Source organism: Nycticebus coucang, chromosome 21 (genome assembly GCF_027406575.1).
Source record: "Nycticebus coucang isolate mNycCou1 chromosome 21, mNycCou1.pri, whole genome shotgun sequence".
NCBI lineage: Eukaryota > Metazoa > Chordata > Mammalia > Primates > Lorisidae > Nycticebus > Nycticebus coucang.
This window is the reverse complement of record NC_069800.1, coordinates 10,963,739-11,024,686: the sequence shown is the minus strand read 5'-3', so window position 1 is coordinate 11,024,686 and position 60,948 is coordinate 10,963,739. Positions and strand designations below refer to the sequence as shown.

Genomic DNA, 60,948 nt, shown 5'->3' with positions numbered 1-60,948 from the left:
TTGGCAACCTAAACCATGGGATGAGTTCTCTGGGCAAACTTTTATTACTTCAGGAGTCCTTTTTATCCTGGTGGGGAAAGCTTTTACCTATTATAAGTATGTGCAGACCATCACCAGCCAGTACTTGTTCCCTCTATACCTGGGCATTTCAGTAAAGTCTACCAGGAAGTCCTCAAAGGGCGTTGCTCCATATGACTAGATTGTTGGGGGTATCATCAGTCCTTAGCACGCGTTGAACTGGCTGCACTCCATTGACTGAGGGTTTTAGCCAGGGCTGCCAGGTGGGAGATGTAGAGGTACCGGCCCAGCAACTTCATCAAAGACTCCTGTCACCATGGTGGCTCCTAGAAGCTGGGGGACTGCTACTTGTCCATCTGCCATCTTTATTCATCCTCCCTCCATTTCCTGGCTCCGCTTCACTGCCAACTCTTTTTGGGAGTAGACAGATGAGAGCTCCAGAACCCACAGGATGAGGGGAGCCACTTGCAACAGCTGGTACGGTTTGGATGCAGCCCTTTTTGCCTCAGTGCCGACCCTAGTGTTCCCTTTAGTGATGGTGGAAGCATCTCTTGCTGTCCACGACAGTGCATCACTGCCACCTTCTGGGTTTTCCACACTGCTTCTAGCAACTAAAGTATCTCCTGCTGATACTTAATGTCCTTTTCTGCAAAATTTAATAGTCCCTTTTCCTTGTACAATGCCCTGTGTACTTGGAGAGTCAGAAAAGCATACTTGGAGTCTTGTAGATATTCACACTTTTCCCTTGATCTAGTTCTAAGGCTCAAGTCAAGGCAATTACCTCAGCCTTCTGAGCCAACATTCCTTGGGGTAGGGGCTTAGTCTCTACAGTCTCGGTTAAGGTAACCACTGCATACCCAGCCCGCTGCTCACCTTGCACCTTCATGTAACTGCTTCAGTCTACATACAAGTCCCAGTCTGCATCTGTCCAAGGTTGGTCACGCAAGTCAGGTCTGCTCAAATAAACATTATTTGTCACTTCCCCATAGTCATGCTCAGTCTCTCTTCCGTTGACTGGAAGGAACATGGCTGGGTACAGGGTGTTATATACTTATATTATTATGTGTGGATTGCCACACATTAAGCTTTGGTACTTTAATCTTGCATTAGTGAGCCAGAAATGTCCCTTAGTGTTCTTTTTTTTTTATTATTAAATCATAGCTGTGTACATTAATGCAATCGTGGGATACAATGTGCTGGTTTTATATACAATTTGAAATATTTTCATCAAAAAGGTTAACATAGCCTTCACGGCATTTTCTTAGTTATTGTGTTAAGATATTTGTATTCTACATTTAGTAAATTTCACATGTACACTTGTAAGATGCACCGTAGGTGTAATCCCACCAATCACCCTCCCTCCACCTATCCTCCCCCCTCCCTTTCCCCTTTCCCCATATTCTAGGGCTATAATTGGGTTATAGCTTTCATACAGGTTTCATAGTAGGGCTGAGTACATTGGATACTTTTTCTTCCATTCTTGAGATACTTTGCTAAGAAGAATATGTTCCAGCTCCATCCATGTAAACATGAAAGAGGTAAAGTCTCCATCTTTCTTTAAGGCTGCATAATATTCCATGTTGTACATATACCACAATTTATTAATCCATTTGTGGGTCAATGGGCACTTGGGCTTCTTCCATGACTTAGCAATTATGAATTCGGCTGCAATAAACATTCTGGCACAAATATCTTTGTTATAATGTGATTTTTGGTCTTCTGGATATATATCTAGTTGAAGTATTGTGGGATAGAATGGCAGGTCTATTTTTAGATCCCTAAGTGTTTTCCAAACATCCTTCCAAAACGAATGTATTAGTTTGCATTCCCACCAGCAGTGTAGAAGTGTGCCCTTTTCTCCACATCCACGCCAACATCTCTGGTTTGGGGATTTTGTGATGTGGGATAATCTTACTGGAGTTAGATGATATCTCAAAGTAGTTTTGATTTGCATTTCTCTGATAATTAAGGGTGATGAGCATTTTTTCATATGTCTGTAGCCTATGGCCCTGTCTTCTTCAGAGAAGTTTCTCTTCAAGTCCCTTGCCCAGCGTGAGATGGGATCACTTGTTTTTTCTTGTTAATACATTTGAATTCTCTGTGGATTCTGGTTATTAAACCTTTGTTGGAGACATACCTACAAATATCTTCTCCCATTCTGAGGACTGTCTGCTTGCTTTATTTACTGTGTTCTTGGCTGTGCAGAAGTTTTTCATTTGTTCAGGTCCCAGTAATATATTTTTAGTGTTGCTTCAATTGCCCAGGGGGTCCTCCTCATAAAATATTTGCCCAGGCCGATTTCTTCAAGTGTTTTCCCTGCACTTTCTTTCAGTATTTTTATAGTTTCATGTCTTAGGTTTAAATCTTTAACCCAGTGAAAGTCTATCTTAGTTAATGGTGAAAGGTGTGGATCCAGTTTCAGTCTTCTACAGGTCGCCAGTCAGTTCACCCAGCACCATTTGTTAAATAGGAAATCTTCCCCACTGAATGTTTTTAATTGGCTTGTCAAAGATCAAATAACGATGAATAGCTGGGTTCATCTCTTGGTTCTCTATTCTGTTCCATACAACTACCTTTCTGTTTTTGTGCCAGGATCATGCTGTTTTGATCACTATTGATTTTATAGCATAGTCTGAGATCTGGTAGCATGATTCCTTCTCCTTTGTTTTTATTTCTGAGTAATGTTTTGGCTATTTGAGTTTTTTTCTGATTCCATATAAAATGAAGTATTATTTTTTTGAGATCTTTAAAGTATGACAGTGGAGATTTAATAGGGATTGCATTAAAATTGTATATTGCTTTGGGTAGTATGGACAGTTTAACAATGTTGATTCTTCACAGACGTGAGCATGTTATGTTTTTACATTTGTTAACATCTTCAGCTATTTCTTTTCTTAGAGTTTCATAGTTTTCTTTATAGAGATCATTCACATCCTTTGTTAGGTAAACTCCCAAATATTTCATCTTCTTTGGCACTACTGTGAACAGAATAGAGCCCTGAACAGTTTTTTCAACATGACTATTGTTGGTATATACAAAGGCTACAGATTTATAAGTGATGATTTTGTAACCTGAGATGTTGCTGTATTCCTTGATCAATTCTAAGAGTTTTGTAGTAGAATCCCTGGTGTTTTTGAGATATACTGTTGTGTGACCAGAGATGCGAACGAACAGCAGCTTTGCCGTGGGTGAAAACTCACTCCTGTAATTATTAAGTCAAGAAACAGTCTACACGAGATGAGATGGTGTGTAGCGAAGATCTTTATTTAGGGGTTTGATTTTATACCTTTCTAGTCATGTACACACTTAATCTATTATCTGTTAGTTTCACCATTACCTCGATTTACCTATCTGAAATCTACTTGAAAAGAAATATCCTGTTACCACATCAACACAATCACTTTTGCAGTAAACATCTTCTTCTAGACACTGACTAATCTCTGGGCAGGTGTGTAAACAAAATCATAAAGAAGAAAGTAGCCACAGGAGAACAGAGTTAATGGAAGAATATCTTCAAGCATTCACTCAGTTTACTCAGTATGAAGTGATGACTGTGTCTTTTCCTCAGGGAAGAGCACATATAGACCTCTGACAATATGTTGTTAACATACGTCAACCCTCTGACCTGTATCTCTGAGGAAGGGTGGCATGCTCTTTGATCTCAGGCTTCACAGGGTGCACAGCTTCAGAGAATGGGCTTGTGGAATTTTTTGACTCCAGGCAAGCCAACTCTGCGTGTGTCCCAGGGGGGCCCAGGTCCCTTAAGCGTCTGGAAAAATAGCAAGCCATTTTAAACTCACACTGAGTTCACTTTGTGTGCTTGATGTAGGATATGTTTATTTCTAAATATTATCCTATATATACAAACATATCATCTGCAAAGAGTGAGAGTTTGATCTCTTCTGACCCTATATGGATACCCTTGATTGCCTTTTCTTGCCTAATTGTGATGGCTAAGACTTCCATTACAGTGCTAAAAAGCAGTGGAGACAATGGGCAACCTTGCCTGGTTCCTGATCTGAGTGGAAATGATTTCAATTTAATTCCATTCAATATGATATTGGCTGTGGGTTTGCTGTAGATGGCCTCTATCAGTTTAAGAAATGTCCCTTCTATACCAATTTTCTTAAGTGTTTTGATCATGAAAGGATGCTAGATGTTATCAAAAGCTTTTTCTGCATCAATTGAGAGAATCATATGGTATTTTTTTTTAATTTGTTTATGTGCTAGATTATACTTATAGATTTACGTATATTGAACCAGACTTGAGACCCTGAGATAAAACCCACTTGGTCATAGTGTGTATTTTTTGATGTGTTGCTGGATTCTATTTTCTAGGATCTTGTTGAAGATTTTTGCATCAATATTCATTAGTGATATTGGTCTATAATTTTCTTTTCTTGTTGGGTCTTTCCCTTGTTTGGGGATCAGGGTGATGTTGCTTCATAGAATGTGTTGGGTAGTATTCCTTCTTTTTCTATACTTTGGAACAGGTTGAGTAATATAGGTACTAGTTCCTCTTTAAAGATTTGATAGAATTCTGATGTGAAGCCATCTGGTCCTGGGCTTTTCTTTTTAGGGAGATTTTGTATAGTTGATGCTATTTCAGAACTTGGTATAAGACTGTTCAACATTTCCACTTCTTTCTGGCTAAGTCTAGGAAGGTATCATGTTTCTAAGCATTGATCTATTTCCTTCAGATTTTTGTATTTCTGAGAATAGAGTTTCTTATAATATTCATTAAGGATTTTTTTAATTTCTGAGAAGTCTGTTGTTATTTCGCCTTTGTTGTTTCTGATTGATGAGATTAGAGATTTTACTCTTTTTTTCCTGGTTAGGTTAGCCAAAGGTTTATCTATTTTATTGACCTTTTCAAAAAACTAGCTTTTGGATTTATTGATCTGTTGTATAATCCTTTTGTTTTCAATTTCATTTAATTCTGCTCTAATTTTGACTATTTCTTTTCTTCTGCTAGGTTTGGGGTTGGAATGTTCTTCGTTTTCCAGTTGTTTGAGATGTCCCATTAAGTTGTTAACTTCGTCTCCTTCTGTTCTCTTGAGGAAGGCTTGCAGTGCTATAAATTTCCCTCTTAGGACTGCCTTTGCAGTATCCAAGAGGTTCTAATAATTTGTGTCTTCATTGTCGTTTTGTTCCAAAATTTTGGTAATTTCCTTCTTAATCTTGTCTATGACCCAGCTATTATTCAGCATGAGGTTATTTAGTTTCCATGATTTTGTACGAGTATGCAGATTCCTGTTGTTATTGAGTTCAACTTTTATTCCATGATGGTCTGAGAAGGTGCATTGAATAATTTCTATTCTTTTAAATTTACTGAGGTTAGACTTGTGACCTAAGATGTGATCAATTTTGGAGTATGTTTCATGGGCTGATAGAATAATGTGTATTCAGTTTTATTACTATGAAATGTTCTGTAGGTGTCTGTTAAATCCAACTGTTGAATGGTTAAGTTTAAGCCTAAAATTTTTTTGCTTAGCTGCTTTTTGGAGGATCTATCCAACACTGCCAGAGGAGTGTTAAAATCTCTGGCAATTATGGTGCTGGAGGAAATCAAGTTGCTCATGTCAGTTAGAGTCTCTCTTATAAATTGAGGCAAAGTCTGTTAGGTGCATAAATGTTAATTGAAATCTCATCATGTTGATTGTTACCCTTAACAAATATGAAGTGACCATCCTATCTTTCCTTGCTTTTGTTGGTTTAAAGCCTATTGTATCTGCGAATAAAATTGCAACACCTACTTTTTTCTGATTTTCATTCCCCTGAAGTATAGATAACCATCCCTTCACTCTGACACTATATTTATCTTTTAAGGTAAGATGAGATTCTTGTATGCAGCAGATATCTGGCCTGAGTTTTTGTATCCAGTCAGCCAACCTGTGCCTCTTTAGAGGGCAATTTAAGCCATTCACATTAATTGTAAATATTGATTAGGCTGGTATAATTTTGGGTATCAAGTTTTTCAAATGTCCAGTGGACATTTTTAATCTTTTCACCATGTGGAAGTTGGAATTTGATCAAAAGTTTCTGAGTGAGTTTACTTTTGTGGTGGAAGATTGAGCTGGTCATTATGGAGGATAGGTCTAAGAATATCCTGGAGAACTGGTTTAGTTATGGCAAATTTCTTCAACATGTGAATGTCATTAAAGTATTTAAATTTCTCCATCATAAATAAAACTCAGTTTCACTGGATACAGGATCCTGGGTTGAATGTTATTTTGTTTTAGGAGATTAAAATTTGATGATCATCCTCTTCTAGCTTGAAAGGTTTCAGCAGAGAGATCTGCAGTCCTTCTAATGTTCTTCCCCTTGTAGGTTATGGTTTTCTTACATGTGACTGCTTGCAGAATTTTCTCCTTCATTTTAACTTTGGCAAAGTTAATTTTACTGTGTCTAAGAGATGTCTTATTCAGGTTGAGTCATGCTGGGGTTCTGAAACTCTCTACTATCTGAATTTCAGAAACTCTTGGCATGTCTGGAAAATTCTCATTCATTATCTCATGAAGAAGTGCCTCTGTGCCTTTTGAAGCCACCTCTTCTCCTTCAAGAATTCCTATAAGGCGAGTATTAATTTTCTTTGAATTATCCCAGAGCTCTCTGAGAGAATGATCCATTTTTGCTCTCCACTTCTCTTCCTCTTTGACTACTTGGGAGTGTTCAAAAGCTTTGTCTTCAATGTCAGAAATACTTTCTTCGGCCTGCTCCATTCTGTTTCTGAGGGATTCTACTGTATTTCTCAGATCTTTGAAGGCTGCAAATTTTTGTCTCATTGTGTCAAAATATTTGGTGATTTTGTCTTTGAATTCATTGAATTCTTGAGACAACTTTTGAAATGCTCCTAGAATTTCTAATTCCAACTTTACATCCATTCTATTAATCTTATTTGCAATCCAAATTCTGAATTCGATTTCTGACATCTCAGCCATTTGTTTATGAATGGGAGCTTCATTATGAATGGGATCTTCAGTTGTGTCCACCATGTCATTCCTTGGGGGAGTTGATCTACACTGTTTATTCATGTTACCAGAGTTTTTCTGCTGATTCTGCCCCATGATTATTTTACACCGTTTGGCTAGATGAGCAGATAAGGTGATGTTGGGTTGGGGGCTCCTGGAGTAGAGATTAACCAACCCTTTGCCCAAGAACTGGGACTAGTTTCTGTATCTTTCCCCCTAGAGCTTTGCAGAGGACCCATACAGTGCTACGTCCTGAGAAACTGGCGACCTGCCTGGTGTGGTGGGACTAAGTGGCTCTTTTTTGTTTTCAGCTGGTCTCTGTCCTACCCTAGTGAATCAGTTACTCTGGGTTGAAGTCTCAGCTGTGAAGAAATACCAGCAATTAAGTCACCCACCCCCCACAGGCAAAAACTGGAAAAGGACAATCAAATCTTCCCACAACCACACACCCAGGGTACAACTTTGGATAATCCTTGGGTGATTGGCCCAGTTCAAGAGGTCCAAATCAATTGTCTCAGTTAGCACTGGTCTCAGGTGGGAGAGTTCAAAAGGTCTCCAACAACTCGATAGCAGGAGTCTGTTGGCAGCTCAAGTATGACTTGCTCCGGTGCTCTGTGAGGTCAGAAGGACCCCCCCCACCCCAGCAAATGAATTAGTCTCAGAAGATTGATGCCTCCTTCCCCACCTTGCACCTGTCACACCCAGTCACTGGTAACCCCCCAGAGCTGTGACCCAGTTCCCTCCAATGAGCTTATGCTCGAGGGGTTTGCACCTGCCTGAGTCACAGGGAGATGTATGTCTCCTTGGCCAGGCCACCACTCTCTGCCTCTATCCTTTAGGGAGAGCTGAGGCCTGACAACCATGGTACTTAATGGAAGCTGGGGCAGTTCACTCAGTTCCCGCCCTGCCCCTTATTGATGTTGCTGACAGAACAGAACAATTTTGCAGAATTTTTTTTCTGTCCCAGCTATATTCCCCTGTGGATCATATGCTGTTTGAGTTCACAGAAACTGTGACTCAGCCCTGGTCTGTGTTGCTGCCCGGAGCTGGGGTATGTATCTCGGCTGCAGTCTGTCTTGGGGCGGGTGTGGTTAGAGCTCACACTCAGTTTTTGGTTTCCTGCTTGCTTTTGTCTCAGCTATGATACCCTGAGGGCCGTGTGCATCTTAGGCTCACTAAAGCAGTCCTAGCTCAGCCCCACTCTGGGAGTATGCCATCTCTGCACACGTGTAATCTAGTCCCTGTGATCTGCACAGGCCAGTACTACCTCAGGCATCCCCTTTATTCACAGGGCCTGTGTTTCTGTTCCAGATCTGTTCTGCCAGTGGCTGCCACTGGAGAAGATGCCCAACTTCCTCTGGTTGCCCAGAAAGGCAGGGAGTGTCTCTTGAAAATATACCCAGGAGTGTGAGCCCTATTGTTCCTGCTGCCACTGTTGCTGCTCTATGCCACAGGGCACTGCCTTTCCCACTCCAGTAGGGCTCCCTCAGCCTCAGTTCGCCATCTTCTCCTTACTCCCATGCCACAGAATTAGCACAGACCTGCAACAGCCCATACTCTGTCCACACCTCTTGAGAAAATGCCCAAGAATCTGGAGTCCATGGGGGACAGGCTTCCAGACCTCAGAGTGAGAGTGGAGGGGAGTATTGGGAGTTCAGAATTTCGGGTAGAAAACATATGCACTTTTATACAGTTTTATGCCTGGTGGGAGAGTGCCATGGCACATTCCTCTAGGGCACATTCCTCTACATTACTCCATGGTAAGTCCTCTCTAGGGAAGGAGTTCTGGTTGTTATAGGGTCTCTCCCGTGGGATAAAATATGAAGGGATTTGAACTGTGCTTGCTTGTTTGTACAGAGTATACTGTGAGCCGTTCTCATGGGGGAGGGGACTCCTGTCTGCTTGGCTATGGATTTTGTGCCTATTATTTGTTTCCTTTGGGTTGCAGCTCGCCTCAGCTGTGTTGATGTGCATTCTTCAACTTTTTCCCTTGGCTCAGCTCCAAACCATTGGCTTACTTATTAAACTTCTGTCCTTTATCTCTCCTTCTGGATGGGAGCCTCTGTGGAGAGCTGGCTCCAGTCAGCCATCTTGCCTCCACGCCCCCTCCCTTAGTGTTCATTAAAGTGACCACATATTGTGGTATTTTTACTCTGAGATTTTGCCCTAGAGTCAGCCTATCGTCTTCTTGCACAAAGAGAGCTGTAGTGGCTACAGCCTGCAAGCATGGTGGCCATCCTTTTGCCACTTTATCTAACTGCTTAGAGAGGTAAGCTACATATCTTGGCCAGGACTTAACCAGCTGGGTTACACACCCACAGTCATCTTTCCTCTCTCCAAGACATACACAGTGAAGGGCTTGGCCAAGGCTGGTAGCCCCAAAGCAGGTGCAGTCATCAGTCTTATCTTTAGCTGGGAGAAGCCACGTTCTTGTTCTTCTTTCTATTTCTAAGGGATCTCCCTCCTCTCCTTTAGTTGTCTCATACAAGGGTTTGGCCAAGGCAGCAAAGTTGGGAATCCAAAGGTGGCAGAAGCCCTGCCATGCCTAAGAATCCCCGAACTTGCATTTGAAGGTGCACAGTCCTCTACACCCTTGTAAGGTGAATCAGTCTCATTTGTGCTCCTTGAGGTACGAGGCCCTGAGAAGGAACATTTCCAGTACTTGGGTTAAATTTGAGTTTGGGGGGGATATTCTCCCCCAGTTCACAGAAGCAGCTTTGCTGTAAAATGCAAGCAGTTATCTCTTAAAGGAAAGAATGTGCTGGAGGGCCCCGCCAAGTTGCAGCTGGGGACAGATCATCTGCCTGGGGCAGTGGGCCATTGCACTTTGTTCCCTACCTATTTACATAATAACTTTCAGTAAGTCATATAGGGAAGTGGGAAAACAGAACAGACAACCCAGCACCTTTGTGCTTTATCTCCTTTGTTGTTTATCTCCAAACAGGACATTCTTTTTAGTTTGGAAAGGTGCGTACGTACTTTGCTGCATTAATGTTGATAAGGAATCCTTATGACAGTTTTGTTAGCCTTTGTCTTCTTTATTCTTGGATTATTTGTATCTAATGAGTTTGGATATATAAGAAAGTGAATAAAGACGGGTTATTGCTGATGTGCCTGAGTGAGCACCAGCCTTCCCTTTTAAAATCATTCATTTTGTCTGCAGTGCTGCCTCTGCGTCATTGACCAAGTAGCCCAGTGGACAGCAACATGCTTTCTGCTCTTGGAGGTGGGGAGGCGATTAATGATCTGCCTCCATTCCATGCCTAGATTTCTCTCCCCCTGCTGGATAGTAAATCCTAGATAACGTACCTGTCACTGGCAAATCTGGGCCTTTTGTTTAGACGCTTTATAGCCACATACCTCTAGATACTGTAAAAGATAGTCCGTGCGTTGGTTGCAGCCCTCTGGGGTAGGGTGCCATAAGAGGAGGTCATCAAAATGCTGAAGTAGTATACACCCTAATTCCTCAGCTGGAAATTTCTGGAGATCACGTGTAGCAACCTATGTAACAAAATATGTAGCAACTTATGAAACAGGATATGTAGCAACCTATGCAGCAAGACATGTAGGAATCAGGACAGCAGGCTTGCAGAGCAAAGTGGAAGTTTTTTGAAACATACAAGCAATCACTAGAGGTTAATGAACAGACCTTGGAAGTTCAATGCTGATCAGCTATGGAATTCCAGTATGGGGGTCAGGTTCGGGGAGAGGAGCTTGTTCTTAGGAAATAGCAGCTGCAGAGGTTGCTTGGGGCCTTTTCCCCAACATGCATGGGAAGGCCCACTTCCTACAAGCTCTGAGGTTACAATCCATTGTCCAGCCTGCTTCCTTGGTGACGGCACCAACCTTCTGGAATAGTCAACAGGATAGCAGACGTGGACTAAAGGGGAATATCACTCTGAGTAAGTGTAACCTTCAGCAATATGACAGGAGGGAGTTATGGGGAAGGAAAAGGGACTCCTTGTCCAGATTGAACAAGGGACAACATAGCCTTTGGCCACCATGGGTACCTCTCCTATGAGAGGACATGTGTAAGAACAAAGGAAAAAGGTTGCAAGCTGTTTCTGAGAAGACAGAGCAGGGAAGGAGGAGCCTGCATCCTGAACGAGGCAGACCAGTGGAACCTGCTGGCCTGTCCCTGTGAGCAGCTCAGGATGGACACATGGACACTCAGACTTCCACACACAGGAAACTAGACTGAGAAATGGCCCACCAAGGCAGGGCTGGAGCCATTGGAAAACACCAGCTCCAAGAGAGGCAGGTTCAGAAAAGGACCGATGTGGGAAGAAAGTGACTGTGTCTATGTCCACAGGAGGGGAGGGCACACCAGGCAGAGAGCTGGTATTGACAGTTTCCCGCATCTCTTTTGCTTCACTGAAATGAATCAAAGATCCTCATCCAAATTGAAGAGGAGGGGATTTGATGCCATCTCTCAAAGGGAGGGCCTTCAAGCATTTGATGACATTCTAAAAATCACCAAAGGGATGGAGTCAGTCCTCATCCTGGTCTGTTCCAGGTGCACGGACGGGCCAAGAAGAAATTCACACCTCTCGTGGCCCTGCTGCCCTGAGGGCACCACCTCTTCAGTTGCCTCCTCCAGTGACAGCTCAGCCTTGGCTCTGCCTGCCGTGGCACAAGTGGCTCAGTCATCCAGACTTCAGCAGGCAGGGAAGAAAGGGCTCCGTGCCAGCAGGCTCTTCATCAAAATCGTTCAAGGAATGCATTGATGAAAATAAAGTTCCTCCAGTTCTGCGGAAGAGGTTGTGCAATTTTAAAGGCAGAATTAAATTGTTCTATTTATGGTGGTTCTTTTCCTTTTCCTCATGGACTTGCAAAACCCAAGAGCATTTAAAGACAAGTTCAGAGGGATAACTAGATAAGTGTCTTTTATTAACTTTTTATAACTTTTTGAAACAACATCAGTTTAGATATGTGTGTGTGACGTCAACAGTGGGTGACGGCTCGCATTGTGTCAAAATTGTTACAAATTTTCTTAAATGTAGCTTTGTTAATCTTATTAACATTTTCTTTAAAAATTATTCTATAAAGATTGCAAGAGGGACTTTACCTAACAATTGCAATCAGTGTAACCTGGCTTATTGTACCCTCAATGAATCCCCAACAATTAAAAAAAAAAAAAAATTATTCTATAAAATTTAGACCAAAAAATTAGAAAAGGTTAAGTTAAATATACACAAGTATCTGTTGGGGAAACAATAAAGTAATGGTAAATTAAGTCAAAATAAATGTTTATTAAAATATATATATTATTGTCATTACTTATTTTTTTCATTGGTTGATGTGAAAATCTACAAACAAGTTTTGAAATTAACTTTGTGCCTTTAAATATGGCAAATGGGCATAGAACAAAGATGACAACATTTATTTATGTAAAACACATATTCTAAGACCTTTCTCATCTATGTTTAATATAAGTCTTCTCAAAGTTATGGTTCTGAGCTGCAGATACAATTACTTAAAGGAAAAAATGGTTTATTTCCCACATATTCTTTGAATTCTTTCCATACTAGTATCTAATGTTACCTGCAAAGAACTTTTAGGAAAAAAAAATTCACTTATAAGTCCACCTATTTAATGAAACTGTTTTCTCATATGAGTGTTTTCCTTTCTCACTTTTATCCATCAGACTTAAAAATATGTAGATATTCTTAGGATTCATGTTTATCATTTGTATTTTTTATTTATGAAACATGTTTTCTGTATTGTGTCTTTATAATTGATTGTTAATGGCCAATAAAGATTTTATGTAACCCTTGTGTTGAGTTGCATCTCTTTTCCAGTTGCTGGAAATACTTAGGTCTGTCCCAAAAGTGAGAATGTTTTCCCATAACCAGACTGCATTGTTCCAGGCTTGGCTAGGGTGTGGTGTTAGCATCTCCTCATAATCGGGTGGGAAGAACACAGTCTCCACAAACCTGCTTTACACGGTATTAACTGACTCAGAAAATATAGTCGGTCTTCATTACCCATGGATTCCACATTTGCACATTTACCTAGTTGCTAAAATTTACTTGTAGTCCTAACATCACTACTTTGGTGTTTTTGTGGTCATTCATGGACACTTTCAGAGTGGCCAAAAATGCGTGAGTGGTCTGATACATGTGCTTCCCACCAAGGTCAAACACAGTGACAACTGCCTTTTCCTTCTAACTCACACTGTTGTGTCCTTTCTTCATGCTTTTGAGTGCCTCATGTTTGCATTTTTTGCTTTGTTGTTGTTGTTGTTGTAGAGCTGGCATTTTAAAATGGCCTCCAGGAAAAGTGCTGAGTGCCGCTGGGTGCTCCTGAGCACACTGTGGGCCTGTGGGAGATAGGTGTGCGAGGTGAGCTCCATTCAGACATGGCTACGCGGTTAGCCACAGTTTGATGTTGTTGAACCAAGAATATATATATTAAAGAAGATATCTTTAAACAGAAACATGCATAAAATGAGGTTATGTCTTGATCAATTGACAAAAATGTTGTAACCAGAGACTCAGAGGAATAAAACCCTGTGTTTCTCCTGCGCGCAAAAGAGAATATACATTCTTTCTGTGTTTGCAGGTACTTTATAGAGAATGCCTACTGCAAATATGAGAATCAACTGCACATTGGGAGGGTATCTGGGTAAGGAAAATGAAATAAATCCCCATCATAGGATCTTTTTTTATCCCTAAGAGAAATGATGAAAATGTAAAAACTAGCAACTCATGCAGAGAATTAAGAGCAACTCATGCAGAGAATTAAGACAGGGAAACATTTTTGTGCTAGATAATTTCTGCTTGCCTCTCTGTTGCACTATCTTTCTTTGATGGTGAATTTTATGTGTCAACTTGTCTGGGCTACCTGACTAGATGTCCAGATACCTGGCTAGATATTATTTCTGGATGGATCTGTGAGGATGTTTCTGGAAAAGGTTATCACTTGAATCAGGGACTGAGGAAAGCAGATGGCCCTTCCTAAAGTGGGTTGGCAGCCTCCAGTCCAGTCCGCTGGGGGCCTGCACCATGTCCAGGTGGAAGAGGGTTGGATTAACTCTGACTGGGCTGAACTGTGACTTCCATCTTCTTCCCTCAGTGCTCCTGGTAATCAGGCCTCCAGACTCAGACTCGGACCAGAAGCTGCAGCATCAGCTCTCTGGCGCTCAGGCTTTCCAGCTACGCCTCGGCTTTCCTGGGTTTCCAGCATGCAGATGGCAGATTGTGGACTTCTCAGATTCCATGAGCCAATCCCTCTTAATAAATCTCTTCATAAATACAGAGGTGCCAAAAGATGTATACACATTTTAAGAAAGGAAAAAACTGTATTAAAATTGTAATACTCAGTATATATTGATAACAAAAGATAAATGAATCACATCGAGCACCTCTTGTAATTGCAGAATTCAAATGTGACTTGAGTATTACAAATTTAATACTGGTTTTTCCTTTCTTAAAATGTGTATACAAAAACATGTGTACACATTTTTTACACCCTCTGTACAAATATGAATGTATGTACACATACACACACACATACACACACACACACATTTCCTGCATGTTCTGTTTTTCTGGAGAACTCTGACAAACACGCCTTCTCCATGCTGCTCTCTGCCCTAGAATACTGGCCAGTATGGATGCCATCCACGAGGCTCCTGAGCCCTTCAACTTCTGACTGTGTTTGGCCAACAAAGTACCCAGGCAAAGGTCGGAGACGGAGGGTGAGTGAGAGTCCACTTTCCTGTCCCCTCCAGCTGACAGTCCCTGACTCCTTCTAGATTGTTCTTCTCATTCTTCAGGCTTAAGACAACTAGCATGGCTGCTGAGCCCTGTGGCTCCCTTGCACCTGCACCATCATACACAACCCTATCAATAAACCACGTGAACCCCCCTGTTCTGAGTGTGCTCGTGCTGACTGCAGAGTCCCTGACTGGCCTGCTCCCCAGTTTGTTGTCTGAGGTCAGTACAACCTTGAGACACAAATCAGAACAGACGCTGTGAGGAAGAACAGTCACAGGCCAGCCACTGTTTTATACATGTGTACACTCACAAACACATGTATAAAAATTCTGAACAAAACATTAAAAAATATACCATGCACAGAATCTGGATGGATTATGGACATAAATGAGAAATGCTAAACACTGAAACTTTGGGAATAAAAGGAAAGTAGCTTTATGACCTTGATTTCATACATAAGACATCAAAAACACAAGCCACAAGAGAGAAAATCAGCACATTCCTCCATTAAGCTTAAGAATTCTTCTCACCAACATGCCATAAATAAAATGAAAAGACAAGTCACAAACCAGAAAAAGATGTTGCAATACATATACTCAAAAAGACTTTATTAAGGAGAAAGAAATTCTATATATCAATGGAGGCAAAACAAACTAACAAAAAAACCCAGAAAAATGGGCAAAGGACTTGAAGACTTAAAGATTTCGGCAAACTCTTGGCCCTCTTCGGCTTTTGCTAAGTGCTTCAGTGGGACAGTCACAGAAAGAAAGACAGGAGCAGAAACAGGAGCACCGCAGCCTGCGCAATCGGCCTGAGGATCCAAAGTCTATGTAACTGAAGCACTGGTTAGGGGCTCTGTAAAAAACTCCTCCAGAAAGAAAACCAAAGGCTAGAAGAGGAGGATGACTTGCCAACGTGCCCCTCTAACCGGGAAATGATCTGCCAGCAAGACAGCGTCCTTGTTCCTCTCACACCCCCAAGTGGAAGTCTTACAACAGGGAGATGCCAGGCCTCTGACAACCAGCGTCCCAGGGCTTGTGAGGCTCGGGTTTCTCGCTGTGGAAGAGACTGCAGGCTGAGCTCCGGGAGCGATGCCAGCTCTGGGCCATCTGCAGCATCTCCTGGTCACAGCTGACCTTCTGTGCGCCCGATGCTGGCCCGCTCCTGAGGCCAGAGGGCCTTTCCAGTCAAGGTCAGCCCCGTCCTTCTATGGATGCCCCAGGGAGCGTGGGCCCCTCTCCTGCGGCGGGCCGGCTGTCAGACGCTTGCACGCAGACTGCCCTGTGCTCCTGACAGGCCATCTCGGAGGGGTGCCCGGCCGCAAGGGCGTCTCACACAGGTCTGCCTCCCGCCCAGGTTCTGTCCAGGACAGCAGCCAGCCTAGAACAGAATTATTTAGAAGACAAAAAAGAGCTTTGCAAATAATGCTACGTTAAAAAAAAAAAAAAAAAGCGGAGAGAAGAAACCTACCGCGATCAGCTGTGTTGTTTGTAAGTGCTTATTTGTTCCTCCAGACTGAGAAGATTCCGGATACCAGATGCACGTCCGTGGGGACAGTCCCTCCGCCACCCTCTCCCAGCACCGCTGCGTTTCCCAGCCCGGGAACTCCCGGGGCTGCGGCCCCTCCGCGCAGGTGCACAGCCCGACCTCCTGCGCGGTAACACGCACGCCCCTTCCTTGTTTCCCGCTTATTTTCTCCCGGGGGCTGGACCAACAAAGAAATCCCAATCTGGTTTTCCACAGTCAAAATCAGGAAGTTGTGTTGCTCCATAGAGGGCCCCCAGGGTCCACACCCAGTCACCAACTCAGCACCCGGCCCCGGGTCTCTTCCCACCCCTAATAGTGGCCTGTTACCACGGTCAACTCAGGAGACAGGAGGCCAGATTTGTGAAGCTCTTGAGAAAGAAACTTGCTCTTTACCTACGGAACAATTCTCAGAGACTGACTTCTTCCGGGTGGCAACAGGTGATGAGGGGCGGGGCACGCGCAGGTGGGAGGGGCTCCGGCCCAGGCCAGCCTGCTCTGCTTCAGAGCCCCAGGCATCAGCTGTGCGACAGTGTGGGCGGGAGCTACCTTCACCCACCCACCGACCCACGCATCCACCTGTCCATCTACCCGTCCGTCCCCTCCTTTTCACACCCCCATGCATCCTCCTATCCAACCACCCACCCATCCTTCCATCCTCCCTTCCTCTCCCATCCAACAATCCATCCGTTCAAACCATTTTATTGAAGTATATCAATATACAATAAATTGCACACATTTAAAATGCACAGCTGGATGCGTTTTGCATGTGTATTCATGCACCCGTGGCCTCGTCACCCCAATGGTCTCCACAATGAACGTATCTATCACCTAAAGCAGTCCTTCCTGCTCCTCCATATTCCATGGACATAGCAGGCCTCCTATTTCCTGTTATTCCAAGATAGAACCAGGGCTCATATTTCACCCTTCTTTTATCAACAAGAACAGCACTCTCATTTTTCAGAATTTCCACGAACATATCCACCAATCCTAACTTGCCCTTATTCTGTGGAAACATTCAGGCTCCTATTTACCTTTTATTCCTTGGCAATACCCAGGCAACATAGGTCGCAACTTCCCCTTATTCTGTAGACATAACCAGGGCCATGGATTAATCTAGAGCCTTGATTTCTGTTATTTCATGGACATCACAAGGTTCCCTGTTTTCCCCTTTCCATGGGACTGTCTAGAGACCCTACTTTACCCTAGTCCATGGACATGACCAGTAGCTCTGTCTCCCCCTATTAAATGGATATAATCAGCCTCCCTTTATCTGCATTCCATAGACTCAAGCGGGCTCCAATTTTTGCCTTTGGTCTCTGCACGTGAAGGGTACCCTGCTTCCCTTTCACAACTTGACGTGATCAGAGCTTTTGTTTATTTATTTTTGTCATTTCCTTACTTGTCAGGGTCCCAGTTTTCTTCTTATTGCCAGACTTCTAGGGCTTCCGTTTCATGTTATTCCATAGAAACACTCAGACCTCATATTTCCCTATTCCATGGACATTATCAGTCTTAAAATTTTCCTCTTCCAGTGTATATGTAGCCAGGTACTTTATCCCCACCCCCCTGCTCATATATGCAGCTAGGATTTTGCTCATGATAGGCATGACCAGGGCCCCTGCAAGCAAGCACCTTGTCACATGGGCACAGACAGGACCCCTTCCTTCCAGTCACACCCAGGCCCCAATTTCCCTATATCCTGTGGATAAAAGAGGCATCTATTATTATGCCCTATTTTTATGACATGAACAGGACCTATTTCCCCCCTTTCCAAGGACAAAGCCAAGCCCCTTAATTTATTTTTATTCCATGGCCATTAGTAGACCCCTGCGTTCATTTCATTCTCTGAACACCGCCAGTCTTCATGTTTCCTGCCATGGCCACATCAAGAGCCCTATTTTCCTGTCATTACATGAATATAAACAGGTCCTTCTTTTCTCCTTGTTCCATGGACATGACCAGGCACTATATTTTCTCTTCGTTGTGTGGAAATAATCAAGCTTAATATTCTCTCCTTTGCCTGGGAGGAGGCACAATATCAAGCTCAGTACTTTCCTCTTACTTCATGGATGTAGCTAGGCCTCTTGTTTTCACTGTATTACATGGATATGCCCAATGTTCCCTTTACTCCTGGACACGCCAAGGCTCCTTATCCTCCCCTTATTTTATGGAGCTGAAATTGTGTCCTATTTTCCCCTAACCCATGGCTATCACCAGGCCAGTGATTTCTTCTTTATCCTGTGGTTTTCCCTTGCACACGTACTGTGGACCTTACTAGAATCCTGCTTCCTTCTTATGCTATGTCTGTGTAAGGAGATAGAAGGCTGGTGGTGTCCTCTGGCTTGTGGCAGCAGAACTCATCTCTGCCTGCACTGTTGCCACTTAAGGTGGAGATGGGAGTTCTCCTGCCACAAAACAGAGAATGCTGGAAGGACCTAGTGTGCCCTTCTTATCTCGTTCTGTGATGTACCCTTTTCTTCTGTGGGCATTACCAGTGACACTGTCCTTTTCATGGACATAATCAACTCCTATATGTCTTTTCTTTTCTTTTTTTTTTTTTTGCAGGTTTTAGCTGGGGCTGGGTTTGAACCCACCACCTCTGGTATATGGGGCCAGTGGCCTATTCCTTTAAGCCACAGGCGCTGCTCCCCCCCCCTTTTTTTTTGAGACAGAGTTTTACTCTGCCACCCTGGGTAGAGTGCCATGATGTCAGAGCTTACAGCAACCGCAGACTCCTGGGTTCAAGAGACTCTCCTGCCTCAGCCTCCTGAGTAGCTGGGACTATAGGTGCCCCCCACAGTGCCCAGCTACTTTTTCTATTTTTAGTAGAGACGAGGTTTTGTTCTTGCTCAGGCTAGTCTCAAACACCTGAGCTCAAATGGTCCACCTGCCTCAGGCATGAGCCACCGCGCCCAGCCAACTCCCGTATTTCTTCAGCAGAATTTTTTTTATGCTTTTACCCCCATGTTCATGGGTTTTCTAGTCTGACCACCAAACATTACTTTTCTTCTCTAAGGCCCTCTGTCTGCCGGGTGTATCCCAGATTTCCAGGGCAGGCTGAGACCGTGCAGGTCTGAGCAACCTGACGCTGTTACTCAGAACACTTAGGTAAGAGATACCTGAAAAGAAACACCTTGGTAATAAGGGAATGGGGAAGGGAGTGGTCTCTCGTTAAAAAGCATGAGAGCACACGAGCATGTGCATCACTGCCTGGTGGTCTCCACACCTGTGGTGTAAATAGCCATGGGATCACTTGTATAAATAGCCATGGGAGAAGTTAGTCGGGGCTTCTACTAAGACTGACTGCTGGACCCTTGAGGCGCTCTGGCACCTCTGACCCGACTGAGACAACTGGCTCCTCCTGATGGGAAGCTGTACCTGACTGAGACAATGGGCTTCCCAGTACCTATGGGGAGCCATACCCTGAGCAAGCTTGTACAGTGGTCCATGTCCTGGCCTCATGGGCCAGGCCAGTGACCTAGCGTCCTGGCTCTGACACGCTTACTTATGTATTTTTTTTTTTTTTGCAGTTTTTGGCTAGGGCTGGGTTTGAACCTGCCACCTCTGACATATGGGGCCGGCACCCTGCTCCTTTGAGCCACAGGCACCGCCCTGCTTATGTATTTTACAATGACACATTGCAGCTCAGACTATGGGGATTCATAGTGGCCACCACCACAAGCCCTGATAAGGCAGGCTCTGAGATCAGGGGAGAATGTTGTGACAGGTCCTAGGTTGCCGATGGAGCCTGGCCTGAGTCCTGGGGCAGGAGGTGAAGAGAATGAAGCTGAGGGAGACTAAGTAACTGTCCCAGAGTCACCAGCAAAGGACATAACCCCAGGACAGCTGGTTTCCACAGCCATAGCAGGCCACTTCTCACAGACTAGTGTTTTATTTATTTTGTTTTGGATATTTTAATCTTTATTTTGAAATAATTTCAGACTTACAAAAAGGTTGTGAAAATAGCAAAAAGTGTTCTCATATATCCTCCATCCCCCTCCCCCAAATGTTAACGTCACAATACAATGCCGAAAACTTGGGAAGTTAACATCTGTACAATACTATTAACTATTCTACGGATTTTATTTTCATTTAATTAACTTTCTGATTAATATTATTTTTTCTGGCAGGATCCCATGCTGGTTCTCACCTTACAAATGTTTTAAATATAGGGCACTCTCAGGGACTTCTGTGTGCAGATGACACCTCACTCTCAGGGGTCTGCAGGATGAATTTCTGAATAAGGCCCACAGCTCCCTCCTCCCTCATGGGGAGGCTGGGATTACCTCACAAAGCCCACCATGGGGTCACAACAAGATAGCAAAAGCTAGTGCAGGGCCTTCAGGTGCAGCAGGATCCAGCAAGTGGGCACAGTGGTGAGTGTGTAGTAGGTGAGTAAAGAGAACCTGGCCCTACAGGAAACACAGGGAACAGTCGATGGCCTGGTAAGACACCTGGAACCCAAGGTAGGTAAGTAGAGTGTACCATCCCTTGTTCCTCATTACAGAATGCTCAGATTTCAGTTCAAATATCACCTTCTTCTCCTTCCCACAGATGGACCCCCTCTGTCCATGACTCCAGCCCTCACTGCAGAGCACTGACCCAGCTGTTCTGGGGGCTTCCTTCCCTCCCTGCTAGGTGTGAAGGGAGGAAGAGACACCTTGCTCATGAGAAATTCCTCTTGCCTGGATCCTCTACATTCAACGGGGTCAGAATGGCTAGAAAACAAACTGAGTAAAGAGCAGGCTGGGCGGCCCCTAGAGGGGTTTCCCTGGCTGGTCTTTGGTCAAGGTTCTGAAGGACTAAGTTCAGGTCTCAGTCTCTGTTAAACGTAGGCGAGCTGTCTCCTGGGAAAGCCTGTGTTCACAAGAGCCTCTGTGGAAGAGCAAGTGAGCGGCTGCCTGGCCACCCCAGCCTGGAAGGCACAGCGGGGCAGGAGGCTCCTGAGGCTGCAGAGATGGGGGTCCGGTGCTGGAGAAGCCTCCTGGTGCTCCTGGTTGCCCTGGTCCTGGAGGTCAAGTTGTATAAATTCCAAAGGTGGGAGGGCTTCAAGGAGGTACCCATGAGCAAGGAGAACATGGACCCCACGCTTGACTTCTTTATTCAATCCTACAACAATGCCAGCAACGACACCTACTTGTTCCGTGTCCAGAAGCTTGTCCGCAGCCAGACGCAGGTTTGTGCCTTTCCCCGGGCAGGATGCCCCCATTCTTGCGCATCTGAGCACATGGGGCTTCCATGTGGCTCCCCAGAAAAACCAATCAATGGGCGGAGCAGATTCATGGGGAATAGGTGCATTTTAGAGCTGTTCGGGTCCCAGAGTTTCCTAACCCATACTTTCACAGAGAAAGACGTCGGCTGAGGTTCTCAGCTACTCTTGCTGGAAAGAACTGCCTTTCATTCTGATGCTGAGGCTACCAGAATGACAGCACACAGGGGCAACTTAGTCTTCTCTAGAGGTCTCATTTGGCGAAATGTGAACACTCTCTGTGGGTTGCCCCCACCAACACTATTGTTTCAATGTCCATGGTTGTAAAACCTAAGGCTGGATTCTCACGTTCTACAAAAACTCAAAATTACACAGAGGGGTTCTGTTGTTTTGGATGGGGTGGTCCTGGGACGAGTGAAGTATAGACTTCAACCAGATCACCTCCCCTTTTGTTTTACATAGAAAATTTCTCTGAAATATGTCAATTGAAGGATGACAGAGGAAAGAAAAATTGTTTGACAGCCACTTTTATTGATCCAACCTCCTTCCCTCAGACAGTAAGTTATACAGTTATCCCTCTGTGTCTGGGGGAAACTGGTTCCAGGACCCCGCATTCCAAATCCACAGACATGGATACCCTAAATCATCCCTGGTGCAATATAAACGCTATATGGGTAGTTGTTCGTAGGGAATAATGACAAGATCAGAAGACTGGTCATGCTCAGTGCAGACACGACCATCCCTTTTTTTCCTGAATGTTTTTGATCTACTGTTGGTTGGATTCACAATGTGAAACCTGCAGATTCCAAGGGCCGAATGTGTATGTTAAGGCAGAGGAAATACCATGTCTTACATGTGGTTCTACTGGCTGGATTTGGGAACAAATAGTTAGCTAGGGCAAGAGGTCCCTAAGCAGAGAAAAGGAAACAGGCAAATGAGGAGGGCACATTGGGGAGTGCACATGGGCAGCGTCTGACACACAGGCTACCTGGCAGAACCTGGGCGCCCCGAGGCCCTGGGCTCAGTAAGGCACTTTCACTGCAAGACAGCAGTGTGGCTCATCTGACTTGCCTTGGCTGTGTTTCCCAGGGGCAAATCTGATACTCCAAGGAGGCCTGACTTTTGAAGTCAACCCATTATCATTAATGGTTAGCTGTTAAAGAATAGTTTATAAGCTAACTCTCACTATCATTCATGTTGATTAATGGACAGAGCCAGCCTGTTCCTTGTCAGCTGAGGTGTTTTGGCAGGGGTCTCTGGGTACCCCCATGCCCAGACATAATCGTGTCTGTGCAAACACCTCACAGAGGGATACAGGAGGTGGGGCTGGGAGCTTCCTGTGCCTGGGCTGTTAGTCCAGTGACATCTAGACCAGCAGTGAGTCAGAATAGGAGGGAGATGCTTAGCCTCACTGACCTCTGGTATCATGTATAAAAATACTTGCTGTTACTATGACTCTTGGGGTTTGGCAATCAAGTCTAATAATGAATAAGAAAGTACATCGCAAACCGGGATGTTAGTTTAAATCTATGACCAATGTGTTAGTTTTTCATGCTGGCAGCAGGGTCAGGGTCCCAGGACTGCCCTCAGGCCTGGTTTCCCTGCCGTCCTGCCCTAAAGTTTTCTAAGAGCATTGTCCTCCAAGGAGCGGCCTGAGCATTCCTGCCTCTGATACCACTGCACAGAGGACCAAGCCATCTCATGTGGCTCCACTGCTGACATCTGGGCAAAGCAGCAGGCCCTTCCAGGAGCTTCTCACTTCACCAGGGTGGATTCTCTAGTCCACACATTTATGTGGGGGAGTCCAGCCCAGCTCCTGACAGGGAGCAGTAATCTCCATACTACCTGTTAGAGTTTCCCAGGCTTCCACCTCCCAAACATGCACAGCCTCATACTTGATTAGGACCGAAGGAAGACAGGTCACAACCCCAGGAAAGGCCTGGCATGTGTCCTCTGTGGCTAATAGATCGACCAGGTCCCCTTCATTCTCATATGCCCTGGGAGAAAATCAGAATTATTTTTGCCATTGGCTAGATGAGGAAGTTGAGATTCAGGGAGGGGGAGGGACTCATCTCAGGGGACAGAGTCTCCCGTGGATACAGCCATATTCCCAACGTAATTCTCTGGTTTCTGGTCTGTTGCTCTCCTAACTCCATAGCTGCTTAACTCCATAGCTGCTTCCAAGTAATGTTTCTGCTATTTTGCTAAGACAGTACTAATTGCTAATTATTAAAATAATTATGTAAGTGAAGAAAGGGATGAAGGCTGATAAGTAACTTGCCCATGGCCACTGCATCAGTAAATGGGAATGCATGCCCCAAATCAATTTGATTCCCAAACCTAGGCTGTAGCTGCATTGCTAAACTATATTCCTGGAAGTTAGTCAGGAAGGAGGGCAGAGAGGGAGGAGACACCTGAGAGCCTGGGCTGACAAGGATGAGATGCTGGTGTCTGCACCATGAGGGCATGGCAGTGCTCCGTGGTGTTGGGCAACCCAGCATGGCAGCCCTCCCGGTCCTTAGGGTGGAGGAAGACAGGTGGGGAGCTGTCTGCAGCTGCTGCAGTGCAATCCTGAAAGTGGATGCGGGGAGCCAGTGCTCAGGGGCCTTGGGTGCCATCATGTCCTCTCCAGCCGGACAAGGAGGTGAACAAGGGCTGTGGCTCTGGGGACTTTACTCTCAGTGCCACCTTCTCGGGAGAGACCAGCCACTTGATGCTTGGAGCTGCAACTAACAGCACAATTGTTTCTTGGCAGCTGACGACAGGAGTGGAGTATATTGTCACTGTGAAGATTGGCCGGACAAAATGCAAGAAGAATGACACGAGCTCTTATTCCTGCCCCCTGCAGAGTGAGAAGCTGAGAAAGGTGTGTGGTGGTGCCGCCACGGTGGGGCTCCTGACCAGACCAGGGAGAGTGAGCACCATGGGAAGCACTAACTGGACAGGGGCAGTTTGTGCGTCCATGTGGCAGGGGCCAGCTCAGGCCCAGCCCCAGGGCTGCCTGACACCGCCCAGGGTACCTGAAGAGGGAGGGAGGCCTTTTACTTGGACAGTCCTGCCAGCCTGTGCTGGCACAGCCCTGACCAGGCTCCACCTCCTGGATGCCTCTCCCGCCCAGCTGGGATCTTCTGGGTGAAGGTAGAATTTCCTCTTCCTCAGGGTCATGGTTCTGGTCTTGGCTCTCACTCTCCAGGTCTCTGAGGATTGTCCAACTTTTTCCTTGTCCTTTTCTGTTCTTCCTGATCCCTTGATGGCACCCCCTGTGAGCTGGCACATGTAGGATTCCTCCCTGTGCCTAGGTATAGGTGTGGGGAGTAGGGGATGATGTTGCTGTCTCGCTAGGCCTTCATCCCAGGACCCTGCTACACAGAGAGCTCCAGGGGCACCTGCTGGGCAGGGAGATCCCAGGGTGTCCTTCTTTTTCTGGCTTCCCTCCCCCAGCCTTTGCGTGTGTCTGTGGGCAGCTCTGCCTATGTACACATGGTCAGTGAGCAGCAACGGTGATGGCCCCAGATTCCCAGAACAGGCCTGAGGAGCAGGAGCCTTTAAAAATATTTCACCAGAAGCGGCTTGGTGCCCCTAGCACAGTGGTTATGGTGCTGGCCACATACACCGAGGCTGGTAGATTCAAAACCAGCCCGGACCAGCTAAACAACAATGACAACTGCAATAAAAAAATAGCCAGGCATTGTGGCAGGTGCCTTTGAGGTCACTGCGAGCTGTGACACCGTGGCACTCTGCTGAGGGCACATAGTGAGACTGTCTCAAAAAAAAAAAACATATATATATATACACACACATACATATATATTTCAGAAGCTGATTGTCTCTTTTCTTTCTTCTTCCCTTTGCAGAATTTGATCTGTGAGTCTTGGATATACACTGTGCCCTGGATAAACTACTATGAGCTTTGGAACAATTCTTGCCAGGAGGACTGAGCCCTTGTGCAGGGACCCTCGATGGGCCTCTGATGGTGCCCTGAGTGCTGGCAGTTAAACGATTCTAAAGAAACTTGTCTCCCTCATTGGGGTCTTGCTAAACATAGGCGCACACACAATCACACAAATGCACACGCATTCTCTCCTCTTCACAGCTACACAACAGCAACATTCACACAACACCACCTTGCACACACACTCACATGCTCCCATTCATATGCACACACACTTTCACACCTTTGCACACTTACCCACCTACTCACACACTCACACTCATTTACATACGCCTTTAGTGGTCTTTTAAGAGCTCAGGCTATTTGGATAGAATGTTGAAGAACTTTGGGGAAACTTCATCATCCTTTGTGCCTCAGCCCAGCTCTGTCCACCTTCTCTGGATTCAGGCACATCCCTAACCTCTGGCCCAAGTGCAGGGGACCCTATTTCTTTTTCCAACATGCGTGACACTGTGACTCACACGTGTCTGTGTATGAAGTTCCCAGGCTCCGCTAGGAGGACTCACCAGGCTCAGGATGCAGACATGGCTGCAACTTATTGTGGTGAAAGGATGTAAAGAAACTCAGCAAAGGCAAAAGGCACACAAGTGAAGTGAAGTGCAGAGAAAACCAGGGGAGCTTCTGGAGTACCCTCCTGGTGCTGCCACGCAGGGCATGCTAATTCCCGACAGAGAGCTGTGAGGACACGTGTAACGAGTCAGCCTTGTTAGGACTCAGCACTCAGGGTCTCTACTGGGGGCTGGTCACGTAGGCAGGCTCTTTCTGGTACCTGCCAAAACGGCAGACTCCTTCCTGGTAGAGGACAGGTGTTCAGCACCAGCCTGTGACTGGCACCAGCAGAGCCACATTGAGCCCTCTTACTATACAGGGAAAGTTTTCCATCAGCATAGGGAGCTGTTTACCAACAAGTTCCCAAACTCCAGCCTATGCTGGTCTTGTGAATTCCTCCCTGTAATGCTGAGTCACTGAGCCTCCCATGTTCTTCCTGCTGGTGAAATGAGACCTGTGATCTCTCCCCTCCTGCGACCTGGGCATGGGCAGGGTCTGAGGGTGCCTCACGTGGACCCCGACTGGGCAGGCACACTGCGGCAACTTGAGAGTCTGTCACCAAGGGAGGGGTGTAAGCACACACGCAAGAGCCTGCCAGGAAGGCCTGAGAGAGGAGAGGAGGAAGCGAAAGCATCACGGTTGGTAGCTCTCCTGAAGGGGGGCAGGAAGCACCCCGTGCTGCAGATCGAAGGTTGCTGAGAACTGACTGGGCACCTGAGCCTTGTGTGTCCTTCTCCCTGGCTCATTGGTCCTCTTGACAACCCTACCAAATGGCATCTCTTGCCTCCAAAGGTGACCCCTGTCCAGATTCTAACATCCCTGCTTAGTTTCTTTCATTTAACATGTTGGTGGTGCTGTTGGCATTTTTGTGAAGAATTCCGCTGTGTAAATATCACAGTTCACTTATCCATGTACTGATAACGTACTTCGGGGTAGTTTTCAGCTTCTAAGAATAATATTCACAGTAAGTGTGCTCCTGTCTAATGGACAGGATGGGCATGGACGTATGCAGGTGTCTCTATGGGGTGTATGCCTAAGCACAAACTTGTTTGGTAATAGGATGTGTCCGTGTTCAGCCTTTAGCTATTTTTGCTCAAGACCTTTTAATATGTCTTGTGTTTTACTTCATTTGCCTTTCTAATATTACTTATTAATGAAAATCTTGTTCAAACTCTAAGTTCTTACTTTTTAATGTCATTTATTTATGTATTCTAATTGTTCAATTCCTGTCTTTCTTTTATGCAATCTCACACTGACACTTCTTGTAATGTTTTACCAAACTTTGTAGTGTAGCTTTGAATTACTAAAGGTGATCTCTCCCCAGCCCTCCACCCACCTGACTTTTATAATTGGCAAACGTGAAGGGTCAGCATGAGCCGTGTCTGTGGTGGGACTGGGCCCTGATTACCATAAAGAACAGCACAGCAGAGACCTCTGGGATGGACAAGTTCCAAGTCTTGACTGTGACACGTGTAACTAAACGGCATGCACATATGGGTGGCCACGCCCCTTTCCTGGCTCTGATAGTTTTCTATAATGATGTAAGATGTAAGTATTAGGGGGAATTAGATGAAGAATACAGGGGACTTCTCTGTTCTACCTTGGTAATTTCTGAATATAAACAATGCTGTCATTTTGAAGCCAAGAGGTGAACAGGCACAAACGTTCCACCTTCTCTTTTCTTTCTCCCAGAGGACAGTAACCCCTGCCTCAGGGCCACAATAGCCAAGATAGTAGAGAATGTTAAATGTTGACTAATACTTTGATCACCACTGCTGCCAGGATTCCTACTTATGGTTAAGGTTTGAGTATCTGCTGTGTGTTAGGCACTGTGTTAAGCATGTTTTATGCATTATCATCATTAATCTTCAGAACTACCTCAAGAAGAAGGTATTTTATTCTCAGTAAAAGATGAGGAAATTGTAGGTTAGCATTATCCCAGGCCTGTGGCAGAGGGGAATCCCGCCTGAGCCCTGCCTGAGACAGGGTCTTGAGCATATCCAGAACTTTGGTAAGGAGACTAAAACCAAAAAAATTTGTTTGTTCAAAGCTCCCAGCTATTTCAAACTGGTGGTGACTCGGTGTGGACACTGTGCATCTTGAGACTCCCAGGAACAGGGAGGGTCTCGACGGTGCTCTGACTGTATTCCCAGGTCTTCCCTTTCTGTGCACGCCAGCTCCACTTTCAAATGCCCACACTCGTGCCCGGTGCTCTGACTATATTCCCAGGTCTTCCCTTTCCGTGCACACCAGCTCCACGTCAAATGCCCACACTCGTGCCCATTTATCTGTGGCTTCTCTCTGCTACTTGCTCTGTCCTGGAGCCACCTAGGCCAGAGATACTAGGGAAGAGCCACCCTCAGCCAATAATAACTAGAACTTTTGAATAAATGCTCCATCTCCCTCTGCCCTCAGGTCATGAAGGCTGGGTGTGTGTGTGTGTGCTTTCTGTGGGGTCCCTAGAATTTGTCAGTGGTATTAAACCCCAGGTTTTTGCCTGAGCTCTTGGGGATAATATACCCCCCCAGGGGATGTGAGTGAGGGCAGACGTGACCCAGTGGGCTTCCTGACATCACCACGTGGAGGAGATGAGCCTGGCCACACTGTCTTAAATCCTGGGTCAAGCCATGGGGTAGAGACACTTAATCTCTACTGCTGACATGCTGTGCCTGGAAGAGACCCCTCTATAACTCCTGGCCTCTCCTCTCCTCAGTTGTTCCTCTCCTGCAGGAATCAATCTGGTCTATTTGGGAAGGATAAAGGGCATTGTTCCTGTCCTCCTTCCCACAGTGGGCACATATTTTCCTTTGTTCCTCCAGGAGAAGGATGGTGGTGGTCGGACCTGCTCTGATCCCATGTTGCTGGTGCGAGGGGGTGGAAGTCTAATTCTCGAGTTTGGAATTAGAAAGTGCACTTGCCCACAAGAGTAAGGCACATCTCTCAGCTTAGCTCTTGTCAGTGACAAAGACTCATCTTAATTCTTTGTATTATTTCTCCTTGTTTCTCGCTTTCAGCAAGGAGTGGGGTTGCCCTTTCCTGGGCCCCCAGACACGCTCTTACTCTATTTGCAAATATCTCATGGCTGTTCACTTACTCTGTAAATCTTCCTTCCTCCTTGTTCTCCTTCTCCTCATCTTCCCCATTTAAAAATCTGAAGACTCCTACACGCTCTGGGGATAGGGTTGCAGGAACTATTCAGGTCCCTTCATCTGAACTCCAAAACTGCTGTGGCCTACCAGACCTTCAGATGACATTATGATGAGCTGAAGAATTTGGAAAAATAATGAAAAGCAGACTCATGGTCCTGAGAGCCAAAGCTGGCGACATTTATTGTGTGCTGTGAGGCCGCTGCTCATTGCAGGACTCTCTAGACACAGGTATGTGCTCCAGGCATCTAGCCGTTGCTGCAGTTTTTGCTCCGGATTTTGTACTTTTCAAACAAGGGTACAGCAAACACTGAGAAGTTGCATATGATTTGCTAAAACAAATAAAATACTTCCCAAAATATTAAAAAATACACAAGGTGAAATTTGAAAAGGATATAAGACATGAGGATGAGAAAAATGACACCACCTCACCACCCCTCCAATCCAATTGATATTTATTTTTATTTCAGACACTTAGTAGTAATACTGCTAAGATCACTCCATAAAATGTCCTTCTGTTTGCAGCCAGATTTGCATAGTAGTAATAAAGTGGCTATCCTGCCCAAATTCACCAGGAGAACTACTAATTCCTTTTATTCCCCTCTTCATTTTTATTGGTTTTTTTGTTTGTTTGTTTTTTACTTCAAACCTTTTATTACCTGGACTCTGTTGGCTCCATCCATCCATCCATCTTTCAAACCAAACATTTATCCTTCCCTTTATCTACCCAGCTGTCCACTCATCTATTAATTCGTCCATCCATCTATCCTTCCACCCACCCATCCATGCATCTAGCCATCCATTCCTCCATCCATCTATCCTTCACCTGTCCACCCGTCCACCTACCCATCCATGTATCTGTGCATCTAGCCATCCATTCCTCCATCCATCTATCCTTCACCTGTCCACCTGTCCACCTACCCATCCATGCATCTGTGCATCTAGCCATCCATTCCTCCATCCATCTATCCTTCACCTGTCCACCCGTCCACCTACCCATCCATGCATCTGTGCATCTAGCCATCCATTCCTCCATCCATCTATCCTTCACCTGTCCACCCGTCCACCCACCCATCCATCTGTGAATCTACCTATCCATTCGTCCATCTATCCTTTCCTCTATTATTCTTTCCTTTCATTCCATCTGTCTCTGCTTCTTATCCTCCAACCTTCATCCATCAATCCATTTGTCCATTGCAGTATCTCTTTTTTTCTCTTTATTCTCTCCCAAATTTGCCTTTTTTATTTCCTTCTTCTTCCATAATGAAAAATCAATACTTTAAACATGCTTGGTGTGTTATTAATTATTTGTTAGTGTGATTTTGTTTTCCTGCTCTTCATTTGAAAGTCTTGGGCGGTAGGTGGGAGGCTTAAGCATTTGCATTTCCCTCAACTGGGATTCAGGATACCAACTACACCAATTCAATCTCTCAAGTCAAAAAATTCTTTTACTTTTACTTTACTATAATCTTTGATTACTCTTTTTGTAGATTTCATGGTTTTATCCAGGGAAAAACCAAAGAAATCTACCTTGCTAGATTTTGGAAGAATTATCTCTGGAGAACGTGAAGAGGAAGCCCATGGATGGACACATTTCTGTGCTGAGAAAACCCCAGCCATTGAAAGTATGTGACCATATAATTCATGAAGCAAACCAGGACATGTTATAAGCAACAGAGGATTCTGTTAATAATTATACTTCTTAATATAATTTTAGTTAGGCATAAATCAGAGCTATTCCAGGCAAGGTGGGCTATACGGTCATGGTAGTTTTAATTCATTTGGGGAAATTCAAGAGATTTGAAGGGCTTGTAGGACTTGTAACCTTCAAGGCCTCTCCATACGTGGGACTCACCCTGACAATGCATACTGCAGTTTGCTGACCCTTCAGGGGCCAGAGCTGCTTTTGGGGGGTAGAGGTAGTTGGAATATCACACACACACAGGTTAGACCCCCTTAAGTCACCCTCAGCAACAGCCAGATAATCTCTGATCCTGTTTTCGCATCTCCTCCTTCTCCTTGCCGAACACTGCTAGGTAAAAGGAACACTGCATGCCCCTGTTACTCTGATGTTCAGGTATTTAGCCAGTGCACCAGCAAGTCCCATGGCTACTAAACTAGTGTCAGTAATTGGCTGCTTACCTGGCCTGGAGTGTCTCCCAGCAGCCTGGCTAGCTCACCTCCCCTCAGGACCTCTCAGCCCTCTCATAGTCCTTCCCACAATGAAGGAGCAATATGATGGTGGCCACCTTCACAGCTCCTCTCTGAAAAAGGAGGTGTTACTGGCGTATTCTTTCCAAATGAGCTTGGATATGTACCCCCAAATTCTACTCTGTCTCATCCTAAAATCACAGAAAAACCCCACGGAAAAGTGAATTCTCCAAGATAAAGTGCTTTTATCCAGTACCTTGTGAAGCTCCCCTTCCTGGGGGACACAGTTCATGGTCTCTGACTTCCGGCAGGTGGTCCGCCACATTTCCACAGTAGCATGATACTCCAAGTGATCTGTTACCTATGGGCAGCAGGCGGCAAAGAAAGATGGCTTAATCTCTTCTCCCTGCCCTGTAGCTTCTGCCTAGCCCCCAGCAGAAGGTGAACTCCTTCTCCTCATCCTTTCTGAATCCATGGTTTATTCTGTCATTCAAAAAGAATTCACCAGAACCGACCAGAAACACCATCTTGCTGTGGGTAGAGCTACCCCCTGGATAACACAAATGATGCCAGTGATTCTGGGCGGGGATCTATAAACTTTCTCTAAGAAGGGATGGGGTCTCCAGCCTATGGCATGCTGATATTTTGAGGATGGTTTTGCTTATCTGTGGCGTCAGATATCCCAAAAGCATGCATGGAACTTTTATTTTGTTCGTCAGCTTTTGTTAGTGTTTGTGTATTTAACGTGTGGCCCAAGACAACTCTTATTCTTCCAATTTGTAGCAGAGGAAAAAAACAACTAGGCATCCCTGGATAGTAAACATTTTCCATTTTGTGGGCCATGTGATCCGTGTTGTAACTACTCAGTTCAGCCATTGCAGCCTGAAAACAGCCTGGGTGTCTGGGCCACAGTGACCTATTCACAGCAGGCCAGCAGATCTGGCCCTTGTGATGTAGTTTGCTGTCCTGGGTTTCATTTAAGTGCATCATTAATTCACTCGACTGAATTTATGTTTCCCTTAACATGTCCACTCCAAAATGACTGAGGCTGAAGGGGACTGAAGTGGGACCTTCCCCTGTGCAGCAGTGGGGCCCCTTGATGTGGGCGCATGGCGAGGGGAGAGACAGTCACACCAACCTGTGTCAGGATCTTAAGGACTCGGAAGATCCTGAAGTTGTACTCGTCGTTGCTTTCCTTGTTGTACTCGTTGACAATAAACTGCAAGGTGCTCTTGGCATTGCTTTCCTCTGCGGGCACCTCTCTGATACTGATGAAGGTTTTCTTCCTCGCTTGGTAGGTGAGGGCCACCAGAGTCACCAGGATGGCCAGCAGGGGCCGTGGGGCCTGCCAGGGCCTCGCCATCATCCCTCAGCTGGGGAGGAATAGGAAGAGCCCGCTGCTCGTGGCCCAGGACCCGTTGGATCACACTGAGGCTGTGCTCCCCTGGCCAGATTTCAGGCTGCCCTTCTCCTCCTCCCTCTTTATCTACATGTCTGGCAAGCTCACTCCCACCTTCTTGCATTCTTTCTATATGAGCTCATCTCTCTCTCTCCTACACACACACACTGACAGCCCTCCATTTCCTTCCTTTCCAGGGTTGATCCCTCAGCAACACAGACTTCAGTGGGTCCCAGGCCTTTGCCCGCTGAGCCCACCTGAGCAGGGACTGTAGGTCTGGGGATGGAGCAGACCTGGGGGGTGGCGGGCAGGGCCCTGGGGCTGTCTGCCCTGGAAGCCACCCCACCCCTGCTAGGCCCCGAAGACCTGCTCTGGGCAATTGCCCTCCCCTGAAGGACAAAGGAGCAGGGGATCCCCAGAAAAGTGAGAGCCCTACCTCTGATACAGATGACATCCTGGAGTGGCCCTGGCTCAGCTGGTAGTTGTCTTAGAGGAAGGGGAGGTGAAGAAGGAACAGGGGTGGAGCCTCTGTCTGCAGGTGTGAGGCACCCAAGAGCCTTCCAGCTGTCACTCTGCTCTCCCAGGGCAAGACCTTTGGGAGGACCAGGCTTAGAGTACAAGTGGAGAAGGTGGCACTCAGGTCTGGTGGCACTCAGTGAGGTGACCAGGTCATATGCTGTCACTAGGAAGCCTTTCCTGGTGTGATTTGGAAAGGTGCAAGGAAAAGCTATGAGGTGTTGGCTCCGTAGTGCGGTGAGCTCAGGTACTCCTGGAAGGCAGGACAGCTGAGCGTTGCCACCAATGGTCAGTTGGGCCCATGTGCCTTCCAGGGGAAGTAGCAATGATGAAGCAGAGGCCCTCCTAACACCCCCACAGATACCTATGTACCCACACTCACATCAAAACACACACACCTCCACATGGACACGCACACCTGCACACCCACACACCCATACTCATACAAAACACACATACATCTCACACACCAACACCACACCCACACCAAAACAGACTCGCCATACATGCAGACACACTGACACCCCCCTTGCACCTGCATAGGGGCAGAGTTCTTTGTGTTCATTAAACACAAAGGGCAGCAGAGTTGTCACCAGAAGGGCTTGCTGAGGCCACAGGTCACTGCTGCCTCACTAGAACTCCTTTCTTTCAGTGACAGCCCCTTCCTATAGGAATGGCAAGGAACCCAGCAGTTGTACCTTCAAACCTCCACTTTGAAATCATTTTAGGGGATACCTTCTGCCTTTCTTCCCAGCCAAGTACTCACAAAGCACAGAAAGGACAGGAAAGGGGGGCCGTACCCCAGGAACAAACTGCGTTGGGTTAAGGGTCATTATTTGGAGCCCAGGGGAGGTTGGTGGAGGGTGCTGGCATCACAGTAGCAAAAAGCGCTGTGAGGGGCCCGTCTAGGCTTCCAGGGCTGCCTAGATTTGTCCAGGGGCAGGATAATAAAATGGAAGAAAGCGAGACCCTGGGCATCAGCCGGGCCCAGGGTAAAACCACCATGGCCATACCCCCAGGCACACTTGGTCAGCTGTAAGTGGGATATCAATGCTCTTCTTGGTGGGTTGCTCTGATACTTAAGCAAGAGCCAATGGAAACTACTGCACATTCTCTTCCTCCTCAGTAATAGAACTGCATTTTTTGTTTAGGCATGGGACTGCTCACAATAAAGACTGCATTTCCCAGCCTTCCTTGCAGTTGTGAGTGCCCACATGATCAAGAGAAAGGTAAAATTATTGATTGAGACCTATATGAATTTACTCTGTAAAGAGCTAACTCAGGTGAGAGGAGTCACTTTTGCCTTACCTGCAATTGGAAATGAAGCCATGATGGCTGGAGCTCCAGCAGCTCAGTTGGAACATGAGGTAACATGAAGGATGGAAGCCAACTTGAGGAGGGGAAACAGAAAGTGGAAGGAAACTGGTGTCTTTGTACCTTCGTCAGTTTTTGGAGTAACAATGCCAGCCCTATACTACCACCCCAACTCCTATTATAGAAGCAGATAAACACTCATGTGTTCAAACCGCCGTATTTTTGGTCTCTAATTGTCACAGCCACACTTTACTGCTAATTGAAAAAGAATCTGACACAGTAAGTGCTTAAGACATGGTGAGATTATTGTGAAATGATATGAAGAATATTTATGAAATTTTATTTTCCACTTTCTGGTTTAGGTCATCCCCTAAATAGTGTAAATGCATTTGAGATGCTTATGAAGGATTTGGGAGACCAGCAGGATTTGTAGAAAGGGCATTTTTATACCTTTGGCAGAAACACAACCTGGGGAAGCCAATGTGGAAGGGATGCTGCAAACATGGGCTGTCTCTAGAGCTTGCTTCTTGCTTGCCAGGCCACTGGGAGCCACTGCAGACCCATGGCCAGCTGCAGTCATGACTAAACTGGCTGTGTGTGCAGAGGCCAGAGGGGGCGGCAAAGAAGGTTTAGTATATTACATGAGTCCAGATGGGGTCAGGGAAGAATGGACTGGCAGGCAGCCTGGGAATGCAGGTTGAGGGGAAAGGGACTTCATTCATTCATTCTTGTTCATGCATTTATTTACTCAACGTATTTTTGAGCAATGACTTTGTACCAGACCCTAGGGATACAGCTGTAAATAACCAAAGTCCTACTCTGTGTATTTCCATGCCAGTGGTCTTTGAGAGGTGTCCTGAAGAATGACACGGTGAAATCTCATGACCGCTGACTTGGTACAGAGGATGAGGCAGAGGAGATAACCAAAGCTTAACCTCTGGGCAAGTGCATGTGAGTGCGTGTGTATGTACGTGCGGGTTGTGAATATGTATTGTGAGTGTGTACCTGTGCACGTGTGTGTGCACGTGTACATGTATGTGTGCGCGTGAGTGTGTGAAGTGCAGAGGCCACCAGGCCTCTCTGGTAGAGCTGCGGCACACACATGTAGACATCCAGCAGGTGGCAGGGCGGGAGTGAGGGGCTGGGGCTCAAAAAGAGTTCCTCTCGTTAATGCCCCAGGGGTCTGACTGTGACCCCTACTATGTGCACCTACTGTGTGCACTTTCTGCTGCATGGATCGGGCCACATTCATCTCCAAGCTGAGGGCAGCCAGTCTGTCTCTGCCTGCTCACCTCAGTCACACCTCACCAGCTCCCTCAGCTCCCAGATAACAAGGCAGGTGGGCAGCACCTAAGAAGTTGGCTAGAGGACGGAGGTATCTCCTCCCACTGGTCTCACTGGTGTCCTGTGGGTTCTCTTTCTGTCACCCACTCACCTTCCTGGCCAGCATGAGCAGGGAGCAGGGAGCTGGGAACAGGGAGCAGAGAGCTGGGAGCAGGGAGCAGGGAGCAGGGAGCTGGGAACTTGCAGTAGGGAGCTGGGAGCAGGGAGCTGGAAGAAGGGAGCCGGGAGCAGGGAACAGGGAGCAGGGCCCCACATCCTCCCTGTCCCTTAGCCCTGTGCTTCTCCCACTGGTTTCTCCTCTAGTTTTCTCCCTGCTGCCCTGCTGGCTGGAATACAGCCCTCCTACAAGCCTAAGTCTTGGCCTCTTCCTCCGTGTTCATCATTGACATGGGCCCACGTGTCTTCTTTCTTTTTTCAATTGTATATATAGAGAGACAGGGATCCCACTCTTGCTCAGGCTGGTCTTGAAATCCTGAGACCTGAAACATTGCAGTTGGAAGCTGACAATGAGGTCCCTTGTCATCCCTAAATGTGTCATTGAGCAATTCCTGCAAACAGATACATTGTTCCCCCAGTGCAGCTGCAGCTGTGAAATCTGGGGGTTGAGCATAGAAGCATCCCGCCTGTCTGTCCTCAGCTGAGCCTCAGAGGCTGTGTACTGGGCTCCCAGGACAGTGAGCCTCTTTTTGTCCCCAAGTGCCCTTTCGGACTACAGGGTGCAGGGTCCCCTGCTACGTCTGTTTCTCTGAGGAGTGGCTCCTCAGCCCTTCCAGCTTATGCACCTGGGAGTATAATCCCTTCCAGTATTCATGACCTTGACACTTTTGAAGGATCATATTTTGGAATTTCCTAAGTTCATATTGGTCTAATGCGCACCTGAGGGTGGCATCCTGGTAAGTGCTGTTCCAGGGCTGAAGCCACCCTAGGTCTCCCCAGTCAGTTCCTGTGGACCTCAGAGAGGGCATGTCTCCTACCACCCCTTGAGGCCAGGTTTCCTTCTTCTGAAGGTTTCCTTCTCTCTCCTGTGTCCTTGTTCAGCTCGGGAAAGGAAACCTCAGTTCGGCAGTGCTTTGCCAGTGGCCTTTGCCCCTCCTGAGAAATAGCAACAATCAGACCCTCTGAGAACTAAAGAATAGACTATCTGTATAGCAAATATGTTTATCATCTGAAAGTCAAGGTCAGAGGCACAACATGGGGCCTGTCCACCTCACTCTGGGTTCCTTGGAATAGCTTCTGCCAGCATCTCTGTCTTTTCCAGAGTCCACCTGCTCTTCCAGCAATGTTCCTTAAGATACCCACAGAAGTATTTTTGCAAGATGCCAAGAACAAAAATTCTTAATTTTCCAAATGATGAAATAATTGCACTGATCAAAATGCTTGATCCTGGCTCTGATATATGGAAGAATGATTGAAGAAAACACATTTTTCATTTGTTTGTATAAAATAAAAAATCCAGACCTACTCTTCAGAGCTCTTGAAAGGATGAAATATTCCAATACCAGACAATAACTCTACTAAGTTCTTCTGGGACTCGTTGGTTCCCTGGGAATGACCAATCTCAAATGGGACACAAGAATTAGACACCTGAACAAAGTTGTTCTAAGACCGCTGAACTCTGCAAGAGCCCAGCAGGGGAGGCACAGCTCCCAGAGAAGCTGATCTTGTCTCTCAGGACACACAAAGGTCCCAAAAGGAGGCAGCAGTCCCTGTCCAGCTGGGAGGTCAGGAGTTGGGGATTTGGGGAAAACAGAATTCTTTCCTTCTGTACCCCTTCCACTGCCAGACTGGGCACCAGAGGACATTACAGGGAAAACTTGCTTTCAAACCAGAAACTTCTCTCTTTGGTGATTCTGAATTTTCCCAAGTTCCTGATTTTTTTATTATGATAAAACATATGTAGCATAAAATTTGCCACATTAGTCATTTCTTTTTGTTAGAGACAGAGTCTCACTTTGTCGCCCTCAGTAGAGTGCTATGGTATCACAGCTCACAGCAACCTCCAGCTCTTGGGCTTAGGCAATTCTCTTGCCTCAACCTCCCAAGTAGCTGGGACTACAGGCGCCCTCCACAATGCCAGGCTACTTTTTTGTTGCAGTTTGGCTGGGGCCGGTTCCAACCCGCCACCCTTGGTATATGGGGCCAGCGCTCTACTCACTGAGCCACAGGTGCCGCCCCACATTAGTTATTTCTAAATATGCACTTCAGAGGCGTTGCGTACACTTAGCTCCCTGTGCAGAAATCAGCATCATCCAGCTCCAGACCCTCTTCTTCCTGAAACTATTCAGCTATGGGTACACGGAGTGATGACCAGCACTCTGGAAACTGAAACTCTGTACCAATTAAGTAACAACAACATCTAGTTCCTCTCTCCCTCCAGCCCCTGGCAACCTCTGTTCTGCCTTCTGTCTTGGTGAATTTGACTACGGCTGTATGCCAAATATAAGCAGAACATTGTGACTGGCTTATTTCACTTAGTACAACATCTTCAAGTTTCATGCATGTTGTTGCGTGTGGCATGATTCCTTTCCTCTTTAAGACTGAATAATATTCCACTGAATGGAAATGCCACATTGTGCTTGTCATTCATTCATCTGTGGACACGGGGTTGCCTCCACCTCCTGGCTATTGCTTCTGTGAACACAGGTGTGTGAATGTCTGCACACTCCTGAGATTCTGGTTTTGCCCCTTTGACAATGAAGCTGTCCCAGGTTATACCTTCGGGGGCTCCAGCAGAAGCCCAGGAGCCTTGACCAGGCAGCTCTCTGCTTTGCCTGTGACTCTCCAGGGGGTAGTTACATGACCCTGTCGTGAAGAGCCTGATTGATTGATTGAGAAAAAAACTTTGCCAGGATCACAGATGACCTCAGAAGCATGAGCATGTCCCTACCTGCTCCTTCATGCTTCTTAAATCCCCAACTGGCCATGTCTCCATGGTGAGGACTTGGGCTACAGACACTCCTCGCTGCCCCTGGGAAAGACATCATGGTGAGGGAGCCTCAGTCTGGTGTGCAGCAATCTCAGCTCTGTCCTGCCAGACTCGAGCAAGCAAGACCTGGAGGGGCAGGGAGGGCAGGAGGGAACTGAGGGTGAGAAAGGAGGTGAACGGCAATGGCTTTCAGTGCCACTGGGGAAAAGGGATTCTCTTTGCTTCCACTAGGGGGCCAAGAATTGACGTTCACTGCCAAGAAGAGGCCTGTGGTAAGCATCCCAGGTGAGACCAGGAAGAGCCTAAGAAAAAGTGAAGTGAAAACAGATCACTTTCAGAAGCCCAGCTTTCACTCTTTAGAGAACTGAAAGAAAATTTCTATGTGTTAACTACCTAGAATTCCATAGGCAGCAAAATATTCTTCAAAAATGAAGAAAATGAGGACAAATAAAAACATTTTTAAAAAATAAAAAAAGAGTAAAACTTCAAAAATTAAAAAATATGGAAATGGCTAAGAATCTGTTCTTTGGTCATAGTAAACAATTATAATAGAAATATAATTTAAAAACCTCTAGCTGCCTGCAAATTTAACAGTGTATTTCTAAATAATTTATAGGTCAAAGAAGAAATCACAACAAAAACAAGAAAATTCTTTGAATTGAAAGATAATAAGCATATAACATAGCAAAACTTCTGGAATATACAAAGCATTGCTTAGAGGGAAATTTATAGCCTGAAATTCATATGTTAGAAATATTTAGGGGACACCTGAATAGAAAAGAGAGAGACTTGGCAAAACCCTCAGGATAGGAACTCCCACAGAAGGAGACTCGTTTAGCGAGGGGATAGTTTTTGGAAAAAGTCAAAAGTTTTATCAATAAGATTCAACGAAAAATAAATATTAAAGAATGTTCTTTGGTGGGGGGGAGGAAAATTATCCCAGGTCAAAAATAAATAATGTTGAAGGAATTATGCACAGCAGAAGGGAAAATATATTGATGAATCCAAATTCATTTGGATTCATAAAAAAAAAAAAATCATATTGGGCGGCACCTGTGGCTCAGTCGGTGGGGTGCCGGCCCCATATACGGAGGGTGGCTGGTTCAAACCCGGCCCCGGCCAAACTGCAACCAAAAAATAGCCGGGCATTGTGGCGGGCGCCTGTAGTCCCAGCTACTCGGGAGGCTGAGCCAAGCGAATAGCTTGGGCCCAGGAGTTGGAGGTTGCTGTGAGCTGTGTGATGCCATGGCACTCTACCGAAGGCCATAAAGTGAGACTCTGTCTCTAAAAAAAAAAAAAAAAAAAACCCAAAACAAAACAAAAAAAATCATATTGCATTATAGGCTTTCAAATATGTAGAATTTAAATACATGACAATAAGAGCACATATGATCGGTAGCCTTTATATATACCAACAACAGTCAATTTGAAAAAACAGTTAAGGACTCTATCCCATTCACAGTAGTGCCAAAGAAGATGAAATATTTGGGAATTTATCTAACAAAGGACATGAAAGATCTCTATAAAGAGAACTATGAAACTCTAAGAAAAGAAATAGCTGAAAATGTTAACAAATGGAAAAACATACCATGCTCATGGCTGGGAAGAATAAATATTGTTAAAATGTCTATACTACCCAAAGCAATATATAATTTCAATGCAATCCCTATTAAAGCTCCACTGTCATACTTTAAAGATCTTGAAAAAACAATACTTCATTTTATATGGAATCAGAAAAAGCCTCAAATAGCCAAGACATTACTCAGAAATAAAAACTAAGCAGGAGGAATTATACTACCAGACCCCAGACTATACTACAAATCAATAGTGATCAAAACAGCATGGTATTGGCACAAAAACAGAGAAGTAGATGTCTGGAACAGAATAGAGAACCAAGAGATGAATCCAGCTACTTACTGTTATTTAATCTTTGACAAGCCAATTAAAAACATTCAGTGGGGAAAAGATTCCCTATTTAACAAATGGTGCTGGGTGAACTGGTTGGCAACCTGTAGAAGACTGAAAGTGGACCCACACCTTTCACCATTAACTAAAATAGACTCTCACTGGATCAACGATTTAAACTTAAGACATGAAACTATAAAAATACTAGAGGAGAGTGCAGGGAAAACCCTTGAAGAAATTGGGCTGGGTGAGTATTTTATGAGGAGGACCCCCCGGGCAATTGAAGCAGCTTCAAAAATACACTACTGGGACTTGATCAAACTAAAAAGCTTCTGCACAGCCAAGAACACAGTAAGTAAAGCAAGCAAACAACCCTCAGAATGGGAGAAGATATTTGCAGGGTATATCTCTGACAAAGGTTTAATAACCAGAATCCACAGAGAACTCAAACGCATCAGCAAGAAAAAAAACAAGGGATCCCATCGCAGGCTGGGCAAGGGATTTGAAGAGAAACTTCTCTGAAGAAGACAGGTGCACGGCCTTCAGACATATGAAAAAATGCTCATCATCTTTAATCATCAGAGAAATGCAAATCAAAACTACTTTGAGATACCATCTAACTCCAGTGAGACTAGCCTATATCACAAAATCCCAAGACCAGAGATGTTGGCGCGGATGTGGAGAAAAGGGAACACTTTTGCACTGCTGGTGGGAATGCAAATTAATACATTCCTTTTGGAAAGAGATATGGAGAACACTTAGAGATCTAAAAATAGATCTGCCATTCAATCCTGTAATCCCTCTACTGGCCATATACCCAGAAGACCAAAAGGCACATCATAGCAAAGATATTTATACGAGAATGTTTATTGCAGCTCAATTCATAATTGCTAAGTCATGGAAGAAGCCCAAGTGCCCATCGATCCACGAATGGATTAATAAATTGTGGTACATGTACACCATGGAATATTATGGAGACTTTACCTCTTTCATGTTTACATGGATGGAGCTGGAACATATTCTTCTTAGTAAAATGTCTCAAGAATGGAAGAAAAAGTACCCAATGTACTCAGCCCTACTATGAAACTAATTTAGAGTTTTCACATGAAAGCTATAACCCAGTTACAACCTAAGAATAGGGGGAAGGGGGAAAGGGAGGGGAGGGGGGGTAGAGGGAAGGGGATTGGTGGGATTACACCAGCAGTGCATCTTACAAGGGTACATGCGAAACTTGGTAAATGGTCTGTAAAGCTAGTGAATGATGCCCCATGATCATATCAATGTACACAGCTATGATTTAATAAAAAAAAAAAAAAAAAGAGCGCATACGGTGGAAGGCCAGGGGAAAGGAGCGATAGTGTGCTGAGGTTTTCCCACCACGTCTGAGGGGGTGAAGGTGTTAGTTTATGGCAGATTTGAGTCAAGGACGCTCATTATAATCGCTGGAGTTAGTTACCACTAAAGGAAGAGTGGGAGAAGGGAAGACCAAAAGCCACTGAAGGGAAGAAATGGAATAATAAAAAGGTCTTGAATAATACACAAGAATACAAGGAAAAAGAGGGAGCAGAGACATATGAAGTGAACATAAAATACAGGAATATGGTAGATTTGAACCCAAGCATATCAGCAATGGTAATACTAGTCTTCAGTAATATGAGTAGTTGTAAATGGAACAAATGTTCCAAATAAAATACTCTGAAAACTAATTTTTAAAAGTGTTTTCTGCTTACAAAGACACATATTAATTAAGATACCATTTGAGAGTAAAATATATCATGAAACTGCTAATGCAGAGGTCTGACAACAGAGACTTCAGAGCAAGAGGCATTACTTGGGATAAAAAAAGATACATTTCATAACGCTAACAGGACCACCCAGGATGTAGAAGGTGTAACATTTTTTTTTTTTTTATTGTTGGGGATTCATTGAGGGTACAATAAGCCAGTTAGAAGGTGTAACATTTTAAACAAGCATTTAATGAAACCATATCAAAATATATAAAGCAATGATTTATATAAGGCAAGCACAAAAAAGAATAGATAAAAATTATAATCATAATCATAGTGAGAGATTTTAATACATCCTTCAGTAACTGGCAGAAAAGAAGATCAAAAGCAAATCCAACACCAAACCAAACCAAACCCAACAAAACAAAGTAAAAAGCACAAATGCATTGAAAGTTTCAACAAAATGGCATTCCTGAGACAAGTGGATATCTAACCCTCCACTTAAAAAAATACAGAATACACATCCTTGTCAAGAATATGTAGAATATTGGTCATATTCTGGACACTCAAAAAAACCTCAACAAACTCAAAGAAGAGAAATAATGAAGTAGATGTTCTTTGAGTGTGTGGACTTGAGTTAGAATTGGTAAGAAGGGTCCTGGCACTCTGGGAGGCCAAGGCGGGAGGGTTGCCTGAGCTCAGAAGTTTGAGACCAGCCTGAGCAAGAGTGAGACCTCATCTCTACTAAAAATAGAAAAAACTAGCCAGGCATTGTGGCCGGTGCTTGTAGTCCCAGCTACTCAGGAGGCTGAGACAGGAGGATAGCTTGAGCTATGATACCCAGAATGACAGAGTGAGACTGTTGAAAGGAAGGAAGGAAGAAAGTGAGGGAGGGAGAGAGGGAGAGAAAGAAAGAGAGAGAAAGAAAGAAATTGATAAGAGGAAAGATAATACAAAATTAAATAATAATAAAGCTGTAACAGCCTACAGTTCAGAGAAGTCACAGTGAAAATGAGAGCAGGTTTTGAAGTGAGGAGAAGCTAATCTTTGCCTATCAGACTGGGAGGATGAGGCCAGAGTTCCTCCCAGGAAGGGTCAGGCAGAGGGAAAGGACTCCCATGAACACCGCACCCCCATCCCCTTGCTGGTGGCACTCTGAGCTTCCCTGAGCCCAGTTGGTGCTCTGGACTCCGCCAAGGTCATGGGCAGACTTGGCAACTGCCTCTGCTCTCTGGAGATGGGCTCACTAGAGTTTCTGGAGGTTCCTTCGTCCCTGGTGATTTCTGCTCCTTTAGCGGGGGTGGGCTGGGGGCTGTAGGCAGCAGGATGGAACAGCCCTGGAAAGGTGCCAGCAGCAGGCCTGGTGCACACATGCTGGTGGGCCCAGGGCTAGGTGACCTCCTGCTCTGCCTTCTATTTTGAGATGATGGGAGAGACTCAGTGGGGGAGTGGAGAGAGGCGCTGGTCACAGGGAGCTGGTCAGCAGCTCAGGGACCCTAGTGGGCAGGGCCTCACAGGGTCCAAAGCTGGAAAGTGACGTCACCAGAGCCACTGCTATCACCTCCTCCACTGAGATCCCTGGCTCTCAGTTGACTCTGAGGACAGCCATGTTTCGGGAAGTGCTCCTGCTTGGGGGGCTCATCGTGCTGGGCACCCATGTCTGGACCCTCCATAAAGAATTTGTAGACATCAGTAAGAACTTAGACTATTTTGTGGCATCGGTGCACTTTGCTGTGGCTCGGTTCAATGACAACAACATGGAAGAGTACACGTATAAGTTGCTGGGGGTTGGACAAGCCCAGCAGAAGGTGAGTGGCAGTCATTTTTGTCCATTCCCAGAGCTTTCTTCCTAGAAGAAGAGCCCTGAGCCGGCACAGGGTGAGCAGGGACTGGCTTGCTCCCTGCTCCTACAGACAGGGGCCTCTCTCCTTTCTGCACACATCTCAGAGCTTTCTGCACTTTCCCAATTTCCGTGACCACTGCCTCCCTCTGGGTTTCATTCCCAACCTTGAGGTCTGGGAGGCTGCAGGGTGGCCTCACGCACCGCCGCACCAGACTCTGCTGCCCTAACCCAGCCTTGGAGCCCCCGGGGGAGCACATTACGCAGAGCCATGCAGGGAGGGCTGGGCATGAGTGTGTTAGTGTGTGTTGCTGGTGTGTTTCAGAGCATGAATGTGTCTCAGTGATGTTGGTCTGTGTGGGAGCATGAGTATGTGAGTTTGTTGGTATATGTCAGGGTGTGAGTCTGTGTTGGTGTATGCTGGAGAATGAGAGTGTGTGTGTGTGTGCGTGCGTGTGTTGTCAGCCATGAGTCGAGTGCAGGCGTGTTGGTGTGTGTCAGGCGCGAGTGAGTATCATCACCTACGTGGACTCTGAGCCCCAGGAGGTCAGCTTTCTAGCGGACTTTCAGATCGAAAAGTGCCTACTCCCATCCCCACCCCGTGCAGCCCTCCGGCTGTGCTAGTTTCTATATCTGAGTTCTAAGTGTCCCAGGCCTCCAGATGTGTATTAGGTAGTGATATTCATACTGAAGGCTTTTCATAAAAGCCTAAAGATCTTACACAGCGGCCTGGTGCACATGTGTATTCACCTCAGCGCACATTTGCAAGGAAAGCACTTTCATGCTGTCAGCGCACATATAAAACAGAACATTCCAGCTAAGTTCTGTTCCCTAACAGGACCTTAGTGTTCTGATTTCTAATCACACTCGCACCCATTTCCTACTCTATGCAGAAGGAACCACCTCCCTGCGACCAGCACCTCTCTTCACTCCCCCGCAGAGTCCCTCCCGTTCTCCAAGCAAAAGGCAGCGTGTGCCTCTGTGTCTGCTCATCTGTCCTGGCTGTGAGAGTTGCCATGTTGTCAGGTGTGGCCGTGGCTGGTGCAGGTTCTCTGCTGTGCAGGATTCCACTGTGTGAACGTGCCACACCCTTCATCTGCATTTCCCCGTCTGAGACCGTCAGGTGTCAGCCCCTGGGAAGACCACTGTGGGGAAGATTCAAGGGTGTGTTTAAGGTCCATTTAACGGGCACATTTCTGTTGACACAGAGAAATGGCACATAATATGTACATGCTTGTTTAGATGCATGCTCATAGTCTAGTCTTTTGCTCACTTTCAACTTGTTTCTCTGCCTTTTTAATAGAGTGATAAAAAGCAAATATTTAGCAGCTGTTTGTATAATTTTTTCTTGACAGACATGGACGATGATATTTTTAATGGACTTGGAAATGGGCCGCACAACTTGTAAAAAGCACGTTGAAGACCTTGACAGTTGCCCATTGCAAGATGGTGCAGGAGAGAAAATGGTTTGAGAAAAAAAATTAGCCCCAAAGCACATGAATCTTGTAGGAATGAGAACAGTGTTCAGGAGGGGCTCTGGGAGGAGGCTTAGGAAAGTCTGGGCTGGTGCTGGGCAGAATGAGGGTTCCTAATCCCCACCCTCTTGTCTCAGGGCTCCCCAACAAGAGGACAAGAGGAAGCCCCAAGTCCAACCCCAGGCCTTGTCTGCCACAGCCCGGCTGGCTACCCACAGACCACCAGCCCATGCCCAAGGCCTTCTCTGGATGGACTGCTGTCTCTGGGTCTCAGCCTGGTTCCTGAGACTGTTGAGGTCCAGGCTAATGATGCACTCCCTGTGGTCCTCACTTTTCTTTGGCTCATGTTTGGCTCAGTTGGAGAACTGTTTATTTGGTCACCCAAGCCGTCCCTAGGACATTTCCAGGTCTGTCTGAGTTCTGACACTGTCACCCTATGACTGACAGGTGATCCATGGAATCTTGGAGTTTGAGCATGGGCCTTGATGAGGGTGCTGGGGTCAGCAGAGTTGGTTTCACCCAGCCTGGGGGCAGCCTCCCCTTGGGGTGGGTTTGCAGCTGCAAAGCTGTTGGGTCCCCAGTGGTACAGCTATCGGGCAGTTCATTGGTTCCCTCAGAACACACGGGAGGGGGGATCATTTGTCCAGCACTCTGTGCCCTGGGGAGGCTGTGAGTGCACAGCATTCCTCAGGGGACAGGCAATGGTCCCAGCCAGGAGCTCTGTCAGGAGTCCCCAGGATGGGAGGATTCAGCCACCTCTGCCGTGGTTCTGATGGAGACTTGGGCTTCTCAAGCCCCGGCCCTTGGTAATTGTCTTCGATTTCCACACTTTGTGGTTTGAGCACCTTTTCCCTACTGCATGCCAAATGCTCCTGATGCATTACCTGTTTGTCTCACTTTGGTGTTGCTATTATTTTATTTCAGGTTCGCTGCACTTTTGTAGTAGACGCCCGACCATGGTTTTCCCAGTTCAGCCTTCTGAACAGCAGCTGCAGCGCAGGAACAAGTGGTGATGGCGGCCCCGGCTCCTCACAGCAGAAGCCCCCGCTTCCTCCAGACTAGAGCACGTGGGTCTGCGTTGTTGGTCTGTGCAGCACCAGCAGAATTAAAAAGGCATTTCTGCACTTTCTGCGTCCCTGAGCAGTTCTGTACTCTCCGCGTCATATATTTGTTCAGATGCTTCTGCCAGTGGCAAATCGTGAATGCACTTTCACTGTTAGTACTCAGGCTGCAGGTGCAGTGTGGTGATGAATCACACTGCTGTTTGACTTAAGGCAGTTCATGTGGGGCCGCTGGTGGGGCTATGTCACTCGTTCCATGACTTTGTCTGTTGGAGGCTCGGCCCTTAGTGGGGCATGACCGACAGGGTCATGTCCCCAGGGCTCAGATGACAGCTCCAGGGCGGCAGCTCCAGTCCCCATAGTTAATCGCAAAGAGCCCCTCCTTTCTATGGCTATGCAAGAGGCTCCCTGTGTTGTCTGGCCATTGTCTAGCTTTCTGATTTTTAGTAGGCTAATGGGGAAAGGAGTAACTAATTTCTCTGGTGATACTTGAAAGGTATAAACCATGGCACCCAGAGCTGAGGCCTTAGAGGAGATGTCCAGGCCAGGTTTATTGAAAGGAGAGGGTGACCTGCCTGGGCAGCTTGAGGTGGGGGGGCAGTTAGGTACCCCTTTTATATGGGGGCGGATGGGCACAAGAAGTTGCCTATCAGGTCAGGGTCTTTTGGGCACGGACTTCTGGGGGACGGGGCTGGCCAGCGCCTTTGTGTCTTTGTTTTAGGAGGAAAGCGGGAGAAGGAGAAAAGGGTTTGTGTGTGGCTGCATTAGGCCCTCCCACAATATTCATCTGCACTTCTTTGGTTAGTAATGTACTTGAGCATATTTTGATAGTCTGCTCATCCCCTTAGAATTCCTTTCTGAAAATTCCAGCCTCATATTAGCTCATTCTTTTTCAAGACTGCTTCTTCTTTTTACTTGCATTTTTACAAATGCTCACTGTAATACAACTGTACAATCAAAAGTCCTGGGGGCCAGATGCTGTCAGAGTGCCGCCTTGACTCCCAGTTCCGAAGGGTGTTTTTTGAGAATCAAAGAAGTATAAGGGAAAAAGTTACAAAAAATGTCACAATGTGTAGCAGGACGTGCAGAATGTGCCAAGGTGACCTTTTCTGTGTTACTTTATCTTGGTGTGGGGAACGCATAGTCTGATGCCTGCTGTTTATTGGTCTAACTGGTAATTGCTTTAGCAGTTTCTGCCTAGCTGATTAATTTGTTGGGCATGTGGCTGCAGGTGTTGCTGCTGATGCACACGCCCTGTCCTCCCTGTGCCTGTGATTGCAACTTTGTTACAGTTACATGTGCTTAGCTTTTGCTACTGCCCTGGACATCATGTTCCCTGCATATCTTGAAATGTCTGTGTTTCCCACACATATAATTTATGGCTCATGATGTTTTACTTTGTCACAGTCACATAGCAAGCAAGCAAGTACAAGGTTAAAAATAACCAGAACTGGGCGGCGCCTGTGGCTCAGTCAGTGGGGCGCCGGCCCCATATACTGAGGGTGACGGGTTCAGGCCTGGCCCCGGCCAAACTGCAACCAAAAAATAGCCGGGTGTTGTGGCGGGCGCCTGTAGTCCTGGCTACTCGGGAGGCTGAGGCAGGAGAATCGCTTGAACCCAGGAGTTGGAGGTTGCTGTGAGCTGTGTGAGGCCACAGCACTCTACCGAGGGCCATAGGGTGAGACTCTGTCTCTACAAAAAAAAAAAAAAACGAGAACTGCAGTGATTATACATTTCTCCACAATCATTGAATATTTCATAATTGATTTAATATCTGAATAAAAGACTGGACTTTCCTCTCCCACACCTCTGCAATGGATATTTGTGGCAGGGAAGATAGATCAGGCTCTAGTCCAAATACAATAAGGAAAAGTGGGGATTCATAGCCAAGGGGCAAGGTGGGGGTGATGGAAAACGTCAGGATTATGGGGATTCTGGCTAAATGACCTGGCAGTGTTCTTGCTGAAGGCAGGCCAAGACAAACAGGTACACCTGGTGGGTTGGGGTGAGGAATTCAGTCACCAGGGTACAGAGCTCCAGCTAAAGTGGCTTAGTAGGATTCTTGCTAAAATTGGACAATGTAGTCTCGGCACCCATAGTTCAGTGAGTAGGGCGCCAGCCACATACACCGAAGGTGGCAGGTTTGAGCCTGGCCTGAGCCTGCTAAACAACAATGACAACTGCAGACAGAAAATAACCAGGTGTTGTAGTCCCAGCTGCTCGGGAGGCTGAAGCAAGAGAATCGCTTAAGCCTAAGAGTTTGAGGTTGCTGTGAGCTGTGACGCTACGGTACTCTACCAAGGGTAACATAGTGAGGCTCTGCCTCAAAACAAAACAACAAAACAAAACAAAAAACAAACAAACAAACTGGACAATGTAGAGATGAATGTGGAAGCCCCAAAGTCAGGGCCTAGTTGAGAAGAGTTCAGAGGAGCCTGACTAGAATAGATCAAAGAAGAAATCTTTGTCAAGATATAGGAATTCCAAAATTGGACATCTCCATGCAAAAATTGAAATTGAATCCTTCTCTTATGCCATACAAAACACCAATTCAAAATGGGATAAAACAGGACCTGAAACTTCCTGCAGGAAGACGAGGCCCAATGGAGAGAAAGAACATGTGAACACCATATTTAAGAAGAAAAAGGCTTTATTCAGCCAGTGGAACTTATGACATAGAAGAATGCAAAATGGCCACACTCCCCAACTGGCTGGGTCTTTCCTTTTTTATCTCCAGTCAAAAAGTTCCAACCCACAGATACCTTTCTCATTGGTCAGTTTGAATCAAGCAGAAGATGCTGTTCCAGCCCCCAAAGAACTACAGGATTTCACAGAAGTGGAAATTTCCAGGTCCCAGGAAGTTAAATCTACAAATTCCTAAGAGCTGAGTCACCATAGAGAGGACCCTGCAGGTGTATCCTTGGGGTCTCCTGGAGAAGATCTGTTTTCTTGGACCTCACCCTTCCCGGATATCCTCTCTCAAAACTATGAAACCCCTAGAAGAAAATATAGGAAGAAACAAAGCAGATGCACTTTCCAAAATTAAAAGAGCTCAGGTATAAAGTCTTGGCATCGACAAGCTGCAGCTGTGTGAGAAGTAGCCTCCCACTCTCAGGCACATGGCATTTACTCTTCCCGCCAATAGCTGGAAGTGCTCTGAGTGTGTTTAGAGCAGGCAGAACTGAACATTTTTAAGTAGTATCATGATGGTGTGTGTGCAGGCAATTGTGAAGAACAAAGGCTTATTTGAGTGTTAGGGGCATAGGACTTGGATCTTTTACCTAAATAACAACCACCACTACCTATTTCTCTAAGTTCTAGATCAGTGTTTTTCAACCTTTTTTTTTTTTTTTTTTATCTCATGGCACACTTGAACCTATAGTTAAACTTCTGTGGCACACTTAAATTATGTTGATCAAAAAAAAAAAGAGTTAAAAAAGAATACATATCTTTTGAAAATAATTTAATTAATGATCTTTAAAATTTTTCATGGCATACCTAAGATTTTCTCACAACAAACTTGTTGAAAATCACTGGTCTGAAGCCTGGAATTACTGCTTCAATTTGGTGAAGTGTGTGTATCAGTCAGCTATTGGTGCAGATGTGCTGCATAACAACCTACCCTGACCGGATGGGGAGACACAGGAGGCTGAAATTACCAGGTACATGCATCTGCAGGCTGATTGCAACTTGGCTGGCCTAGGGGCTTGGCTATGCGACTTTAGCTCAGGGTGACACAGCTGGCTTCACCACAGGGGAAGGTAAGTCTGGCCCACATGGGTACTGGGACCCAGATCATGTGTTCCAAACTCAGTAAGTCTATATGAAAGCATGCTCAACCATGCCAATGAGATAAATGATAAAAAAATCAAGTCAATCTAACATAATTATCCTCCTATCTCACTAAGGAAGAATAACTAGGCTGAAGGCAAAGATGCAAAGAAGCAAAGATTGCCACAGTACAGTGTCTCTCTGCTCAAATTCCATCACCTGGGATCCCAGATGGTGAGAAATGCACACTCTCAGGGCTCACCCCAGGCCTCCAGATCAGCACCTGCATTTTAAGATCGCAGGCAGTTCACATGCATACCAATGTTCTGGAAGCAGGGATGCAGTGCACTGGTTTTCACACTTGGCTGCCGATTGGAATCTACAGGGGGGACTTTAAAAATCATTGGCTTTTCAGATTCTTTCCCTGAGATTCTAATTTTGTCAATGAGACTGGTGTGCAAGAAAAAATGTGCAGAAAATTTTTAAAATTATGAATATATAACTAGTGACTAGCAACTTGGCAATAAAAAATCGAAATTGGTATACATATTTGCATCAGTTCCCCATCTAGTCATTTATTACACAGAAATACTGAAACAGGGGTTCCCCATTCAAGGCTGGACAGGGGACCCCAGTTTTCCTAGCCTGGGCGATGTCATGAAGGGTATGTCTTGGCCTTTTGCCCCGTGTTGCAGGGACTGCATTCATCCATTTGTTGTAACACTCATTAACATTGAAAACGTGTTTCTATTTGCCAAGTCCTGGCCAAGTGTAATTCTCAAGACCTGATAGCCCTAGACAAAGAGCCTACGCAGAGACTCCCCACTTGGGTCTTTCCCTCTGACAGAAGCTCTAGTGCTTTTTAGTCCTTTGTATTCCTTTCTCATAAAATCCTATCTTACCACTGATCTGTGGTCCTTGGGTTCATTCCTCAAATCCCTGAGACCAAGGACCTACTGAAGAGAGAAATTCCAGCAACAGTACTTGGACTGGCCAAACTGAGTCCAGGAAGTTTCCAACTGTGAGTGTGAAAAATAGAGACATACACAGCCGGATACTTTCTGGGCAGCCCTTGCATTTGTGTCATTTCACAAAGGACCTGGAGGAGTGTTGCTTGCTACGGTACTATTCTTAATGGGTGAGATGGGAAACCCAATAATCCATCAAGGGGAGAAAGTCCAGTTGTGACACAGGGCACTCACACTCCACAGTGCTCTGCGGCCAGCCTGGCAGGTGCTCAGCCTCACACATCTCCTGTATATTGCCCCTCCTCATGCTCCAGTCCTCACAACCTGGAATGAATCCCCAGCTCTCCGCCCCTCCAGGAGCTGCTGGGCACTGATTTGAGATTCTTACAGAAAAGCAGCATCTCTGAGAACCCAGTGGGACCATGGCTCCCTCCTCCTCTAAGGCCCAGGCCCAGCCCAAGTAGGCTGGGTGATGCTTGTCCTGGCTGCTGCCTATAGCCGTGGAGTCCAGAGGCCAGGTGTTCACGGAAGTGGGGTCATGACACAGTGGGAAGGAGACCCCTTAGGGCCCCTCCACTCAAGGGCAGAGCAAGAGGCACTTGCCCGCAGCCTGTGGCCCTCTGATTGTTGCAGGAACCGAAAGGCCAAGACCGGCAGGTGAGATGCCCTCACCAGGGCAGGGCACAGGTGCTGGATTACATCACAAAGTGTGACTGCCCTGCATTGTGTGGACTCAGAAGGCCAAGCCAGACCAAAGATCAGGATATGCAGAGCCCCTGGCTGGGGTGTGGGCACAAACAGGAAGTGCTGGAGCTCCTGGAGAACTGCCGGGGGAGGTGGCTCAAAGCTCACCTCCGTGAAGAGGTGGAGGGTGTCAGCAGAAGCAGGCTGGGCCTGGGAAGCTCAGGGGCAGCGACGGTGTCAACTCACATCTCATAGGACTGAGAAGCAGGTCACCAGCAGGGCGGTGACAGGCACAGGGGTAGGTGTAGACACATCCAGGTCTAAGTGGAGGGCAGTTGTCCCTAGAAACACTGACCAGGAGGAGGAGAATGCTAGTGGCAGAGGCTCCGTCACTCATGTCCGTGGGTGGGTTTACACAGAGAAGGGCTAGAGGGTGGCCCTAATGGCTCTGTCTTGAATCCAGCTGGGCTGATGCTGAGAGAAGGAAGCGTGTGGCCACAAGACCCTTGATCCACAGCGGCGGCAGCAGTGGGCCACTGCCCACGCCCTGCACCACTGTAACTCCAGCCCCAAGGGGACGAGGAGACTGGCCTGTGCCTCCTGACGGGACCATGAGCACGGCCTGGTGCCTCTCCTTGCTCTTCCTCACCCTTCCTGTGGCCCTGGTAGCTGGCACAGACCCAGGGGAGAATGAAGTGATGGTGTTGAAGAACTTTAAACCCATCAATGCCTCACACTCCAACGTGAAACAGTGTCTGTGGTTTGCCATGCGCCAGTACAACAAAGACAGTGAGGACAAGTATCTCTTCATGGTGACCAACGTACTGCGGGCCCAGCTGCGGGTAAGGTGTTCTGTCCATGCAGTGGGGCGTTTGCACATGGCAGAGACTGAAGCCAGGCCGAGAGAGTGGGCTGTGGGGAAAGTGCTGACCCACAGAGCCACATCACTGCAGGGCATGAAGAGCTCTGTGTGCTCAGGCTGCTGTCTAAGTGCTTTGCACATATTAACTCACTTAAACCAAACCAAATGTTCGTGTGTTTTCTGGGATTAGGAGACAAACTGAGTGCTGTGAACATTTTGTAGTGATGCTGTCACAGGACACGTGTAAACCCATCCAGGCAACACGGAATGTGGGGTTGGAGAGAGACACAGAGTCCATTAATTTTTTTCAGGCCAACATTTTTTGAGTGGAATTAGAGGTATACTGATTTTCTGTTTATAAAAACACGGCCTCTTCACAAGGCTACCAGTTGCCCAGCTCAGCTGATTTCTTTCTATAAACCTATAGCTGTTCTACTCATTAAAGACTCAACAGAGAACAAGACAGACCCAGGCCTGCATGGGCTGTGGGCTGAGTGGGTGGGAGGAGCTTTGGGTGGGGAAATCCCAAAGGGTGGGCTATTTTACAGGAGTTTGAGGAGTGAGTATGCGAAGGGTTCTCAGCCTATCAGGCCCATGTGAATCGTAGCAGCGCCAGCCCAAGGGAACTGATGGTTCTGGGGGCCCTATCCTTTCCCCTATCCTTTATTGCACATACAGCATGCCCCAGACTTGGGGACAGACAGTGAAATTAGGTCTTGCCTTCAAGGAGGCCCTAAACCAGAGAAGAGCCTGTGCCCAAGTATCTTGCTGCAGGTAGCTTCTGGGCGTGTCTCTTGTATCAGGGGGCATCCCAGGCCTCCCCTAAAGATTCTCCTTGGGGGGGAAGGGAAAAAGGGGAGAGGAAGTCAGAGTTATTTTTGTTTGCTAATGCTTTTAAAAAAATAAAACAAAACCTTTTCCAGTAAAATTGCACATTGTTAACTGACAGATCACACATTGTCTGGAATACATTGTTGATGTTGAAATCACCCGCAGCAACTGCAAAAAGATTCCAAGCAATGATGAAAACTGTGCCATTCAAGAAAACCCTGGGCTGAGAAAGGTAGGTGCAATGTGACAGCCTGCGACAGCCTTGAAGCTCTGAGCTTCAGGCAGAAAATATTGAGGCCTCCCAACCCCTCTCTTTGAGGTCAAGATCATTCCAATAATTTTATTTGATTGCCAGTGATTAGCCCCAGATTGGTCAATTCTGCAGCCTCAGAACAGAGAACATGGGGCCACAGGACATGGAATCCTTGGCCCTTTTCCTCACCCCTCGTCCTGGGGTCAGGGTGTTGTCAAGGCCTCTCTCACCTCAAAGACCCTGTTGACTATGGCCTTTTGATGCAGGAACATTCGCTGACACATATGCCCTGGAAATCTGTCCTTTTGGGAACAGACTATCCACCCACTGTTCACAGTTGCTCACTCGTGTACAGGCACAAAAAGCAATTCATTAATTCACTCATATAAACGTGCTGAGCGGCAGGCACTAGGTCTGTTCTGCGTGCTGTAAGTAGCCATGACTTGGCCGGACAGTGTCCCTGGTGTCCTGGGCTTCCCGTCGATTCTTTCTGGGATTATCACGGATTTCCACAAAGGGCAGGGAAAATCCAGAGACTCCAACTGAAGGGCTGACTTGGCCCACCCAGGAAGTTTGGCATCAAGCTTACATTTCTTGGTCTCAGAGTTGGGAAAGATTCCAGACTGTTCACCTGAGTGCTTAGTCTGAGACTGAAGGGATCCCCAGATATTCTGTGGGTTTGCCCAATGGGTGTATCTTTGCCCCTTTCCTTATACTGGTGGTCTCTGGTGTGAGCAGACACCGAATGACCTGGGGGTTGATCGCCCCAGACGGCTGGGTCCTACTTGCAGAGTTTCTGATTCAGGAGGTCAGTAAATGAGGTGCACAAGTTTGCATTCTTAGCATGTTCCCAAGTGGGCTGCTCCTGCTGCTTGCAGGGGCCCCCCACATTAGGAGCCATGGCTTTCCGCATGGCACGGCGCAGGAAGCGCATGCGCAGTCAATGACATCGCTCCCATTGCATTCCATGAGAACTTCCTGCTGCACACTCAGCTTGAACAAGTCCTGACCTCTAGTAATGAACGCAGTAGACAGACCTGTAAGCAGCGAGCATGCCTCGTGCAATCTGACCTGTCATGTTTGCTGATATTAGGACCGTGGCTATTTTAAATGTATATTTTCTCCTGTTGTTTTGGGGAGGATTATAGGAAAATTGTTGTTTTGGCTATTTGTGGAAAATATCAAAGAAATTTAAGAATTGTTTGCTGGGAGCCCACTGTGTCTAAGATTTCTGTGACTCTTCTTGGTTTTTAAGGCATAAGTTTCTAAACACATTTATCAATAGTGAAAGCTTTCTTTCTTTCCAAATCTTTGAGATAATGCTGAAGAGTAATATTACTGCACGGTTTTTCCTTGTTCCTAGCTTTAATGGAAACAGCTCCAATATTTATACTCTATAAATATAAATTCTGTTATATTATAATAGAACATAAATAATAGATTTATTATATCACATTATAGAATATATTAGAATATAATATATAAATGTAATATAAATATACTATATTCTATGTATATTACATTAAGAGCTGATTTCTGAAGTTGTTTCAATTCTCTCTTTACCAAAAATTATTTTTTAAATTAAGAATATTTTCTTCTAAAAAAAAAAAGAATATTTTCTTCTGGGTGGCACCTATGGCTCAGTGGGTAGGGCACCAGCCCCATATACTGAGAGTGGTGGTTTCAAAGCTGGACCTGGCCAAACTGCAACAAAAAATAGCCAGGCGTTGTGGCGAGTGCCTGTGGTCCCAGCTACTTGGGAGGCTGAGGCAAGACAATCAGCTAAGCCCAGGAGTTGGAGGTTGCTGTGAGCTGTGATGTCACAGCATTCTACGGAGGGTGATAAAGTCAGACTCTGTCGCTACAAAAAAAAAAGAGTATTTTCTTCTATTAAGTATTGTTTTAATATCTACCAAGTATATTGCATATTTTTCTTTTTTGATCTATCAGTGTAATTAATTAAAATAATAAATTCTCATTAATACCATGCACTAACTGTGGCTCAAGAAGTAGGGCGCCAGCCCCACATACCAGAGGTAGCGGGTTCAGACCCAGCCCCAGCCGAAAAAAAAAAAAAACAACCAGATTCTCCAATATTGAGCCATTCTCTCATCTGGAATATGGTATGCGTGCACGTGTGTGTGTGTGTGTGGCAGTTTTATACATTTATTTAATTGGCAACTCTAGTCCACATTGGCCGTAGGTTTTTGAAAGTGGTTACATACATAATCAACATATTGAGTTTGTTTGAGGAACCTTGATTCTTGGTGTGTTTTCTGGACACTCCCACATGGGTGTGTCCTGAGACACTCCTTGCGTTTTGGCCTGAACAGTTTCATTGTTGTGCACATCTTTGTTTCTATTTCTTTCACATCTGGATTCCTTTAAGTGCTTCTTGAAGGCTGCTCCCTGGACGTGCTCAGGAGTGTTGGTGAAGGCCCTGGCGCAGAGATGGGTGTTCGGCTGTTACCCTTCCCATTCTCCTTTGCAGAAGTCAGTCTGCTGGAAAGGAAGAATGTGGAGGGTTCTGTCTGCACTTGTTATTTAGAACACAGTGGGAGTTGAAGGACACTTTTTAATTTAGAAATTTTGCTTTTATATGTTTTATACTACTCTCAAATTCTCCTGATGCCCAGAATCACTTGGAGCATGAGGTGAACACGTGCACACCCCCTCACCCCCACATGCATACATGCACACCCATGCATGGATACACACATGGATACATTCATGCACAAGTTCCACGGCCTTATCCCCAATCCGCTGATTCAAAATTCCCAAGTTAAAACACCCACATATTTTATAGGCATGTGTCACCAGGAAAATCTGGGAAGCACTACTTTAGGGACACTAACTGTCTTTAATTTCCTAGTTTTTGTTTACAACCTTTGCTCTCTGTTTACTGTGTAAGTTTGGGCTATAATTTATTTCTCAGTTACATCTTGACTTCAGGATTTTGTCAGTGTGGTAAATGAGAATGAGGGATTCCCATTTTTTTTCTGTGTTGTGGGTCAGTGTAAAGACCACAGGAGCTTTTAATTCACAAAGTTTGATATAATTTGCTTAACAAAACCATCTCTATTCAGTATTTTTTATCGCATGTGTCCAATACTTATCAGGGACTAAACATCCTTCTGATTCCACCTATCTCTTAATTCCTGGCAGTGCCTCACCTTGTCCCTCTAGCTACCTACCCTTCCATTCATCACATATAGAATACCTTATTTTCCTTCTCAATGATATTTCAAAAGAGAGAGGAGGGCTTTTTGGAACAAAAGATATGATAGGCCCTAGACCTGTTAAATTGCTCTGCTTCTGACTTATTACTAAAACAAAAAGCTTTAATTTATATCTAATATAGAATTGCTTTATTTACATCGTAGGATCTGTTAAAGAGAATTGAAAATAAAGTCAAGTTTACATCTAATCTCACAATGAAATATTGTGATTGTTAACATTTGTTATCCACCTGTGGTTAGCAGGGCGCAGAGGCCCCTGGGTAACTGCTGGTGGATGTGATGTCTGCAGCCTCCAGTTCTGCAGACTCCTGGGATTGTCCCTTGAAGGTGGTGACCTGTCTTCTAGTAGTAGGACAATTTCTTTTTCTTTTTCTTTTGGTACACTACTGATTTTTGTTGTTGTCTTTTTCAGAAACAAAGTTGTAGCTTTTTGGTAGAAACGCTCCCCTGGAATGGTGAATTCAATTTGACGAAGAAACACTGTGAAGATATCTGATGGTGTTGGACCACCCCTCTGACCTCCGTGTCTACCTGTTTCTGTGGAAAAACAGCAACAGCAGGAAGGGCACTGCTCCCAGTGTGCTTTCTCCACACACATCTCTCTGCCTGACATTTGTGTTTTAGATTTAGTATGTGGGGACGGAAGATGGGCTTGTCCGTTTCCTCTTTCCTGGCATCAAGGGTGGCCACTCAGCTTTAGCCAGGTTGATGGGCTACTCCCAGGGACAAGTTTGTCACTGGGCAAAAGAATACAGTGAGGTCTGGTTCCATTCTCCAGGGCAAGTCAGTGGAAGAGTCCCTTTCGATTGGGTCACTTTCTCTTCCAGAGGCCTGGACCCGGTGGGTTCCTTCTGGAGGCCTCCTTTGGCTGGAGGCTCCTTCCTGTGAGAGAGGACTGGGCAGACAGGTCTGGGCTGGTGCTCCTGTGGCAGAACCAGCAACCCTCCCCTGTGGAGTCTCTGTGAACATGCATCTCTGTGAGGATTCATGTTTCTTCCTATGTGAATGTAAACAGTGGTCTGGAGGAGAGGGTGAGGCTTGTTGGCTCTTCTTTGTTAGACGTGTGGAAATGTCTTAGGAAAGATGGCATTTTTAGGAAAACATCTCAGAATTGTCTTTCCTCATGGACAGTTGGACAGGGACAAAAAGGTCCCAGATGTCTGGAGAAAGCAAGCACCAGACTGAATGTGAGATCCTGGATGAGGTGGAGGGGCCTCCGCCTGTGCGGGGTTCAGAGACATGCCTTTGTATGCGCACATCTATTGCTAAGCACACTTGCATTTACATTAATGTTTTGTTTAACTTTATCCCTTTCCATTTTTCCTAATTGCTTTCCTTTCATTTATCCTGTCTGTAAACATGGCCCAACTGAGATGAAATGCAAGGCAGGCCTCACTTCCCCATTTGGCATTTAAGGTCCTGTTTGCTAAGATGTTACATGTATACATGTGTACAGGTGTGCGCACACATGTACTCACAAGCACACAGCCTTTCCCTGCCCTTTCCAGAGAGGAGTCCATTGCAGCAGGACCTGTGGCTTTGCTTGGTTCTCTTAAAGACCCACCTTGGAGACCCCTGGGTGCCAGTGTTGTCTGGGCCTGGGGCACAAGAGGCCACGGAACTTGGAAAGGGGAACAACCAGACCAGCCATGTGGCCTTGGATGCCACGAGGGCTCAGGACTGGCAGGGAGTCTGAGCCCTCTGCTCCGTCCTCACCCTTGTGGGTGCATGGTTGACTGCCCATCAGTCAACCCCACAGCCTGGTGGGAAATGAGGTCTGTGACAGGAGCCTGGCATAACCAGGTTGGCTCCCTCGGGACCACGTGGACAAGCAGCAGCTCACAGGTCACAGTCACAGCCCTAGCCCTGGGGAAGGGCCAGTGGACTGTGCAGAGAGTGGAGTGGTCCTGGTGTTAGAAGACATGAGTGCTACTCAGCTCAGCTCAGCTGGTTCTTATGTGGCAGGCCTTTGCCACCTGACTTAACCCCTGTGTGCTCATCATCACCTGGAACAGCATCAGGACTGCCTGCCTCCCGGAAGCACAGTGGCCTCAGAGGCAGTGGGATGGGCCTGTGAGTATTTCCCGTGTGTGTGTGAGGAAGGCCCTTGCCTTTCTAGGTGGTTGGTGCATTTAGAGCCATGTTTTCCACCCTTTTTTATCTCCTGGCACACTGAATCTATATGCTTCTTTGGCACACTTAAATAATGTTGATTAAAAAAGAAAGAGTAAATAATGGAATGTACTTTGCTTTGAACTTCTTTCAAAAATAATTTAACGATCTTTCAAAATTTTCATGGCACACCAGTTGGAAATCACTGATTTAGACCATTAGATCCATTTGTAGTGTCAGGGATAGACAGTCAACCAAACCTGGGGAGCCCTCAGAGTGTGTGGTCAGCAGGGGGCTCTCCAAGTCTTCAGTACCCTCCACTGCCGACTCTCCTGGTGGGGCTGGGGCGGTGCAGCCATGGTGTGGCCCGGCTCTGGGAACCAAGGGCCCAGTGAAGGCTATCAGGCTAACAACTTGCTAAAAACTAACCCTCTGACAATTTCCCTGAATATCTCCCATACCCCAGGGCATCAGTGTGGGAAATGCTCAGGGAGCGACCCCCAACCACTTCTCCCTTAGCAACATTATTTTCACCTGTCAGAAGTCACGTAGCCCACACATATTTTGTTATTGACAAGCACAGTTTTTCCTCTTTAAGGCTGAGCTCTACCCCATGTGTTAAGATTTATGCAATCTTGGTAAGGTACTGTATAAATGAAGCTGTTTCCACTCCTGTGGCCAGTTGCAGTCAGCAGCTGCGTCTGTCCTCCTGACACCGTCCTGTCTCTTGTCTTGTGTTTTGTTTGCGTCTGTGTCTCTCTCAATTTCCCACCATTTCCACTCAGGTCAGCTCTCTCCACTTGTGCCGAGTCAAGAGAGGTCACTCTCTCATGCAGGTACGCAACACATCAAATTCCTCCCATGGGATCCGGGATCTACTGCCCAGCCTCCCTGTGGGGGAAGTCAACACAGGGACTCTGAGGTCTCCACACAGGCCTGTCATTGGCTATAGGAGGGACAGGGGTCAAAGACACAAGTGACAAGCACAAAGGTGTCCACGAGTCAGCATAGCCTTCGAAGGACATGGCCACCAGCCCCTCGTGTAGGGCATGGAGACTGGGGGACACCAGGGAGTCCAAAGGAAGGGACCCTGAGAGCCTGCCACGGAGGACAGCACATGTGCAAACTCTGACCACTGCCACCTCTGCCAGATAGGAGCTTTTTGATTGCTAACTTAAAGTGTCTAAGGACCATGAAATGAGCAATGTGCCCTTGGAGCAATAATCTTTACTGTTTCTGTTTCCAAACTTCTCAGAGTTTCTTGCTCTTACTAACACATCTGCAGCCTCAAATACAGAGACCTCTGGGTGAGCACCCGTGGACACCAATGGTGGCATCTCCATTGGCCGACACGAGCCAGCTTTCTGTTTTGCTGACCAGGCTTCTGGGGATTTTGTCACTGGTTCCATGGCTGGAGCTTGGTCACTCAGGTGAAGCTGATAGAATTTCAGTCCGACAGCTAAAGACTCAGGAATTG

At 46.0% G+C, this 60,948-nt stretch overlaps 4 protein-coding genes across 4 annotated transcripts; 3 read left to right on the top strand and 1 right to left on the bottom strand.

The window, feature by feature from the left end:
• The first annotated feature begins 21,194 nt into the window (after positions 1-21,194).
• Positions 21,195-25,384, top strand: CSTL1 (cystatin like 1). Its single transcript, XM_053573731.1, has 3 exons — positions 21,195-21,413; positions 24,202-24,312; positions 25,301-25,384. Exons 1-3 carry the CDS (start codon positions 21,195-21,197, stop codon positions 25,382-25,384), a joined length of 414 nt encoding a protein of 137 aa, XP_053429706.1.
• A 3,957-nt stretch (positions 25,385-29,341) lies between these two features.
• Positions 29,342-32,610, bottom strand: CST11 (cystatin 11). The gene is made up of 3 exons (XM_053573730.1): positions 32,383-32,610; positions 31,501-31,605; positions 29,342-29,425 (listed from the first exon to the last, which is right to left on the bottom strand). Exons 1-3 carry the CDS (start codon positions 32,608-32,610, stop codon positions 29,342-29,344), a joined length of 417 nt encoding a protein of 138 aa, XP_053429705.1.
• An 11,372-nt stretch (positions 32,611-43,982) lies between these two features.
• Positions 43,983-46,752, top strand: LOC128573462 (cystatin-14-like). The gene is made up of 3 exons (XM_053573728.1): positions 43,983-44,183; positions 45,571-45,681; positions 46,615-46,752. The coding sequence occupies exons 1-3, from the start codon at positions 43,983-43,985 to the stop codon at positions 46,750-46,752; spliced, it is 450 nt and encodes a 149-aa protein (XP_053429703.1).
• Positions 46,753-51,912: 5,160 nt separating this feature from the next.
• Positions 51,913-57,855, top strand: CST8 (cystatin 8). The gene is made up of 5 exons (XM_053573727.1): positions 51,913-51,950; positions 52,124-52,147; positions 52,638-53,016; positions 53,986-54,099; positions 57,772-57,855. Exons 1-5 carry the CDS (start codon positions 51,913-51,915, stop codon positions 57,853-57,855), a joined length of 639 nt encoding a protein of 212 aa, XP_053429702.1.
• Positions 57,856-60,948: the final 3,093 nt, after the last annotated feature.

Excerpts from the sequence above, each read along its gene's own strand:
- CSTL1 (XM_053573731.1), top strand. The coding sequence starts at position 21,195 with ATGGGGGTCCGGTGCTGGAGAAGCCTCCTGGTGCTCCTGGTTGCCCTG. Across the intron at positions 21,414-24,201 it reads TTGTCCGCAGCCAGACGCAG|CTGACGACAGGAGTGGAGTA; the intron begins GTTTGTGCCTTT and ends GTTTCTTGGCAG. Across the intron at positions 24,313-25,300 it reads AGAGTGAGAAGCTGAGAAAG|AATTTGATCTGTGAGTCTTG; the intron begins GTGTGTGGTGGT and ends TTCCCTTTGCAG.
- CST11 (XM_053573730.1), bottom strand. The coding sequence starts at position 32,610 with ATGATGGCGAGGCCCTGGCAGGCCCCACGGCCCCTGCTGGCCATCCTG. Across the intron at positions 31,606-32,382 it reads TCCTTAAGATCCTGACACAG|GTAACAGATCACTTGGAGTA; the intron begins GTTGGTGTGACT and ends TGCTGCCCATAG. Across the intron at positions 29,426-31,500 it reads AGGAAGGGGAGCTTCACAAG|CAAATCATATGCAACTTCTC; the intron begins GTACTGGATAAA and ends TATTTGTTTTAG.
- LOC128573462 (XM_053573728.1), top strand. The coding sequence starts at position 43,983 with ATGTTTCGGGAAGTGCTCCTGCTTGGGGGGCTCATCGTGCTGGGCACC. Across the intron at positions 44,184-45,570 it reads TTGGACAAGCCCAGCAGAAG|ACATGGACGATGATATTTTT; the intron begins GTGAGTGGCAGT and ends TTTTCTTGACAG. Across the intron at positions 45,682-46,614 it reads ATGGTGCAGGAGAGAAAATG|GTTCGCTGCACTTTTGTAGT; the intron begins GTTTGAGAAAAA and ends ATTTTATTTCAG.
- CST8 (XM_053573727.1), top strand. The coding sequence starts at position 51,913 with ATGGCTCCCTCCTCCTCTAAGGCCCAGGCCCAGCCCAA. Across the intron at positions 51,951-52,123 it reads AAGGCCCAGGCCCAGCCCAA|GAACCGAAAGGCCAAGACCG; the intron begins GTAGGCTGGGTG and ends TGATTGTTGCAG. Across the intron at positions 52,148-52,637 it reads CGAAAGGCCAAGACCGGCAG|CTGGGCTGATGCTGAGAGAA; the intron begins GTGAGATGCCCT and ends TCTTGAATCCAG.